The 72,089-nt window shown below is 35.0% G+C and overlaps 4 protein-coding genes across 4 annotated transcripts; 2 read left to right on the top strand and 2 right to left on the bottom strand.

The window, feature by feature from the left end:
- Nucleotides 1–9,045: 9,045 nt before the first annotated feature.
- Nucleotides 9,046–10,531, top strand: LOC141611370 (protein FLOURY 1-like). The gene has a single exon (XM_074429895.1). It carries the CDS (start codon nt 9,292–9,294, stop codon nt 10,318–10,320), a length of 1,029 nt encoding a protein of 342 aa, XP_074285996.1. The 5' UTR covers nt 9,046–9,291; the 3' UTR covers nt 10,321–10,531.
- A 24,347-nt stretch (nt 10,532–34,878) lies between these two features.
- Nucleotides 34,879–38,868, top strand: LOC141611369 (gamma-glutamyl peptidase 5-like). The gene is made up of 4 exons (XM_074429893.1): nt 34,879–35,477; nt 38,020–38,175; nt 38,330–38,497; nt 38,581–38,868. The coding sequence occupies exons 1-4, from the start codon at nt 35,085–35,087 to the stop codon at nt 38,683–38,685; spliced, it is 822 nt and encodes a 273-aa protein (XP_074285994.1). The 5' UTR covers nt 34,879–35,084; the 3' UTR covers nt 38,686–38,868.
- Nucleotides 38,869–41,760: 2,892 nt separating this feature from the next.
- LOC141611368 (uncharacterized) lies at nt 41,761–47,882 on the bottom strand. Its single transcript, XM_074429892.1, has 6 exons — nt 47,393–47,882; nt 47,223–47,318; nt 45,162–45,202; nt 43,740–43,857; nt 43,064–43,144; nt 41,761–42,224 (listed from the first exon to the last, which is right to left on the bottom strand). The coding sequence occupies exons 1-6, from the start codon at nt 47,639–47,641 to the stop codon at nt 42,168–42,170; spliced, it is 642 nt and encodes a 213-aa protein (XP_074285993.1). The 5' UTR covers nt 47,642–47,882; the 3' UTR covers nt 41,761–42,167.
- A 20,791-nt stretch (nt 47,883–68,673) lies between these two features.
- On the bottom strand, nt 68,674–69,387 carry LOC141613078 (uncharacterized). The gene has a single exon (XM_074431815.1). The coding sequence runs from the start codon at nt 69,385–69,387 to the stop codon at nt 68,674–68,676; it is 714 nt and encodes a 237-aa protein (XP_074287916.1).
- Nucleotides 69,388–72,089: the final 2,702 nt, after the last annotated feature.

The following is a 72,089-nucleotide window of genomic DNA, read 5'->3' as shown; positions in this document are numbered from 1 at the left end:
GCATATAAATCATTATTTTTGAATGATTGGATTGTTGATACTAGTGCCTCTGACCATATGACATATAACATTGACATTTTATCTGATGTTCATAATTTTGATGTTCCTATTAAAGTTGGTTTACCTGATGGTTCTGTCAAATATGTCCATCAATCTGGTACTGTTAAGTTAACTGGTGATTTGAGCCTGCACAATGTGTTTTATTTGCCTGATTTTAAACAAAACTTAATGTCTGTTAGTAAGTTAATAGATCATAATTCTTTGTCTGTTATATTCAATGAACATGACTGCTTGTTTCAGGACCTTTCAAATAGCACTGTGGTTGCTAAAGGAAGAAGAGTTGGTGATCTCTATAGGTTTCATACAAAGAATAAATATGTTTCACATAAGAGAATTGTAAATCTTGTTAAGCAAATATTAGATTCTAAGAGTAAGAATGTAATAACTGGTTCTGCTTTTGCTAGTTCTTATGTACAAAATAAATCTTTTGCTTTGCTTCATAGTAGGATGGGTCATATGTCTATAAAAAGATTCAAGCTTATGCCTAATGTCAAAGTTATTCCTGATTTTTCTTGTGAAACGTGTGTTCTTGCAAAACACCATAGATTACCTTTTCAATTATGTTCCAAAAGAGTTGTGTCCTATTTTGATCTTATTCACATGGATGTTTGGGGACCCTATAAGGTTCCATCCATTTCTAGTACTAAGTATTTCTTAACTATTCGTGATGACTATTCAAGAAATACTTGGACAATTCTTTTCCAAAACAAGGATCAAGTCTCTGGCTTGCTTAGGGATTTCTTTGATTACATTCAAAATCATTTTCATAAAGTCATCAAGACTATTAGTTTAGATAATGGAACTGAGTTTTTACAACAATATTGTTCAGCTTTGTTTAAACCCAAAGGTATTGTGCATCAAATAAGTATTGTTGGAACACCTCAACAAAATGGTAGAGTTGAAAGAAAACACAGACATCTCTTTGAAACTGCTAGGGCGCTTAAAATTCAAGCAAATTTGCCTATAAAATTTTGGGGAGATTGTTTGTTAACTGCAACTTATCTTATCAATTTAATACCATCTGATGTTATTAATAATAAGACTCCATTTTGAGCTTTTATTTGATCAATCTCCATCATATGACAATCTTAAAGTTTTTGGTTGTTTATGTTATGCAACTATGCCTCCAACCTTCTCTGATAAGTTTGGAAATAGGGTTAGAAAATGTATATTTATAGGTTATCCACATAATCAAAAAGGTTATGGATTGTATGATGTTGTTTTACACAAAGTCTTTGTTAGTAGAGATATTGTCTTTAAAGAACAAGATTTTTTCTTCAAAGAGCAACATTCTGAGGATATGAATATCATAACTACTGACTTGGTTAATCCAGCAACTTTTAAAAATATTATTTCCTCTCATGATGAAATTCATCATATTGAAGAACCTCATTCTACTAAAGTTGATGTACCTATGAGTACTGGCATTATTATCTCTGGGGGTATTGTGCCTTCTTTGTCCACCTCTCTGCCACATAAGGAGCATATCAGAAGATCTTCTCGTCCTAGACAGTTGAGCTCCAGGTTAAAGGGGTATCTTTGTGGAAAAAAGATACCTGGTTAGACAACTGAGATTACTGATACAGCAGGACTGCATGCTGCTGTGTTAGATCAAATATTTGAGTTTGACAATGAATATGTTGAATCTTTGGCAATTGCATTAAAAGAGCAAGATCCTTATAGATATTCTGAAGCTTAGCAGGATAGTAGGTGGGTTCAGGCAATGCAAAATGAGAACCAAGCAATAGAAAACAATAAGACATGGGAGTTAGTCCATTTGCCAAAAGAAAATAAGCCAATATGGTCAAAATGGGCTTATAAGATTAAATATAAACCAGATGGGACAGTGGAGAGGTTTAAGGCCAGATTAGTTGCCAAGGGCTTCAATCAGGTCAAAGATAAAGATTTCAAACATACTTTTTCCCCTGTTGCAAAGTTAACAATGGTACAAACTCTTTTAGCTATTGCAGCAATGAAGGGACGGCCTTTGTATCAATTGGATGTCAATAATGACTTCTTACATGGGCACTTGGATGAAGAGGTATATATGAAAGTGCCTGAAGGATATAATGTGCTGAGGGTATCATATGTAAATTAAAAAAGTCTTTGTATGGGCTAAAACAAGCCTCAAGACAATGGAATAAAGAATTAACCACGTATTTAATTCAACTTAGTTATGTTCAATCTAAGAAAGATTATCTTTGTTCACAAAGTATAATTCTGTTACTGACGCATTCACAGTTTTATTGGTCTATGTTGATGACATTCTTTTAACTGGTACATCTATTGCTGAGATTAATTCAGTCAAGCAAGGGTTGAATGCTGCTTTTTCTATCAAAGATCTAGGCTTGATGAGGTATTTCTTGGGGCTCGAGATCTCTAGAAATCATACTCGCATAATGATCAACCAAAGAAAATAAATCCTAGATATATTGAAGGATCTTCAAATGGAGAGTTGCACTCATGTTGCATTTCCCTTACAGAAAGGTCTCAATTTATCTATTGAAGATGGTGCTCTACTGGATGATCCTGAACAATACAGGAGATTAATAGGAAGGCTACATTACTTAAAGTTATCCAGGCAAGGCCTTTTCTATACTGTCCAGCACTTGAGTCATTTTTTTATCCAACCCGGGGTTCCTCATTTGCAAGCTACTTTGCATGTGGTGAAGCATTTAAAGGGAACAGTTAATGCTGGTCTATTCTACAAGTCACAGTCCACTGCAACAATCACAGCTTATAGTGATGCTGATTGGGGACAGTGTCAGTTTACTTGCAGATCATTAAGTGGGTATTGTGTATTTCTGGGGGATTCCTTGATATCCTGGAAAACAAAGAAGCAAGCCACCATTAGCAAGAGCTCTGCATAATCTGAGTACAGAAGTTTATCATTTACAACATCTGAGCTTGTATGGATTGACAGGCTGTTGACTGATTTAAGGGTCTCCATTCCGAAACCTATTCCCTTATTCTGTGATAACAAAGCTACTCTTCACATATCAGAAAACCCTGTCATCCATGAACACACCAAGCATTTAAGTATTGACTGCCATTATGTCAGGGAGAGGCAAGATGAAGGCTTTCTTTCAACTAAGCATATCAGAACAGGAGTTCAGGTTGCTGATATAATGACTAAAGCTTTGGGTGCTGTTCAACATCATTTCTTTGCTCACAAGCTAGGATTGTCTTTCAACAATGTCTAGCTTGAGGGGGGTATATTGGATATAAGAGTTGTTAGTTAGTTAAAGTCAGTTAGACTAACTAATTATAACTAATACAGGTTATTAAGAGTCTTATAACTAGAATTAGTTAACTAGAGTTAGCTGAGGTTAATTACTTAAATCGGTTTATTTCTCTTATAAAAGCCTAGAGAGATCATTGTAACAGACACAATTTTATGATATTAAAAATCAATATAATTCAATGAATATTATTACTTCCTTATGTTCATACTATATCAATATTTCACACATACTATGACTGTAAATTTCAACTCGTATATAATTTGTTCTTTTGAAACTAATATTTTGTTAAACATTTATTGATAAAAATTATAAATATTTTAGTTTTAGTTTACTTTTTTGTTTATGAGTAAAGTTTGTTAACTTTGTACCTTTTATAAATGTGAATAAAGAACGAAATAAAAGTACTGCTCAATGGCCTATGGTTCTATGAGCCTGGCCATGTAAGCCCTTTCTCTTTATACCCATTTAGGGCTGTAAATGATCAGATTCAACTCGTCGAATACTCATATCGATATGGTTAAAACTCCACTCGAGCCAACTTATCCAAACCTGAGTCAATCTCGAGCTTAGCAAGGCTATGGTCAGAAGCTCGTTTGGGCTCTTTTTTAGTATAGATTTAATATTTCCAAATTATACTAATTTTAGATTATATATATTTTTTTGTATTTATACTTATATTTGATCATTATATTCTAACAATTTCAATTTTTTTTCTAAAAACAATATTATTTTTAAAGTTTTAAAAGCGAATAAATGAAAACATATTGACAAATCGAGCTTCAATTTTTTGAGCTCTGCGAGCTCCGAGCTCGATCTTTAAATTTTCAGCCAATTCTGAGCCCACCCGAGCTCGGGCTTAGATCGACTTGTTTACACTCTTAGAGTATCACCAATGGTTTATCTCTAGGGACTTGTTTGCAATATTTGCAAAATTATAAGCATGTAGTTTATCATTTGAGTTTGAAATTTAAGAGTAGCTTGTGCAAGTATGGTAGCTTTGTTAAGCTACATGTTAAACTAAATTATCTAATTGGATGAAAGTAAGAATGTGAAACCATACAAGCTACATGATGTTGTAGTCCGTCATTGAAGTGGTACGTAACCGAAAAACAACGTGGCTTAAAAAATTGATGTGGTAAATTAAGCTACACCATATTATAGTTGTCCATTTAAGTTGCTCTTAGAGACTCCATCTATATCGTTGATGAATTGCTTAATAGCCCACCCGTTTGTCATGGGCTTGCTCATGCTAATCTCTTCATGGCTGGCTCTCACTTTTAGTGGATTTCTATGCCTATTCGGCCCATGTAATTGGTGGGAAAATATGTACATTTTTAAGAAGAGTTTTTTTTTTTAAGCCAAGGAGAGTCATCTATATCTATATCTATATAACATTATTAAAAGGCTAGCCTAAAAAAGCCACGTAGACAATGCCACAAGGGATGAAAAAAAAGCCACGTACGCAATAACAATGTGACTTGGCAAACTAATATGACATGTTATATTGCATTAATTTAGTTCACTTATTTCCTTTAAAAATCCACTCATATTCCATTAGCTTCAAACTTTATTAACTAAAAAAAAATTACAATAAAAAAATACGCATTAACTATAAGTTAATAATTTCAAGATATTTCATATGGAGTGGTATTATATGTATTCGAAATAAAAAAACCGAATACATGAAATTAAGAACGAAGAAGAATAAATGAAGTTGAAAAAAAAAAATTATATATACAATATAGTTAAAAGGCTACTTAAAACATTTAATTTTAATCCACATGTCGATTTTTTATTGGTAAATACTAATTCATCTATATTGATTACTTGATTATTTATTTATACAATATTATAAAAGTCCAGATTAAGTATTAAAAAGTTATCTTTAAAGCTGTCACATGCTAAGTACAAAATTTTTTTAAAAATATTAATTTCAAACACAAAAAAATAAATTAATACAAACTCTTTATTTTCCTCTCATAAATTTGGTTATTAATCTACTTATTCATTTAATCTTTAATTTCTTTTATTTAATAGGATGGTTTTTGGTTGTCTCTCACCATCATTATAATTTGTAGTTATCATAATTTTTTTTATCTCCCTTTTAATTCACAAAATCGTTCCTCTTCCATCGAATAAATTGTTGAAATTAATCAATAATTAATAACAAAAAGTTTCCTATGTAACTATTATAATAACAAGCCTAATTTTCATTTTTATTCAAAAAGTTGGTAGGTAAAGTATACAACATAGATAATTAAATGAATTCTTTCGCTTTTTATCCTTATTATGTTTTAAATTTTCTTGATAGTAAGAATATTATTTAGTTATTGTTTTTGTGTTTGTATTAAAATTGCAGGAAGATGACATACTTAATTATCAATAACATTACATGAAATCTATACTATCTAATTAAAAGGGCAGCTTAGAACATTCAATTTCATTTCACATGACATTTTCACACCCCATTAATTCTTATTCATTTTTATTGATTATTTAATTATATTGACAATATGACATGCATGGAATAATAATTGAATTTATAAAACTATAATCTATAATTAAAAAGTAAGTCAAACTATCTACCATTATCTGAATGTCATATTTTAAATTTCATAAGATAATTTCTAAACCATTCTTATGCAAAGTGGATTTTGTAAAAAATAAAAATAAGAATATAATAAACCAAATCTTTTACATTCCATTTTTCCTTTGCTCCATATTTAGGTCTATATTAAATTTCATAATAATGAGAAAAATCTATAACTCAATAATCTAAATATAAAATATATAAATCTAATTAAAAGGCAAGCAAAACTAACTATCATCATTTACATGTCATATTTTAATTACATAATAAGACAACATCTTAAATCAATCTCATGTAAAGTGGATCTTGTAAAAAAATAAATAAATAATAATAATAATAATAATAATAATAATAATAATAATAATAATAATAATAATAATAATAATAATAATAATAATAATAATAATAATAATAATAATAATAATAATAATAATCAAGCAAAACTTATACATTCCATTTCTCTTTATTCATTATTAATGTTTATATTAAACTTCATAATAATGAAAAAATGATGCTCAAAAGTCATGAACCTTGATTCATATTTATACCTATATTAATTTTGATAATAATGAAAAAAGGATGCTCAAAAGTCATAAAATGCATCCTCAATTCTTTATATATTTTTGATGGAAGATAAAAATAATAAGCCAAAATTTTTCCTCTCTCTATCGTCAGTAGAACTAAATGTATCACTAAACTTTTCTATCATTCTATTAATATCAAGACAAATGTATTAAGGTTTTAAAATTATTAACTAATTTATTTACTTTTTATGTAAGTTCCATTGGGTTATGAAATGTTCATCACATTCTCAATTTCATCGTTTGTGTTTGTTTTGTTCTCATTTAGGAGCTATCAAGATTTGTGGTGTTGAGATATTCAAAGGTAATATACTTACATCTCTACAACTTCATTCTCATTCCTTTTTTCTTTCACTATTTAAGAGGAAACTTAAGTTAACAACGATAATATTGCATAAAACAAATTTCACTATTTTGTTGGTTAATTAGGACTAATTCTTGAGTTACTTTTTTTTTATTATAGGGTCGATTCGTTGGAAAAAGAAGACTATATGAAGAAGTAAAATACTAGAATAGCTTAAATAACTATATATTGGAGTAAGACTAACTACAAGATTGACGACTTCAACGTGAATGACTAATAGTTTTTTTTTTTTTTCAAATGTATATTTTATTTTGGTATTTGTTTGTTTTTTTTCATCATTTTACCTTCGAAAAAATAGCAAATTCACCTACTTTTGCTTATTTAATTTATCGACTTTGATCTTTATTTTAACATGTAAACGCCCATAATTTTAGTGCGCAATCAGTGATGATTTATTCATAAGGTGAGCTTCTATATGTTTTGATATTTTATAAAATTTAAAAAATTAAAAACACTACAAACATCACACTCAAAACAAAACATCCCGTGAATTTCACGGGTCACAAAACTAGTTTTTAATTAAAAATTACTTTATAAAACGCTTTTTTCAAGTTAATATCTTCTTTAAAATTACGACATTTTAAAAAGTTTTAAAACTCTCTTCATTTCACTTTTATTATCCCTTTTTCATCAAAAATTAAGACATTTTAAAGAGTTAATTCCTAACTTCTAACTCCTAATCTAGCAATCTCTACGTACATCGTACAACGACCCTGTTCTTAGTGACTTACTTTGAGCTCATTTCAGTTCTGCTCAACTTTATTCAGTTCAGTTCAACTTTAATCAATTCTGTTAAGCTCATCTCTTCACAAAATTAACTCTTAGTTCAGCTTCATTCACTTCAGTCCAACTTCATTTAGTTTAGTTCTATTCAGTTCTATTCTTTTTAATTCAATTCAACTCGTTTCAGCTGAAAAAAAAAATGTAATTACATTGAACCAATGTTTCCTAATAATGCAATAATCTAACTTACAAGTTACAACCCCATTCAAATTGACATTACCGTTGCCCTCCTCTCAGGACCCCGCAATTACCCCACTACCCTTTGTTGGTACATAGTCTTCTACTTTTCTCCTCTCAATTCAAAGAAGTCTTCTACCTTTCTCCTCTCAATTCAAAGAAGTTTACTAGTCACTTGTCAATAAGAGTGTCGTTTTTAGTGAGCTAACAAACAAAGATATATCAGTCATCCAATTGCAATTTACTACATTTTTTTTTACATCAGTAGTTATCTCATTTATAAATACAAATCATGTGACATTTTTAGTGAGTATCAATTTTAGAAGAAAAATAAATTTGATAAATTACCATAATGTTTACAACAATAAATGAAAAAAGCAATTGATGATTTCACATATACATTGTCTTCACCAAATCTGGACACTTTTTACCTTTTGGTCACCCTGGCTCAAAAATCACGTGAAGAGATTATCTCAACCAAAGTTTTAAGGTGATGATTTAGGCTCAATTAATGATCATATGGAGTATATATTAGCACACCGTCACGCCCCTTCACACGAATACTCTTTGGACTTGAAGTGTAGTTGCAGAGTAGGTCTCCTTATTCCTTGTGCTAATAGTACTAACTTTTTATCTAAACGTAAATACATTAAATGTGAATAAACTTGGATAAGGGTGAAAAGAAGAAATAATGAAGGGTATATATGTACGATTATTTTCCTTACGAATCTTTTCTATTTTAGAAGGAATATATTGGAGCTTATAGATGACATTTGATCTCTATACATCAAGTTTATAGACTATACATCTGATGTAGTACATCTTATTGTCTATCTTCTGAGTTTTATATTAACGTTTTTGAGTTTTGTTTTAAATATTAGTATAAAGTTTTTGAACACATTCACTTAAACATTAAACGAAAAAAAATACAATATTGTTCAAAAACTATACTTATAAATTCAAACATGCTTAGAAAAAATACATGTATGCTCAAAAACTCAGATATGTAATCCTTTTTTCTCATATACATCTCTCGAATCCCCTCAAACTTAGGTTACTACTTCATATCTAAATAACTGAGAGCCCATTACTTTTTCCCTTCAAACCTTTTACAAAAAATGCTTAAATCAGTATTTTGTTAATACAAACAATCTCATATAAAACGGTTTTTCAACTTATACCGACTTAAATCCGAGAAATATGTATACGACATTATGACCCTATTATATTTCCAATACATGGAGATCATCTTAATAATTTGCTTAATCCAACCCAATACTTTTTATCAAACGGTCGAATCCATGTCACATTGATGAATAATTTACATACTTTATGATATAATCCTAGATTTGTCCACCCAAATATCGTCATATTAGTCATATACGCCCACAACATTCCATGTGGGTACACTCTTAAGTAGCTTGGTGTCGCTTAAAACTCTTATTTCTGATTCTTCCAACAACTTTTTAGTACTTCAACTTCACTTCATCAATGGCGGCCTTCTATCTTGTCTTTTTAACCTCAAAAGTTGCGGTATTTCTCTCTATTCTATACAAAATTACTCGCGTTATTCGATGTAAATTGATGGGTCGTCTTTGCTTCTTGCTTGCTATTTGCTCAGCAATTGAGTTTTACAAGAGGATTTTTCTTGCATTTGTGGGTTTTTTTGTAATGGATTGTGCATCAAGTTTGAAGCTTTTGATGACTAAATACAATGATTTTGGATGTGGGTTTTTTATTTTTGGGTGTTTTTCTAGGTTTTTTAATGTTTTAGCGCTGTTGTTTATGTTCATATTAGGGTTTAAGTTTTTGCAATTTAAAGGGAAATCAATTCAAGATAGGACAAATAATGGGTTGTTGTTGAAATCATCAAAAATGGTGTGTGGTAATGATGATCATGGTGGAAAGAACTCATCTTTCGAGTGTGGGGCTACTAGGGTGAATAGGGTTTTGTGTAGAAGTTGTGGGGACCAAAGGTTTGAGGAAAACAATGAGTTTTTGAGGATAAATTCTACGGGTTTTCGACACGATGAAGGGGCAGAAGTTGAGGAAATGAGGGGAAATGAAGATGAGGTGTTTGATGTGATGGCTCTTAGGAGGATGGTGAAGGCTGAAAGGCGAAAGGCGAATGCTGCTCAAAGTGAGCTTGAGAAGGAGAGGATGGCTGCTTCTTCGTCTGTAGACGAGGCAATGGCGATGATTTTGCGCCTTCAGAATGAGAAGAGCGCGCTGCAGATTAAGGCTAATCAATTGGAGAGGGTTGCTGAGGAGAAGCAGTCTCATGACCAGGATGTAATTCATTCACTTCAGTGGATTATAATGAGGCATGAGTCTGAAAGGGGTTTGTTGGAGGATCAATTGAGGTTGTGTAGGGAGAAACTTAAGGGTTTTATCAAGGGCGAAGAATGGGATCAGTTTGATTCTGCTTGTCCTACTCCAAGTGCTTTTAATTCGGCACTTGAGAGCTTGGATGATGATGAGATGATCAAAGCCCTTGACTTTGATTCCTCTGTTATGTGAGTTTCTGAAACGAGTATCATTAGATATCGTTAGCTAATGTTTCGATATTCTGCCTTTACTTGTAATTGGAAACTTCCCATAAGATTCGAATAGCACATGTTTCTTAAACTGTAAGTATGAATTTCGTTTCCTATACTGCTATACAGATAGTTATGTTCCCTTCCTTTCATGTAAAATCGACAGAAATAAAATTACCTGGTTAGTGTTATTGATCTCAGCAGTATCGTCTGAATTATTGTTTTGTTTGTTTGGTAGACGGTCTTGGTTCCGCATTACCCATGTTTTAAAATGCAGGAAGGGGATTCTTTTAGCTACAGCAGGTAACTGCCTTTGAAAAAAGGTAGCTGTCTCAAGATTTTTGAAACTTGATAGTTGATACAGAGTACTCCCTTTGTCCCGATCATTTGGTTACCTTTTTTGTTCTTTATGAGGGGTATCTCAATCAATGGTAAACAAATGATTAGGACGGAGGGAGTATGTATTTCCTTTATGATTACTAGGCATATGAACTCATCATTATGATTGTCTGCGAGTAAGCAGTCAAAGTTGTTTTCTTAGATACTTGCATAGTCATATAGGTCACAGGCTCATTAGTTCCTTGTTAGATGATGTTGAATGCTTGAAGGCACTTGCTTATGACAGCATTAGAATTGAGGGTCATAAGCAAGTGCCTGTTATTAAAAATTATAGCATTAGAGACTGCTTGTAGCAGAGTAAATATAAAAGTACGGTGGGTAACCATGGGTGAAGCTTTGTGGTATGAAAGAAGCCACATCCATCAAACCTGTTATCAGAATTTTGTCTATGTAGCGTGAGATTATTACTTTTCATGCTTGTTTTAGTTTTATGTCCTTTTGAAGGTATTTCATTAATGATGAACATATGCATTCATCTTGAAATTAACACGAGCATCGATTTTAAAAAGGAAAGTTGATGGACGAGATCCCTTTGTTATTATGAAAAGCGATTTGATGGACGAGATCCCTTTATGTTGCGATTTGAACTTCCTAACTTCAATGGTCGACCTTCCAAGCCTCGTACTTCTACAAAACCCCTTGTAAGCAGATGCTCATATTCCAATATTCTGCAAAAGACTAGACCTGCTTGTATGCAAAGCCGACTCCACCTTGCACCATCTGGTCATTAAATGTGAGCTAATAACTTATTGTGGATAAACAATAGTTTTGGTGGCTTTTTTGTTGACCAGCCGAAGTTACGCCTTATGGGTTCTACTTCTTTAGCGTGAGATGCTGGAAGCAATACATTATAACTTTTCTTTTTGTTGCTATGTTGCATTCTTCTCATTGTGATGATGATGGTATATACTGTGTAATGAGATGGTGACAGTGAGTCTCCTTCAGTAGCATTATCTTTGGTTCCACTGGAAACTATTTTACTTTAGCAGCATCAGTAAGTTCTTCCTATCAAGACCTCAGGTCATAAAATCAGTTTTTTTTTTCAAGTTGTTTTTTTCCGAAGAATATGTGTTACTGTTTGCTTCAAGAATGTGGAAGCTCAAGAGATTCGCGCATGTTGGACTCAGATAAGTTAATTTATATAGTGAAACTCCGACTTCCCTCTTTCCTTTTACAATTTTTTTTAATGTACGGGGACCCAAAGGGGTAATTTATTTTTACGTTGGTGGGTTTAAACTTAGGTTGAGCGCCACTCTAATCTCCTTTCACATTTAGCCATGTGAAAAGACCGTCTTAATTTTATCCGGCAGCACTGGTGTTCTCTACTGGTAATATCACTGTGAGATTGGCTGTTGTGTTCTAGTGGTTAATGTGCAGGGACAATCTCAGGGAGAGGAAATGATGCAGTATCTCCATCAGATTTTGGAAATTTGAGCCATCGCGGTGCCTTGGTGGCGACATGGTGTAAGTCCTTCAAAACTGAAAGTTACATTTGCAATATGCTTTTATATTCTTTCCACTCTCCTTTTATTCCTCAGATATCTTTCGCACTGATATACTGGGTAACACACTAACACTGTTGTTTCTAAGCTATATATTTTTCTTTTCTATTACCTACTATGTATTCATGTAGTATTATGCCTCACTTCCATATTAAGAAGCTTTAAGAATCCTTTTTCCACCCCAGTGCTTCCTGCAGAAGTTGGTCTTAGATAGTGTACTATGGCGTGGTCACGTGTTTATTTTGTATTGGCTGTAAAAGATGTTTCGGTCAGCAGCGGTTGTATAAATCCGGTATCAGTCATGTAGCGGCCAAATACCCATCTTTTCAGTTAAATATCCAACGCATCAGTCATATATTAGCTATTTTTGGGAGCCCTTAACATAACGGAAGATCCTGTATTCCTGTATGTGGTAATGGTAAATACGTTGCACCAATATTTAACACCATGCTGTGGACTATATTTACTATCGGAATAATAACTTACGTAGCCACGTGTTTGGCGCTGTTTTTCTCCATGATTTTACCCTTTGTATGGAAAGACATTGAAAAAGGAGAGGGGAGGGAAGGGAGGGTGATTTTTTATTTTTTAATGCCATTTTCCATGCTAGTGTTCCCTCCAAATCCCTCCAACCTACTTCGCGAAATAAACAAAGAATTATGTCCCCCTTCTTCTGCCCAAATCCCTTGAACCAAGCAAATGGTAAAGCAACCTTTTCTCTGTTTTGCCAAACATATTAAGTACAAGAGTAAAAGGGCTAGGAAAAAATGGCTTATATTCATTAGTTTGGGTGAAATTTGCACGGAAGATAATGCGAGTACTTGTAATCTTAACTGATATTTTAAATTTAAATTTGCTTGTTTGCACAAAATTTTGTAATTTGGGACGTTAGGTGCGTTCTAGTGAAGATTACTGACGAACAAAATGTCTTTACATGTTTCTTGTGCACGGAAAATGAAGCCAAATGAATAGAATGAGAGAGAATGAAGGATAAGATACTCAATATGATCTTGCTTGTCAGAGATGCAGCATTCTAATGGCTCAGGTATGGTATCAGGTCAACAGAATTTAGCTCATCGGGAGCAGCTGTAAAGAAATCTTGGTTTGAGACTTGGCTTGAATCGGTCTGCAGACTTGTGACGGTTTTACTTCATAAATGCAACCGTTACTGCCTCAGAAATAGATCATGCTAACAGGTAAGCTTAAAAACATTGATACCAGTAGCGATTCTATGCGTCGGCCTAGATTTAATACCATTTATTACCTATTATAATGCATCTTTATGTACATTTTCGGTGTCAGTGGGGCAGTGCCCGATGGATCATTTATTTTTGCCAGATCAATGACCCTTGCCTTCGTCTGATAGTTTTTATTGGTTGCACGAGTCCACGACCTGATCTCTATTTGGTTAAAGCTTCAGGCTGGCGTTCACATTTCGTTTACTAAACTTGTTCGTAAGTGTGTTTACTAATTTAATGTGCCTATTTATGTAATGTTTCATGGCTAGCTTGACGAAATGTGTAGCTTAGTGTTGCTTGGTACAATTAGTCTCACTATAGACGGATATATCCGTCTAAAGTGAAAGGCGGGTCAAATGTGCTTAAAGTGGTGACATTTTTGGGCCCCACCATGCAACTTGTTGTTTGTCTTATGCTTAAGCCTTAAAGTGAGTGGATATTTGGCCCGTCTATAACTATAGACGGATATCTCCCGTCTATAATGAGAATTTGTGTGCTTGGTATTATCACCATAATTGGAATGAATAAGTAAATGTCGGATGAAGTAATTGGAATAAGTTGTGATATACTCCGTTGGGTAGTATGGATGGTGCACCTCGAGGCGTCGAATAATTTTGTAGTTACCTTAGATATTTTTGTGCAAGTTATTTGAAACAAAAAATCTGGTTGAATTATTTTCAATTTTTCTTAAATTTTGTATTTTCTTTGATACTATGGTCTATGACAATGTAATAATCACAATCTATATAGTCCATATATTTTAAAAAACTTTTTGTAAGTGCCTTATCTCCAAAATTTATGGGTCCATTAGCAATGTTATAGAGAAATCGTTTCGTAAGTGATGTTATAAAGAAATCCAGATTATTATTATCTTTTTTTGGGTGTAAACTTTAAAAGGAGCTACAAGGGTAATATGTTGCTCACGGGATTCGAATCCAAGTCACGAGTACAATTCTTCACCACTTTACCAGCTAAGCTAGGAGACCTCTCTGCATTCATTAACATGCCCTTGTATGCATATTCTTCGTGATTTAATGGATCTATGTAGGCTAGATCCCCTCGAGGGCAGATTACGACCCTTAAAGCAAGATAGTTGGTTGCACTTTGCAGGCTGGAAGACTATACAAGACAAGCATCAAGTTTGCTATTGAATTTAAGGGACTATAGACTATAGTCGAATTGCGAACTTTGTGTAGGGGACTGTCTATAGTCCCCTACACAAAGTTTGCAATACTGCCGTGGACCAATATGCACGTGACCATATAAAATTTATAAACAAAGCCGAGCTTAAATAATTACTTCATTCGTTTCAATTATTTGGTTAGATTTTTTATTCTTTAAACTTTGATCTCCTGTTACGTGAGTTTCTGAAATGAATATCGTTACCTAATGTTTCAATATTCTGCCTTTAAATGTAATTGGAAACTTCCTTTAAGATTCGATAGCAGTATAGCACCTGTTTCTTTAACTGTAAGTATGACTTTAGTTTCCTATACTGCTATACAGATAGTAATGTTCGCTTTCTTTAATGTAAAATCGACGGAAATAAATTACCTTGTTAGTGAGTAATTGTTTTCTCTGTTTGCTACGCGGTCTTCGTCCTGCATTACCCATGTTTAAAATGCTGGAAGGGGATTCTTGTAGCTATATCAGGTAATTGCCTTGGAAAAAATGTAGCTTTCTCGAGATTTTGGAAACTTGAGAGTTGAAACAGAGTACTCCTTTTGTCCCAGTCATTTGTTTACCTTTTCTGTTCTTTGTGAGGAGTATGTCCTTTTGCAGGTGTGAAATAAAGAAGCCACATCCATCAAACCCTGTATCGGAACTGTAGCGTGAGTTTATCAATTTTCATGCTTGTTTTAGTTTTATGTCCTTTTGCAGGTGTGATTCATTAATGATTGAACATATGTCCTTGTGACGGTTTTACTTTATAAATGCAACCGATCCTGCCTCAGAAATTGGTCATGCTAACAGGTAATGCATCTTTATGTACATTTTTGGTGTCGGTGGGGCAGTGTCCGATGGATCATTTATGTGTAGCTGTTTATGTAATGTTTCATGGCTAGCTTGACGAAATATGTAGCTTCGTGCTGTTTGGTATCATCGCCATGATTGGAATGAACAAGCGGACGGAGGATGAAGTAATTGGATATTTTTGGAAATAAAAATCTGGTTGAATGATTTTAGATTTTTCTTTAAATTTGTATTTTCTTTGACACTATATGACAATGCAATAATGAGGATCTCTTCCGTCCATATTTTGTATAAAACTTTTCGTAAAGTGCCTTATCCCCAAAAATTATGGGTCCGTTAGCGATGTTATAGAGGAATCGACTCGTTAGTGATGTTAGAGAGAAACCGAAGGGTTATTATCTTTTTTTTTTGGGTGAAAAGGGAGCCACATGGTCAATATGTTAGAGAGAAACCGAAGGGTTATATCAGCGTTCAAAACTTTACCAAGCTAAGTTAGTTGACATCTGTCGAGATACTATTATCTGATTCACTAACATGCCTTTGTATGCATGTGTCGTCGTGATTTAATGGATCTAGGTAGGGCAAGAAGCCCTTGAGGACAGATTACGACCCTTGGAGCAAGATAGTTTGTTGCACTTTGCAGACTGGACAACTTACAACTGTAGAAGCAGCTAAAACTATAGATAGAAATGGTGAGACAAACGTGGAAATAAAGAGTCCAGCTGATCAGTCAAGCATCAAGCTGGCTATACTGAATCACAAAATCTCATTTGTGACGGCACGTATCCGTCACTTTGGAGTGACGGATATCATTTTCCCTCACAAATGACCCAAATAGAGGAGAGAGGGGAGCACATTGGGTGCCCCCACCTTGTCCCCCCTATCCGTTTTGTGAGTGACATTATCCGTCACTTGCTCCGACCCGTCTTCAGCAAGACCAATTGATACTGAATTTAAAGGACTATACCCTTATAGTCCCCTACATAAAGTTTGCATTACTGTTGTGGACCAATATGCATGTGACCATAAAAATCTATAAAATAAACCGGGATTTGAATAATTATTAAATTCACTCCAATCATTTGATTAGATTGTATCTTTGTATTATTCGAAGAGGTATTTAAAAAAAACAAAAAACAAATAATTACGGTGAAAGGCTTTGTCAACCCATACCCGGAGACCGGACCGGTATGTATACGGTCTGGGCCGGACTGGACCGGCTGGTCCGGGTCGGTCCGGTTTGCCAGTCCAGGCCACTTTTTGTTCACCCCTAGTGAATGCATTCCCTTGGGCGGACACTGACACAACCTTCAATAAAAGGGTACTAGTACCCAAAACCGTGGCTGAAATCTCTATTTTAAAAACTTAGGGTTGAATCCTAACAATATAATCAATTCGGTCGTTGTTGTCAGACATTCCGTTAAACTAATCGTTTTAGTTGACCGTTTTGCGATCTTTGGCTCTGGAACCGAGTCATTTCAATTGGAAAAAAACTAAAAATCATTTTAACTGATTAGTTTTAGAGTGTAATCGACTAATCGTGATATGGTTACAAACTTCTTAACCTGAATAACCCGAATCATTTACTCCCTATAATGACCCATCAACCCATCACAAATTCTCGTTGAAGACGGACACTATCCGTCACAAGCTGAAGACGGATAATGTCCCTCTCACAATATGCAAGTAGCACTATTTATAGGGTACTCCATTTTCCCACCACTTCCCTCCCACTTGCCTTATTGTGAGAGAAGCACTATCCGTCTTCAACTTATGATGGATAGTAGAGGCTTTGTCAACCCATAGCCATGTATAACACTATAACCAATTAACCACTTAATTTTGTTTCAAGATGGCCCATTTAAGCTCACCATTTCGGCTATGAAATAGACATGTGCTTATTTACTTGAGTATGGTCTAGACTCTAGACATTAGAATCTATTGTACGTAAACTATGTTAATTACAACGTGCAATCGTGCATGATTCATTAAATTGTTGATCAAGTGGGTACTAACTAATTAAGCCATTAAATCTCCTAAATCGGCGATTACACCATTATTAGTTCGTTTAAACGATGATTATTAGGCCATTAATTACTTGGATATTGGCTCTACCACGCAAACTCTCTTATGTAATGGTCATACATGCGATCAGAAGAAAGTAGTCACTTTTGGTTAAATAATGATCACTTTTTATGACTAAAAAATGAACATTTTTTTCAAAGTGGTAACTATCTATTACCTAAAATTGGTCACTATAGACCAAAAAGTGGTCATTTTTTTTAAACGTGGAAAAAACTGTTGTACAAGACTACAAGAGAATTACTACTAACTTATATACCTCAATGTCGGAAAATTTACACCAGATTAGTCCGGTATGTTATAGTTAAATCATAAAAAGTTGAGGTAATTCTCATGCTCAAAACTTGGGTAATGAAAATTGCGTGCACCATCGTTCAATAATTTATGCAATTTTGTATTTTTATAATAATGGGCATTTGTTATGAAAGTTTTGTTTAGTTATTGTCAATCTATCATCCAATTAAATATAACTTTAAAAAAGAAGCCAAGTCTATCAACTTTTTTTGTGTGTTATGAAATGAGCCAAATCCTTATAGAATTTTTGTTCGGAATAATATAAAGATTTTTAATTAGTTTTGAGATAAAGATTTTTGAGAGATTAGCATTAGCTAGCTAGGTCACAAGTTAATGGATCATTCCTCATATTTCAATTAGTTTTGAGATAGAATAATGGTTGAGTTGTAACTTGTAACTACTATGTTGCTTTTGGTTCCATGGACATGAGAAACATTTAACAAAATAATAGTATCTTCTTATCCGTTTTAGTCACTTCCCTTATTTTTCTATTTTCTTTCTATTTCTCTAATTTATGTGAGCAGTATTTTAATGAAATGGGAAAAAAGCAAAAAAAAATGGAGATGATCAAGGTATACGTGAAAAATGAAAGTAGATAATCAAGGTATACGTGAAAAATGAAAGTAGATCAAAAAAAATGACATGAGTAGTTGTTTATCTTTATCTTTGTCAATTGTCATAAAGATAAAGGAAGATTAAGGAGGGCTCTCATTGTAAGTATTGTCATTATATGTGAAAAATGAAAGTAGATGATCAAGGTATACATATTACATAATAATATTATCAAAATAAAAGGTAAATACAGGAATAATATAAAGTGGTCGAAAGCTGGCAATGCCACACGTATCTGTTAGAATGATTCATAATATCCAATTATCCATCCTCTTACATTTTAGATTGCTACTCGATCTTTTAGTCATCTACAGTTCTTCCTCATGAGTGAATAATACCTTTTCCATGGAATTTGCATGCATTATTATAACAATTGGAAACTGATGATTCACGCCCTCATAAAGCGTAAATCATTAATCACCTCGGGTAGGATTCACGTATAAAGCATTTGCATCAAAACCGTTATGTATTCGGTAGCGTATCCGGAATCGATGAAAGTGGTTAAGTAGAGTTAATTTTAGTGTAATATCTATATATTTTTTAAGTATGGCCTAAAAGACAAAAAAATTTAAGTCAAATATATTTAACAATTAAAAATGTTTACTGTCTGGAAAGTTGTGAGGTCTTAAAACAATAAGGATTTTCTCCATTTCTTTTCTCTCTATTTTTGAATCCATTTTTAAAATAATGGTCAAAAATAAAATATTTGTCGTTTTGGGTCGGTTTTGAAAATATTTGTCAAAATGGTGTCCACGTAGACTCGGGATTTCTGGACCTAAAACACGCCACTACCAATGGCGTGTTTATAATGAGTACGGAAAGAAACTTCATCAAAAAATGGACTAAAACAAACACGCCATTGGGAATGGCGGGTTTCGGTGGGGAAACACGCCACCCCTAATGGCGTGTCTTTAAGGAATTTTTTTTTTTTTTTTTTTTTTTTTTTTTTTAAAGTTCAGTCAGTTGGGGAAAAAAATGTTGTAAAGACACGCCACTACTAATGGCGTGTTTCCTTCACAAAACACGCCATTAGTAGTGGCGTGTTTCAGGTATAGAAATCCCGAGCCTACGTGGACACCATTTTGACAAATATTTTCAAAACCGACCCAAAACGACAAATATTTTATTTTTGACCATTATTTCAAAAATGGACTCTCTATTTTTTCTCACAAACTCATTTAGGGTCCGTTTGGATACAATTTTAGGAGGGAAAGGGAGGGGAGGGGGAGTGAGGGGAGGTGAAGGGAGGGAGAGAAGGGGAGGGCAAATGGAATGTGGGTGTTTGGATAACAAAAATTATGAAGGGAAATGGAAGGGGAGGAAGGAGGGAGATGAAGAATGGATGGAGGATTGAAGGATGGTGGTGGTATAATTAGAGTCCAAATAATGTTTTCTTTCCAAATCTTGCCACCCTTGGAAAGATTATAATTTGTTCTATAGGAGGAAAAATAAATCCTCTCATTTCTCTCCCCTTCCATTTCCTTTCTCCCATATTTTTTATCCAAATAAAGGAAATTAAATCCCTCCCTTTCCCTCCCCTCCCCTTCTCTCCAATTCCTTCAATCCAAACGGACCCTTAATAATATTATCTCATTTATACTCTATTAACCCTTTATTTTATGCATAAATCCTAAACCGTTCGATGTTGGCCAGATATAATCTGGACCGTTGATAGGTAATGGTCTCTCAATTTCTTTTAAGAAAATGGAGAGGATTTTGACTCGTCTTAAAACACCACTATTCTATACTTCCTCTCATTCAAACCACATATAATACCTCTTCAATATATGTGAGGAGTATTATATTGAATTGTTATCTTTGATTTGGATGGGAGGGAGTATGTGAGTATGCCACTATATGTACATCCAGTGACATATCTAGAAGACTAGAATCAATCGAGTATCCGTCAATTTTAGTGTAATTATTAATTAGGTCAAAATGTCAACTATACTTGTTATTTTCATGGGTAAAAAAAAAAAGTAATTATTACTCCGATAAAAATTTCTTGTATTCTCCGGGAATATCGTCCTCTTTACATTTAAAGCTAATTCGCTAAATAAAATATTACGGAGTATAAAAGATTAGGTATATTGAGTGCGGTCCTACGGAGGACATACAAATTTTTCTGACTTGGACTAATAGTGTTTCAAGGAAGTCAAATGAATAGGGGTACTACTTACTAGTAGTCAGTAATCACGACACTTGCCAATAAAAGAAGTCAAAGTTAGGACCTATGAGTTGTCTACGCACACATTTATTTTCTTGGCTCAAATGAAATTAGTTTTGAGAGACCTTCGAGTGAAAATAGACATAAAATCTCACTGCATACATTATTTGTACCTTGCATTAGTTTTATGTCCACATACATTCATCATAAGTCATAACTCATAACATCAATTTTAACTTTACCACAACAAATCAAATTAACTGGTCCCTTCAACTCTTTGCATTGCCCATTTCATACTTATTAGAGTAATAAAGTTAACAAAGTAATCAAGTGAGCTTTGCTAAAAAAAAACGTAATCGAGTGGGTTTGGTTTAGCGGTAGTGGTTGCTTTTTTCATTCCTTAATGATAGGTCAGTGTTTTAATCTTATTAGCGGGAATGAAAAAACCAATAACTACTATAGTCAAACCAAACCCACTTGATTACTTTTTGAAGGGCAAACTTTTTTACAAGCCATTTACTTCTTTGAAAAGCCCTCACAACATAAGAACACATACTATTAAAAAAGTCTTAACCTAGTGATTAAAAAAATAAAAAGAATACACTGTTATCGACAATCAACATCCCAATTTAAAGAAAATGGAGAAATAAGTTGGTCGTTCACTACTTTTTCTTAAGTCCGAAACAACAATCAATGCGTGGATGTAATATCCACGTCCTGAATGTCATGCACTTTGTATAACCGAAAAATAATGGATTTGGCCAACTTTTAATTCTTTTAGAAAAGGTAAGCTTAAAATTAAACGTAACTTAATAGTAGTGCATGCAATTTAGAGCACATCTACGTATCTAACCAATTACGTTAGAAAAAATGGAAAGAAAAAATAGTAGTGGGGATGCATTATATTGTTATCCCTTCCTCTTCGTATAATTGAGTTTCACTATGGCTTTATCATTTTTCTTTTAGGCACATTTAGAACTTGTAGATGATCAACGTTGATGATCGAAGGTCATTTAAAACTTAAAAGGATGCAATGACATAACTAACTTATGTAGTAGTTCGTTGTGAGTAGTGAATTAGTGATGGCAATAGATAATATCTGAATAAGATTGTATAGGATTTAAATCTGGTCCACTAAATCTGAAATTCTCAGATCCATATCTTTATTTTTTGTAGTGGATCCAAATCTGGTCCATATCTATTAGATTTTAAATTCTATATCCTGATCCACAAAATCTGGATTAGATTCAGATCTATCCCATATCTTTTTATTTATAGTAAAAAGTAATCACTTTTTAATATTTAAATATTATTTTGGGGAAATACTCTAAACTATAAGGGTCCTTTATCAAAATACTCTGACCTATTAATTAACTATGAATATTACCAACTAATGCACCTCTTCTCTTGTAAGAGAATTCCCCCTCTTTTTTTGCTTTTTTACCTGATGCAGCAGGTAACCTTAGCGGTGGGACCTTTTTTTTTTTAAAATTTACAACTCCTCCTTCACTTTGCATTCCAACTGATATACATCCAATTTCTCTCCTTTTTTTTATTTATTTTTTATTTTTTTCTTATACAAAATCCCAATAAGCAATCACAAGCAGGTATTGCACTGAACCATCATCAAACATGGCTACTCTAGGTGGAGTGGGTGAATCCTAGCTCCTCCTTCACTTTACTAATATCATCAACATAAACTGATCTGAGTACGGAAGCGATTAAGCGCAACAAACGTTGCTTGTGGTGAGAATCGAACCCGCCTTGATTCACGAAGGTGATAGGTTAGTTTCTCGAGGGATATTTGACTAGAATTCGCCTAAATTCGAGTCGATGAATGCTTAAATAACGACGCCGATCGATATTTAAACGGGATTTGTGATCAAAACTTGATCGTTTTTCTGAGATTTTATTTATAACTTGAATGCCAAATTAGCTAAGACAGAAGTCCTATTTATAGTTAAAACAAACTACTCCTAATTGAAATAAAAGAGCAATTAGTTCGAGACTCCTAATTCCAGCCTAACGCACGACTTCCTTAAATCCTACGAACGATCAAAGATCGCTTTTTATTCCTACTGACAATATGAATTGTAAATCCTACGAACGATCAAAGATCGCTTTTTATTCCTACTGACAATATGAATTGTCTTAACATACTAGCTAATTATATTAATTACTGAAATATTAATTGCTACGTCCTAATACGATTAGTACTCCAACCCCACAGTTATTTTTCTGCCCAAACATTGCCATTATTATCGACTCAACTTCTTGTTCATTTCTAACCTGGTTCGAATCTTGACTAGCACTTAAATCCAAGCTTATTTCATCATTAACGTCATCTAGGATTGTATCATAAACAAGATTATAAATTCGGATATTATTAGAATTATATATGGTGATTAGTCGGTTATAAAATTATCCAAACCATATTGTAAAAGATAATTACGGATTTCGGTGTACCAAGCACAAGGGTCTTGTTTAAGTCCGTAAATAGCTTTGTTCAATTTAAATACATGAGACGGTTGTTCAAAATTATGAAAACTTGGGGGTTGTATCATAAAAACATTATAAGTGAGTGTACCCTGAAGAAACGCATTGTCGATGTCGAATTGACGCAGAGGGATTAACCATGTGTCATGACAAGGGAGAAGCCAAGGCGAGTAGTGGTGGTTTTGAAAACAGGGCTAAAAGATCTCGGAATAGTCTACATGATAAAACTCCAATTTATACATGCAACTAAACAACTTTTTCAATTTCACATTTAATATCATTCCTTATCTACTAAATGAATAGGTGAAACTCCAAATTTTCCTGCCTAAAAAATATTTCCTAAACTAGGTAGTATCCCGCGCTTCGCGCGGCCTGTTTTAAAATTTTATTATTATAATTGAAGAGAAATAATATAATTCATATATAACCTTTAATATGTTTACCTATAAATAATAATAAATTAATTTTTTTCTCAAATTTTATTTTTTTTAGGTTTAAGTTCAGTGTTTTAAAATAAATTACATATAATTTTAATTAAAACTAACACTAAGTAATAATTACGTATGGTCAACGTTTTACAAAAAAAAAAAATTGTAACTGATCAAATATCACATTAATTAAAAAAAAAATTAATAATGCAACAATCAACATTAAGGTATCAAATTATATCATTTCACGGTACGTTATGTTCCAATTCAGTTAAAAGATTTATTCGAAATAATGTGAATACAATTTTATGCAATTTTTAATTTTGTATGTATAACGTTTGGTATTTATGTATCAAACATATATGGCCCAAACTAAACTTATTCAAATGTTTTGGTTATGTCTAACATGTGCTATGTGTCAAACATATCTATCAGAAATTTGCACCTATTGTTTTTTTTTTAACAACTATATATAACAATGTTTAGGAGTTTACCGTAAATAAAATAGGTTGAATTTTCTCAAATGTCAATTTTATAAGATAACATATAAAATATTTAAATAAAAGTAATATCTAGTTAGTCATAACTAATGTTTTGTTTTTGACGTATACATATTTAACTAAAGATATTAAAGGAAAATGTAATGTGTATTCTACTTATTCATGTTGTTTATATAATAAGGTTTTTCTATATGTTGTTTAATTTATACATTTTTTATTGTTTTTTTTTTGGCAATAATTTGTCATGTCATTATCATAAACATCGTCTACTCAATTGTAAACATATTTTCTTTACAAAATCTAACATATTAAAACGTGATTTTTAGTAGATTGGGTATTTTTAGAACAATTTACTACATTTAGGGATACCACTTGTATTTTCAAAAATATAGGGGTATCAGGTAGAATGCGAAGCAACACGGGGTACCACGTAGAAAAACCCTATATAATATTATATTACTTAATAATCATTACTTTTCTTTTAATTATTCAAACTCATTCGTGATCATTGTGTACATACATCCTCGTTATCACAGTATTTAAACCTCTCAAAATCTCATATGTATTCATTTTATCGCAATATAACTTTTTCGTTCCCACAATGTAAAAACTTATATCTTAGTAGTGTTTTTTTTTTAAGTTTTGTTTTTAATATATACAATGACTCTTCAAAATATATTTTTCTTAATAAAATTAATGGTCTAAGTGTTATAAGTTTCTCGAAATACTTTTTTACGTGAATGTAAAACATTGTAAGAAGCTCACTTTAATCATCTCTACACATCAAAATATGTTAATAACTATAATGAAAAGTATACTTGATTGAAAGCATTTTTCGCAATGAACGTTTTTATTTACAATTTAGAATTTTTATCAAAACATTTTTTTTAATAAATTTAGAATCAAATCAACCTAATTATTTAATATAATTTTATAATATAATTTATTAAATTATAATTAATATTTACTGAGATTTATGCTGCATTTATTAAGTTTATATTTAATGTTCAGCTGTAATTAATACTCGTATTTAATGCTGGGTTGACACATGTCGCATCCACAACGTTTTAACCCAGTTTTATATATATATATATATATATATATATATATATATATATATAAGATTGGGCTAAGTATTTATAGCATATACTATAGGTATGATAAGTTATAAATGCACATAATTTTTTACATGTAAATATTTACAAGATTCAATATATTACATTCCCAACAAATTGATCTCCGGTCTTTTTATGATACAAAAATTCTTTTTTTTTTTTAAAGAATTTTACGATACAAATTTAGTGACATTTTATGATAAGAAGTTCGGCTAAGAAATATAAGACAAAATATTATGCACAATTCTTTTTTTCATAATTCTTTTTTTTTTCCGTCTTTTGATACAAATGTACTACAACTTGACTGTCTCCTTTTGCAAATTTTCTAATTTTATTGTGTAATTAAGTCATTACTTGAGGTTATTCTTTTGGTTAATCTAATCGTATAATAATATTATTTTTAATAGTGAAGTAATTTATATAATTAGGTTCAGTTAAAACGTCAATCTTATCTTGTGCGAAAATTATCAAATATTCTCTCTTATATCGCTTAAGAATGTTACCAAACTATAATATTTAAAGTCGTTGTAATTATTATGTAAAATACGACGCATTTGCATGGGATCTACACTAGTAGTAATTATTAAAGTTACTCACTACAAAATAAAGGCGGAAAACTGACGGAAAAAACCCGTCACTAAGCCCTGTTTTCCGTCAGGAATGACCACTCCTGACGGTTATTCCGTCAGGATTAAAGCGTCACTACAAATGGTCTCAGAAAACAACATCTGACGGTATTTCCGTCAGGAATTCCAACAACTGACGGTTATTCCGTCACAAGCTCACTTTTAGGGTGACTAGGTAAGTCAACGAAATGTTGACTAGTACTGACGGAATAACCGTCAGAAGTAGGCTATTTCTGACGGAAAATCCGTCACAAAAATCAAACAATTTGTTGACTTTTGTGACGGAATATCCGTCAGGAATAGCCTACTTCTGACGGTTATTCCGTCAGTATTAGTCAACAAAATGTTGACTTATGTGACGGTATTTCCGTCAGAAGTTATTTGAGCAGTAGCTGAAAACAGCAGCTTGCTGCCTAGCCACAATGCGGATTTTGCATTGTTTTTACGCACCAAACCTGCAAAAACCAAATACGACCGTCAACCGCCAAGCGGGAATCCATTATCATGTCGACCGCATGAGCGGGAATCAAGAGTAGACAACGAAAGCAACGAAAGAAAACCAAACACGATTGGAAGACCGAAATTATTACATAAAAGCTAAAGGTCAAATTTTTACATGTCTCATAAAATAGTGTCTTATACATACCAACTAAACTACTAAAATCCTACGTCATAAGTGTCCTAAGGTAGCCTTAACTAAACTACCAACATAATAACATAGACGACGGTATTAATAATTACCTAGAGGCTCAATAAAGTCATTACCAAAGCCATGCCCGCCATCCTCATTGTCTTCTCGACGAAAAGGGCCGGGGAAACCGGAGCACGAGGGAGGGGGTTGAGTCACTTGAGATGCGCGCATCTGAGCCATTGCTTGTTTTATTTCTGCCATTTCCTGAGCTTGGAGACAAATTGTTTCCTCAAGACTTTGTCGTGCGGTTCGTTCATTGTTTAGTTGGGTGGCAAATTGAGTATACTGGGTAGGAGTGTAAGAGAATGATCGACAAGTACCTTTGTTACACGTACGTTCAAACCATTGTTCGACCGCTACATCACCGTTCCCGAAAAATCTTCCACGATTGTCAAAACCATCGACCGCTTTGTAGAACGAACGGTACTCGTCTGGAGCCTCTCCGGGGGGCGTTGGTTAACTCATCTCTTCTTGAAAAATGGCCTAAAAGAAAAACAAATAAGGAAAAAATGATGTTATAGAAAAATATAATAACTATTAACATTATGAATTAGAGATATAAAATAAATATTAACTTACGTCGGTCTTAGCGGCTCGAGGATTAACCCACTCCCCCTTCTTGTTTTTCTTGGTCTTTGTAAACAACTTGTATGGTGTGGCCGACTCACCCTGAAAGTAGCATAAAAACGTAAATTGATTATATTCGGCAATCAATAATACTTGTAACCAATTTGTGAAAAATAATAAATTTGGAGGGAGTATAATACTTACCAATTCCTTGAAAGCATCGGAGCAACTCTTACGGCCTAGAGTATGAGTGCCTAGTGCTTTCCCGTCCTTAGCACCCAACAATCTATTTGCCTTATTTGTCTTAGAACTTTTGGCAAATTCAGGGTCTTTTTCTTCTCTTTCCTTCAGATTCACCCACCAAGAGAGCGGTACCCACTCGGGTTTGTTCTTTAGATACTTGAGTCCATTAATAAGCTTGGTAATCTTCCTCGTGACCTCCTTTTGCCAATCGGGATAAGGGTTATACTCTTTATCGACGGACTTCACATGTTTCTATTTCAAAAACAAGTATTTAATTAGTAATAGAAGATGACTTTAATTAATAAAAATAAAATAAAAATTATTAACGTAAAGTAAATAATAGGTAACTTTTAAATTACCCTAAACCAATTCCACATCTTCAAACGCTGCGCTTGGCTCGCCTCACTCCATTTGGTGAAGTACTCTTCATCTGTAATGTTATTTGTGAACGACCAACTGACATATTTTTTTATGCACTTGTCATTCCACCTGAAAATTAAAACAAACATATATTGAAAATTTAAATAAAATGATTTGAATGATATATATTTCATAAAGCTAAAAATAAGTTTTAGAACACTTACCATTTACCATCTGGTTTGTTTTGTGATAGAATTATCTGCATATTATCCGTTTCCGGATTAAATGTCTGAACATCGTCATCATCATTATCAATCACATCGTTCTCCTGGTTACGGCGACTTCCCCCACTACCGCTCCCTATTATCTTTCGAATGAAACCTGCCATATACTAATCATAAACAACAGAAATTGTCAGTTGAATAAAAATCGTTAGTACAAATTGGAGTGTCATGAACAATATAATATATAAATAATTAACACCGCAAATTGGTAGTCCAACAAAAATGAAAACAAAAATGAAGTGTCATGATTAAAATGCTTCAATTTGATTCAATGATTAAAATTCATACATAAAAATGATTTCATTAAAATTCATACATTAATATAGTAGAATTACAACAACTCCCATCACTCATCACTATCACTATCACTATGAATCAAAAGAGGTTCATCATCATCTGTAAAAAGCATTCCGACTTCTTCATCTTCTTCCCCATTTTCCTCTATTCTATTTTCTTCAACTTCAATTTCATTATCCTCTTCTTCTCCGACATCCCCGTCATATTCCCTTTCACCCATTTCCACAACCACTTCATATTCATCTTCAGTTTCTGACTCTTCCACCAAAATTGGTGAAGATGCGTGATCATTGACAACCACATCCTCTTCTGAAGACAATTTCGTCAACGGGAGCATCAACATGTGATCTTGCCTTGATTTTAAAAACCGCGGACCATTGCTGATTACCTTTCTTAGTGGTTGGATAAGGAGCATAACAAACTTGATCGACTTGAAAAGCTGCCACGAATGGGTTATGTCCACGAAACTTCTTTTTCTCATTTACATCTACAAGTCCGTATGCCTTATGGATATTAAGTCCTAGTTGAGAATTATCAAACCAATCACATTTAAACAATATCACTCTATAAACCCTTTTCTCGGTATAATAACCAAGTTCAATTACTTCATTTAGGGTTCCATAGTAGTCCAAACCTTCTGTAGAATTCACACAAACCCCATTACTTGAAGTAGCTTTCGAAAGATCAACTCCCTCCTTATAAGCTCGAAATTTATAGCCATTGATAGAATATCGTCTCCATGTCTTCACCTTGCTACTAGGACCTAATGCTAGAGCTACTATTAAAGGGTCCTTTAATCTATAAGACTATCAATAAAACAATATGTTAATTAATGTGTTATATATATTAATAATCTCCATAACTAATGCTATGGACAAACAAAATAAATGAATTGGTATATGATAGTATGAAACGTATTACTTACTTCATTTCGGAACCATTTCGGATAACTTTTGTCATGTTTGCTCCAAACATCATCAGAGGACATGACATCAGGAAATGTGAGTTTGATATGTGTCTCAAATTCCCTATATATAGGGGGAAAATGTTTTAATTATATATTACCTATAATTTTGATCTTATTTGATAATTAAAAATGTATTGAGTAATGACGAAATAATAACTTTCTTTTCATAAGGCTCTAACAATTTCCCACAATTCCGTAGCACATAAAAATGAGAATCTTCATACTCTTTCTGACTCAAGTGCCTCTCGAATACATTTCCCGTTGTAGTACCCATGTCAAAGCATTGAATAACTCGGGTAATTTCATTGAATCTATGTCATCATCGGAATTCACACCAACATCTAAATCTTTCGCTTTTGTGTCAATGTGACTTTCAAAATATAGGGAACAGAAATTTGCAATTTCCTCTAACAAAAAAGAATTGCATATGGAACCCTCCACCCGAGCTTTGTTGCCAATCTTTCTTTTTATATGATTAAGAAATCTCTCAAATGGATACTGATGGGGCATATTCTGCACCGCTGACCAAGTCAACATATTGAGCAAGGTCAAAGATATCCACAGCAAGTCAACGACTTAGATAGCCTAGCCGATGCAGCCCATCGGCCGGTCAGCCTGGGTCTCGGCATGACAACTTGCCAGCCGGGGCACATACCCGCGTACTCATATCCAAGACCCCTCGGCGGTGAGTCAACAGGGCCCGCCGGCCTGCCATAGAAACCTCGGCCGAGGGGTAGATCAGTCTTTCCACCTGCTAGCCACTTGGCCACTTGGCCACTACGTGACAAAAGGTGAAAGCCTATAAATACTCCTCAACCTTCATTGAGGAAAGGATCCCAACTAATACACAACAAAACCTAAATACACTATTCATCTGGTAATATCTTCCTTATCTCTCTACATTATACATTCAGCCAAGCAACAACTTATCCTTTAAGTTTACTGACTTGAGCGTCGGAGTGAGTACGCTTGGCACAAAGCCAAGCCCTCAGTTCGTTCATTGTTGCAGGAGAGACCGAGAGGAACGATTAAGACCAAAGGAGAATCCAACTCAAGACATCATTCAACAAGCCACGGGTGGTAACTATACTTGCTCTGGAATCACGCCCGGAACAGATACATCCATCGATATTGAACAGGTCCTCCAACCTTCGCTTCATAAGGTAAGTGAATTGGCAAATGCTCCATGGAATTGAAGAAATATGGGGGAAATATCTTCTCTAACTTGCATATTATATCCGGAATGTGATTCTCTAGACGTTCCATAGAATCAACTCTAATCGTAGAAGTACACAGGTCTCTAAAAAATTGGTTGATCTCAGTTATTGCATTCCAAGAATTAGTTGGGAGCAACTCTCTCAAGGCAACATGGAGTAGCCGTTCCATAAAGACATGACAGTCATGACTTTTCATGGAATGCAACACCTTATTTTTATGGTCAACACACCGACTCAGATCTGAAGCATAACCATCCGGGAATTTCAATTTAGCAACCCATTCACATAGAGCCTTTTTCTCCGCAATTTCTAAAACAAACCTAGATGATATTGGCCGTTTATAACAAAGTTCATTAAAGTCTAGTTTTTCCTTAGGGCCAAATTTAGTTTTACCTGGTACATCCATCATCGTGTTGATAAGTTGTTCGAAGAAGTTTTTCTCAATGTGCATAACGTCCAGGTTGTGTCGAATTAACAACGTTTTCCAGTAAGGAAGTTCCCAAAGTATGCTTTGTTTCCACCAACCTTCTTTCTTGTCTTTCAATCTTTTCAATTCTTGATCAGAAGCATCAACTATTTTTGGCAAATCCTTAACGGAATCCCACACTTCATCACCTGTTAATTTTGACGCGGCTATGCGATTCTCAGTTTTTCTGTTCTTTAGAAAATGCTTACAATTGTTGCGGAAAGGATGATCAGGTCTTAAAAACTCACGGTGACAATCGAACCAACAAATCTTTTTGCTATTTTTAAGCCAAAAAGATCTATGTTCTTTTTCTTGACAATAAGGACAAGCACGGTACCCACTTGTGGACCAACCGAAAAGCATGCCATATGCCGGGAAATCATTGATAGTCCACATTAATGCAGCCTTTAATTGGAAATTTTGTTTCTTAGAAACATCGTAAGTGTACACGCCGGTTTCCCAAAGTTCTTTCAACTCTTTAATCAACGGTTGCAGGTACACATCCAAATTTGTCTTAGGGTTCTTAGGACATGGAACGAGCAGAGATAAGAACATAAATTGTCGCTTCATACATAACCAAGGAGGTAAGTTGTATGGAGTGACAATCACAGGCCAACATGAGTAATTCCTCCCAAATTGTCCATAAGGATTAAATCCATCTGTACACAAATCAAGCCGAACATTACGAGGCTCACTTGCAAATTCTGGATGCTCTCTATCAAAATGTTTCCACGCTTCTCCATCACTTGGGTGTGCCATTGTCCCCCTTTCTCTTAATCGAGAGTTTCTATGATGCCAACTCATCTCACCTGCTATCTGCTTGGTTGCATATAATCGTTGTAACCTTGGTACAATCGGGAAATAAGTTAACGGTGTACAAGGAATTTGCCTCCCACTTGAATTTTTTGTACTTTTATACCGAGATGCATGACACTTTGTACATTCCTCAAGATTAGCATTTTCCTCCCAAGAAAGTATGCATCCAGTAGGACATGCATCAATCTTCTGGTGGGGTAGTTGGAGTCCCTTAAGCACATTCTTAATCTCATTAAAATTGCGCGCCATGTCATTATTCTTTGGAATAATGTCACCTACGAACGACACAAACCCATTCGCGCATCTAAGAGATATGTTATTCTCACATTTGAGTGATACCAACCTAGCTGCCGCTTGCAACAAACTCATATTACTTCCCTCATACACTGGTTGTTCGGCTTTTTCTAGCATTTTATAGAACGAAGAAACTTGGGGATTTGGGGTTTCATAACGCACTTCTTCATCGCTAATGTCGTCGGGATTCAGTTGCTCCTCCAATATTTGTTCAACATTATCACGTAATGCATTTTCCACGAGCTCACGGTAAGGATTTTCACTAACTACGATACTACTTGAACTACCTTCGGTAGGCATTTCCTCACCGTGATACGTCCATACATAGTAATTATCGGCAAAACCATTCGACCAAAGATGATCTTCAACTACTTTTTTCCCTTTAAAAGCTCTGTTATTGCATTTCTTACACGGACATCTTATTTCACCAAAATTCTTATACATACTACTTTGTCCCACGAAGTTAATAAACTCTTTCACCCCCTTTGCAAATTTACGCTTCGGTTTCTTTTTTTCGTCTAATCTTTTATACATCCATTGTCGTTCTAATCTTTTCATGTTTATATATATCTACAATTCAATTTGTTTGTATATATGTCATAAAAACACAATAACAACCAAAAATAATACTCAATAAACATTATCACCAACAAATAACTATTGTCAACAAATAGTCTTTTTTTTTTTGAATTGGGTCCTTATCACTCCAACCTAAACCCATCAATGTACGTTTCAAGTCACTAGCAAACACACACTTGTAATTTATTAATGAGGAAAAAATTCGGCAGCAATTCCACTTAGTTCTCCAAATACACAATGTAGAATAAATAATTACTCCACATATGCATTCAGAGAACATTAAAGGAATTGTCACCGAGCTCTTTCCTCATTAACAAATCACAAATACATGTTTACTACCTAAGTGACTTGAAACGTACAAAGACAGTCCCAAAACGGGGACTATTCAAAAATTACAAAGTGACTTGAAACGTACAATGAGTAATTTTTGAACGGGTACTAAGTCAATATGAACATTAATTTCAATAATATTAAAAACAAAACATACAACAATGACTACTTTCTTAATAATGTCAATTAACAAAAACTAAGTAACATGACTAATTTTTCATTTTAAATATCTAACCTAATTAACATTAATTCAAATTATCATTTTAAAAACATTAACATTACACAAAATTTAACAATTCACAAAACTACTACTAACTATTCCTAATTAAGCTAATTAAGCTACTACTAACTACTACTAACTACTACACAAAATTTAACAATTCACAAAAAACTACAACAAAATGGCTTCTATCCTAATTCAACATGCATCAACACTAACTAATACTAATTAAGATAATTAAACTAATTAAACAAAAAAATTAATTAAAAAGAGATTAAAAATACCTAATTAATTTTACTAATAAGTAAAAAGGAAGGGTGACCGGCAGTGGTGGACGGAGGCGGCGGCGGTGGCGGCGGCGGGGCGTTAACCTATACAAATAATATAAATAAAGACAAGAAAAGGTAAAAGGAAAAGGAAAAGGAAAAGGAAAAACAAGATATAAATGACAAACCTGGGGTGGTGGTGGTCGGCGGCACGAGAGAGTGGTGGTGGTGTGGTGGTGGTCGGCGGATTTGGGGAGAATAGAGGAGTAAAAATTGATTTGGGGGAAAATAATGACGATGAGAACGAGGATGGGTGTCGCGGTATTTAAAAGACTCCTGACGGAAATACCGTCAGGATTCCGTTTTTTTGGACATATCTGACGGAATTTCCGTCAGATAAGTCAAACAGAAATTTGACTTATCTGACGGAAATTCCGTCAGATGTGTCCAAAAAAACGGAATCCTGACGGTATTTCCGTCAGGACTTTTCTCTCAATTATTGTTATACTGGGCAATAATTGAGTGAAATTATTTGACGGAATTACCGTCAGTATTGCTTCCCTCTGACGGATTATCCGTCAGTAGTAGGACAGTTTCTGACGGCGTTTCCGTCAGATAGAAATGGCGCCTTTGGATTTTTTTACGCGCTAGTATTATCTGACGTCTTGTGACGGAGTTTCCGTCACTAAGTGACTCTTGACGGATTTTCCATCACAGGTCCGTCAGTTTTTTAAAATATTTGACGGACTTCAAATTCCGTCACATGTACCGTTAGTTTTCCGCGTTTTTTTTGTAGTGACTAGGCATTGCGAATTCACATTGTGGATCAACCAACCCTGCACTAAGGGATGTTTGGCAAACGACATGTTAGAAGATTTATTTACATACTCAGAACTTTTAGCATGTTTGACCAATCAATATTCCAATTTTAAGGGTTGACGGTATACCAATGTTTGAACTTTGGTTATAATTTTTTTTTAGAAAAGTGAAGTTTGGTTATTTAGGTTAGAGTGTGCCACTTTTTTTTTTTGAGCAAATAGTGTGTGACTCTTAATCACTAGCTCAAGTTACAATTAGTATCAATATGTCAATTTTAGTGTTTAGTAAACCACATCTTTGGGGTTAATAATATACTATTTTACAACATGCTGAGTATTGGTTGACATATTTCTAAATAAGAAGATTTACTTCATTTTACAAATAAAATAACAATTTATTAATCTTAATCTTTTAATTACCAAATACTTTACTAATTCCGCTAATTAAAATACGTTAATCAAATCTTCGAATAAAATGTACCATTTATAATAGGTTGAAACTATTTATGCATCCAATATCCCACAAGATATTCTGGTCTCGTCGAAACATGATATGAAATAAACCCGCCCCTAGTCTAGTTTATTTTTTTCCAAAAAGACTGACCGAGGAGACTGATTTGCCACTTGTCAATGTATTATAAGTCATATTCAATAATAGTGACATATATAAAGTATATACAAGTATTCTTAATCAATCAAAAATATAATTATGGTAAAATAGAATCAAATACTAAAATACCACATTGGATACAAACAACCACTATATAAACCCTCTTATTTTCTTCTTTATTCAACACTTGATCAAGAGAAACACAAAGAAACAGGGAAACCTTCCCCAGTTTCCTCTCACTATACCCCTCCTTATTTTTTCTTTCCAATTATACCCTTCTAAACCCAAGATGGTGAACATGATTCCAAACGGCCCAGAAGAGGAAATGAGCGAACAATTACTAGAGGAAGTAAAAGGGAAAGGAGGGTATAATGGGAAAGGGAAAAAGTATGCAGTATTACTATGTGCAGATGATTCAGAATATGTTAAAAAAAAGTATGGAGGGTATTTTGGGGTTTTTGTAAGAATGTTGAGGGAAGAAGGGGAAAATTGGAGTGTATTTAGAGTAGCAGGAAATGAATTCCCTGATGAAAAAGAAATTGAAAGTATTGATGGATTTGTTATAACTGGGAGCTGCAATGATGCTCATTCTAATGAAATTTGGATTTGTAAATTATTGGCTCTTCTTAAGAATTTGGATTCTTTGAAGAAAAAAGTTCTTGGCATTTGCTTTGGTCATCAGGTCAATTCTAAAACCCTCTTTTCTTATTGGCAATTTCTTATTTCACCCGTATGAGACGGTTTTACATATATAATACTGTATCGTCTGTATGAGACGGTTTTACATGTATACATACATATGTGACACTTTACAAGTAACCATTTTCAACATTTAAGGTTATATGATGAATTAGAGGTTTTGATGCCTAATTTGTTTCTTTGACAAATACTTTCTATCCTTCTAAGCAGGTTCGGCCGTCGTAGACGGCCTTAGACGCGGCTAGCAGAGGCATTAGCCCCGCTAAACAATGAAAAAATCGAAGCTTTTAGTTGAAATCTTTTTTTTTCTCTAGTTTAGCCTTTTACATAGAATTTATCGCTCGAAATGTCGTCAAATCCTGACTCGACCACTGAATGTACAAAATATACGAGTACAATGTACTGGACATATTTGAAACATAAGCATAAAATTTTCTACTAAGCTTGTTAAAACGAGTTTGGATCATCTGTTCCGTTTTCATGTTCCATGTTGTGTTCCAATCCGAACTCTATTAAAACAAACAAGTCAATATGTGGGTATGAAGGACGTGTTGCGTATAAGGCGCCATGATTTAACGTAACGTGTCCCCCTTTTAATGCATAAAAACGCAATTAGTGGGGTTCTAGTAGATACAAGTTTATGTTTAAAACTTATCAATGCGTCATTCAATAACTAAATTATCAGTTTGTTTGGGTTACTATCGATAACACTAGCGTCTAAAAACTTGTGTCTAAACATCGGAAAACTTTGTTAATAATATCATTTGGTTATCGTGAATAGTTTACATTTACTTTTAAGTACATATGTATATTTGAGGTACAGGAAGAGTTTGTTAATCTGCCTGCTTGGTTACAGTGAATCAATCACAAATGTATACGGCCGGCCAGCGCACATGTCAATCACGTGTGCTGATCTGTCATGAACCTACGTACGACTAAGTCTGACTCATGCTAGGTACACTGTCAATCTGCTGTCTTGAGTTCATCACTTCACCCATAAAATCTACCTCATCAGCAAATCAGCAGCTGAACGTCGGGACCAGTTTAGAGTCTGTACTGGTAGTAAATAAGCGGGACGACGGGTTTAGGATGGGTTAGCGAGTTCATTTTTATTGTGAATTAAATCTCGTAATATTTTATTCAGTTTGGATTTGGACTAATAACTCCTTTAGGATGTTACAAGCTTATGAAAAGGCGTTTTTTTTATTCATGCATTAGAAAACTAACTCCATTAAATAATGCTCTCACGTAACGAATGACAATAGAATGGTTTTTCACCGTTATCATTTCACTTTTAAACGTAGATTTACATGTCTTTGTAAATGGAAACGTAGACCACAATTGTAGTGGTCCTATATGTTCCCACAAGGACCATGAACCTCTCCTGCTACCTGGAAAGCTAAGGGCAGGTAGTGTGGCCAGTGGGTGCTTCTGTCTTTTGGTTTAAACTCGGTCTTTTGTACCGAGTAAAAGAAAATTTTCAATTTGGGTACACGAGTTTTGGAGACGATTTCACTTTGTATGGTTAAGCTTTTGACTAATATCAATTTGGGTACCTCCATACGAACCTTATACTCCACTTTACGTACCCTGACGGGGCAAGGATTTGAATCCAACGGAGGCGAAAAATTTCAACGGGGCTGACGGGTAATGGTATAAAGGAAACTCGATTTTTTTTTAGAAAATTCTAACTAAAACTTTTGCGATTTCCATCACCAGCGGGGGCGAGCGCCCCTGCTAGCCCCTCTAGCTCCACCACTGCTGAGTCGGTACCACGATTAGAGTCAGGTATTGATTAATGATTAAACACTTTTATCATCTGTAAATAGTTAGTTGCCTAATTTCTAAAAATAGTGTAAAGCAGCAATCAGTTTCACTTTTTGAAAAGTGAAATTTAATTTAATGACAAAAACAAGCACCTGATATACACATTATGATTGAGCTATATATGTGGCTCTCTTGCATATAAATACGAAAATAGACTATTACCATGGAAATCATGCAAACCATAACAATTGGACCTACTTACTTTATTACTTTGATTTAATATCTACCTAAGTCTTGCTTTTTTGTTTCTTCTTTTTTATCATGTGTCTAATTTGAGTGGTGGAGATTTCTACACCTTGATAACAACGTCGAATTTGGGTTATTCCAATGAATATGTTACAGGTTCTTGGTTAAAATGAGTATCTAAGTATACATCTGTGTTTGAGTGTCGAGTATTGGATACGGGTTCATAGAGTAATACCGTAATAGTTATTCGCACGTGATTTCCGGTGTTAACGATTTACTGAAGATGCTCTGCCCTTTGAGGGATATCTTAATTAAAAATGTATGGAGTGTTTTAGGCCATGGAAATTTTCATATAAAGACAAATAATAGGCAAATAACACAACTCAACTAGAAGTCCAAAAAATGTCAGAAAGGTAGTTCAATTTGCTAATATTTTTAATCAATTTTAATGTTACCTGTCCATATTTTCAGATTAATTTATTAATAATTATTTTTGTTTATAATTTAATCAGATACTAGGCCGATCACTTGGTGGGAAGACGGGTCGAGCTAGTTCGGGTTGGGACATTGGTCTCAGGACAATTCAAATCTCACCATCATCTAGCAAAGGCTTGTCCAATCTCAAAATTCCTTCTATGCTTGACATTATTGAATGTCATCGCGATGAGGTTAGTACCTAAAAAGTACGGAGTATTACAAAGGAATGTTAAATATTAAAACGTCCATTTCTTGTATCGAGAAATTTACATACATAAATAGATAGATACGGAGTAAAATTTAATTCTCATCGTTTTAACGTGAAATATAATGTGATTTAAAAAGGTATTGGAACTGCCTCCGAAAGTAGAAGTGATCGCTCGGTCCAGTAAAACATCGATCGAGATGTTTAAATACGGCGATCATATGATGGGCATCCAAGGCCACCCCGAGTACAACAAAGACATATTGGTTCACCTAATTGATCGCCTTCTCCAAAAGGATTTAATTGAGGTATATATATAACTATTTTTCTTTATTTATCTTATTTTAATTTGACGATTGCGAAATTTAATTATTAAATTTGTGATTAATAGGGGAATTATGCAAATGAATTGAGAGCTAAATCTATGGAGTCACGTGAACCGGACAAGGAGGCATGGAGGAAATTATGTGTCGGCTTTCTTAAAGGAAGACTATGATCCCAATTGATAATAAGGATTATTATTGTATTAATGTGATGATGAACTTGAATAATTATTTATTGGAGAAGGCTAAGAATTCGTAATGTACATACGTGTAGCGTGTCGGATAGTGAAAGACGATTCCGAGCTTACTATTCGACAAGTATTGATGCTTAATTAATTAATTATAACATTAACCAAGTGATGATGTTAAATTGTTAATCAATTATCGACTCTTTTTAGGTTGTGTTAATTTGATCCAAATTGTTGATTGTGATCGGAACTATAATTGTTATAGTTTGATTTATTTCAATTTTGAACAAAAACGCCCACCCGAAGCAACGAATATGACACAACTAAAATGAAAGTCGATCAATTCAGAAAGCGTACTCTCCTTCCGTTCAAAAAAAAAAAATAGTTTGACGAAAGGAGTTAATTATTTACAAAATGGCGATGTCAATGTGTTTAGTATATCCTATTATAGTTAGTATGCACGTAGGTTGATGTTGTGGCCATGAAGCATTTGACGTGTACGTAAGGGTGTAGATTAGGCAATGCTAATATTGATTGTACGACACATTAACGCAGTGACGCCGTGACGGAGCCGGGAAAAAAGGGAGAAAAATCTCAACAGAGGCGAATAAGTAGAGACGTAAAGTAAACCTAGAAAAAATTCAGAAACTTTAACTGAAATTTTTAAATTGTTCTTTGGCCAGCAGAAACGAGTGTCCATGTTAACCCCTCTAAATCGTCACTAAAGTAACGGATTTAATCATAGATTAAAGTTGGGTATTTGCGTACCTAACTTGTCGGTTCACCAAAGTGGTTGACGAGTGGACGTACAAAAGTTAACGAAAACGAAGAAGTAATAAATTACTATATACTCGTACGTTAAATAATGTCAATTGGTCTCCCTTGTGACGGGTTACCATTTGTGACGGATATTTTGTGAGATAAAATGGTAACAAAATGGGTTAGTGGAGAAAGGGGACCACATGAATAGTGTTGCAGAGAGAGAAAAAGTGGGTACATTGTGAGATAAAATGGTATCCGTCTTCAGCTTGTGACGGATATGTCATGTCTTCAATGAAAATTTGTGAAATAATGATGCTTTTAGCAAATAGCATGGCCATACTAATGTACTTTCATCTATCATTCTGTCAACATACCAGAAAAAACAATACAAGTATCAGCAGTGACAGAGTCGGGATTTATGAATGCGGTGAAAAAGTTCAGTCAAGCGAATAAATAATGTTACAAGGCAAATCCGAATTTTTTTTGAAAATTTGAGCTAAAACTTTCATATTTTTCATTATTTAGTACTCCCTCTATTTTTTTTTATATGACTTTCTCACATTTCGAGACACACACTTCTCTCTTCAATATTTCTCAAATTATATGCTTAAATATAGTGATATGTATACTCATATGAAAGAATTTTTCATAAATAATCTAATGGTATAATTTTTTACCAAATTTTTTGTTGTAAATATTAAAGTCAAATGCTCGCATCGAAAAAGCAAAACGTCATATATTAAAAAGTGAAGGGAGTAGTCGGTAGGGGCGAGTGCCTCTGCTAGCTCTCCCTAAATCCACCATTGAGTATCGTGTTATGTTAAATTGTTAAGTGTACGCCAACGTGATTACTTTATTATAGTTATTAGAAGCAAGTACATAATGAGCATGGACTATGAGATCAGCTAAATCATCTATGTAGTACTCCACCGTATTACGGAGTAGTATATTCGAATGAGACTTTATTATCGAGTTTAACTAATAGGATTACTCAGATTAAGATTGGTCACGCACTCACGCGCTCAACATATAATTGTCTTTTCTCAAATAATCCACCGGTGTATGATGTGTCCATTATCCTATTGTCAAGCTTAAGTATGTGCCAAGGAAGGGTTTAGGTTAATTATGGCATGTATTCTTGATGTTTACCCTCGAGATGAAAGGGGTGTCGCCTGTCGGTGTCCATGTTTGTGAAATTCGGTATGGCATTAGGAATCATGCCCTCATCAAGATTGATATTAGAACTTTTTGGAATTGTATGTACTTGCAATCGACTGTACCGTGTTCTATATAACGTTGAATGAAATAAGTTCATTAGAGTTTTAAATACAATACAAACCCTTGATTGATTTTACCCCAAGTAAAGTTAGGTCTACGGCTACTTACCAAGAACTTTATAGATCTGAACAAAAAGCTTTTAGAATTGATTCAACAAGAATCATAGAATTGATGCATGAATCATGGTATTGGTGGTATGCTTTTGCACTTCTTGCGGGAATGATAAGATTAGCATCATCATCATCACTTGACAAATTATAAGTGCAAATATGACTTGTATTTCATTTATTTGTTTGTTTGTTAACAACTTTGGCCTTTGGTAGACAATCTTCTTTAAATGCACGTCTTGTCATTGTTGCCCTAGTGTTCTTATACAACCATATCAACGAAAACTTCACTTCGGGGCCTTCATTTTTGTATCACAAATTCTGATTTGTGACGGGTATATCCAAGCTTGCGACGGGTCAAGTACTACTTATATGGCTATGTGGGTAGATACCACAAAAGCAGAATGACTAGGGAGTAGCATTCGGTTTTGTCTTATCTACCAATATGGACAGTACTTAACCCGTTGCAAGTTTGTGACGGATATGCCAGTCACAAGGAAAACTTGCTGTTAACAAAGAACATACAACCGAGTATGACTTGGAATCCAAATTTACTCCAATCAACCCAGATTTTCGTGAGCTTTAGGGAATCCTGACCTCAAATATCAGCACAATAACAGATACGGATTACATGAAATGAACTAGATTAATATGACCCGATCCGTTTGCAAATATGCTAAAATTGACCGACAAAGTACCCAAGCCAAGTGGACTATTTGTCCTAGTCCGAAAGGCATTTTTTCCACTTTTTTATTTTTTTTATTTTTTATATTTACGTTCTAAGATCTTGAAGAAAATTAATCAGTCATTTCATTCACAAAGGAAAATGTATGCTTTTTTGGTGGTAGTAACAACACCAGCAGCTGCCAGCTATAGCAACAAAAAAATAACTTAAACAGTACTAGTAATATACAGATTAAACTCTATTATATGAATACCGTTCCAGAAACATGTCTAAAACTATCACGGCAAACAGTAAAACCTCTAATAATTTACCTAATACACTCATTGGCTTATTGCTTCGTAATAAAATTGTTAATACATACACTGATACACGAGTGAAAAAAAATGCGTGAAAAAATGAAGAGCATGAAATCCCATACCTAACTATACAAAGAAAACGAGTAAACAATCACTAGAAGAGAGCCACTGCGTCACGAGATTCACAAGCTACAGCAAAGTACAGCTTTCAAGGTTTATTTTCCTCAAATGATTCAGACATAAGCCATGAGACTATGAGAGCGATTGGTTTATTTTCCTCAAATGATTCAGACATAAGCCATGAAAGCCATTATGCTCTGTCTACATTTGGACTTTGTTTCAAACATTATTGTCGATTAACAAAGCTTCAAGTTCATGCTTCCTCCGCTCTAGTTCCTGCATTATACGAGAAAGCAGCGTCAATATCAATGAACCATGTCGATTAACAAGGATTAAGTTGAGCTAGAAGCTCAAAATTTCAAGGCTTAAAAACAATGGACGAATGATGGCCCATGTTTGAAACAAGATTTGGAAAAGTGACCACTCACATAGAGAAGGGGAGAGACAAAAATATTTGGTTTTTTTAGCAAAGTATGGGCCTATTAAAGATTGCATAGCTAAAAAGGACCGCAATATTTACAAGTTCGCTTGGATTGAGGGTAACTATTACAAAAGAATAAAGGGTATAAACGATGGTGGCGAAGGGAAGACAGAGGGGTTATGACTTTATAAGAGAGTTTGAGAGGATGAAAGGGCGGTGAAGAACTATTTCATTCATACGTCTGTCCTAATGGGATAATAATTAGTAACTACCCTCTACTCATATATTTGCTCTATCCACCATCACAACCGTCTCCTACTTTGCGCTATCTTCACTTCCACATTACCCTTTGTAACCATAACTCCCTGATAGCAGTATTCTTGTTACACGTTACTGTTACATAAAAAATGACAGGGTAGATATTCTACAAAACTCTAAACAAGTAGTCAAGGACAAGCATGTCAGTATAATAAAGTATTTAGGAGAGGCAGGACAACAACTATTAACATAAACCTCCCATAGATCAAATCCCAAATACTCATAGGGCTCTAGCAACTGTTAAAGGGGCGGGCGGGGGGGGGGGGGGAGCTATATCCACTGCAAGGCCTTTTTGCATAAAGAGCCATAGGAAGGAGGCGGCTATCAGAGGCCACAAACATGACTTCATACATTAAGAGAGGCAAGACAAATTTACCTCAAGATCCCTAGCTGCTTGAATCCTTGTAATTTCTTTATGTTCGAGTTTGCGCTTGAGAAAGCCAATGCATAGGATCCCCTGAAGAAATGGAGATCAACAGCCCATGAGGATTTCCAAGATACACAAGGGTCGCCATCTAGACTAATATGTTGGGATTTAGTCTAATAGCTTATCACTCTCCAGAATTAGTGATTATCTTAACGGTCAGGCATTTAGCACACATCAGAACAATATTACCCCAGTGCCTCGAGGCTTTCAATGGCAGGTAAGGGGCATGTATGATTCACAAATCACAACATTACACGTGTTAGTAAACACAGAGAGGTTTGCACAAAACCTAATGAAAATTGCATTTGCCAAGTGCCAACTCCTGTTTCGCAATATTTTACTTTATTTAATCATATTCCAAAGTCACAGAATATTGATTCTTCACCTGCTTTGGAAATTGAAACCAATATAGCCAAGCGAAATTAGTTGCTCGAAGGCTTCATTTCCAGTTACAAAAAATGTGTACAACAGAAGATCTGAAGTTGAAATTCAGTTGTGCATAATGGAACAAGTACAACAAAAAATAGTAAGCACTACCCCCACTAACTTGGATATACCAAGGTATATACAGCCCTAAATTGAAAAAAAAGCTGAAATAAGAATACAAGTAAGCTCATATTCTTACCGATATGAGATACACAACGCCACATGAGAGAAGCAAATAACTTGCTATGTTTTGAAGAAGCACCAGGTCCTGCCGTTGTCCAGTATAGTCGGGAAACGCCCTAGTCATGACAGCAACGCTAGACAAAGCAACTCATGGATGTTAGTTGATATATGGCGTTACTTATATGTGCATATTCTATATCACACAGTTCATATAGTTGATGTTCAATGACCACGCACAACAATTTAGTAAGAATTTCAACATCTTTAATCGTAACTGAACTACTCGACAAACAAGTTAATAGTGAGCTCTGTCTCGAAACATCACCCCTCAATCCCTCATTGCTGAAAATATGAGTCTATATCTCTGTTGTCAATGTTTCACTCACAGTGTTTTTTTATGAATTTCACAACAGTGTGACTTAAATTAACCGCATCATATGCATGTTTCTATTGTGAAGTACCGTTTTTTGTGTTTTTAACACAATGGTAAGATTGCAGACATGCAATCCCCCTTGGAGAAGCCATTGAGGCAATGGGGTAACGTTGTTGTATGTGCATCTTTATACATCATTTTCAATCTGTTCATAAAGCAAATTACAAAGATTTTGTCAACTAGATAATGTTTCATCTTTTATCACTCTCCTCCGCTTTATCGTTGCCAATGTTGCATCCATGGAATAGTTCGCCTAATTTAACCTTTCTCCTACTATTAGTGAAAGTAAAGAAGTATACATAATTTGGCGAATGATTTGTCTCAACTCTCGACTAGGCATGATATTTGATTTGTTATTCATTTCACAAAATCATTCTTCCTGAAAATCTTCCCTACAGATTGTTAATGAAGACAGAGTAACTTCCATTATGAGGGGATATATTGCTGAGTTATGAATTGAAGATTACAAAAATCACTAAGAGATTCAAGCTTGCCAAATTGCATGCTTCTATTATTGTATGATAAGGTCCCAACTCACTAGGTGTGAGAGGGCATGTTCTCCCCCATAGTCCCCTGCTAAACTAAGGGTGTGTTTGGATTGAGGGATTTGGAGGGAAAAGAAAGGGGGGACAGTAGGGGATTTAAAATCCCTTGTTTGGATAGCAAATGAGTGTGGAGGGAAATGGAGGGGGAGAGATTTGGAGGGATCCAATTCCCCTCCTCCAAGCCTAATTAAAATCTCTCCACAATAGGCAAGATTTGAAGGGAAATTGTATCCAAACACCCACACTCCATTCCCCCTCCCCTTCCCTTCTCTGCCTTTCCCTTCCCTCCTTTCCCCTTCCCTCCCTTTCCCTCCACTTATGCTATCCAAACACACCCTAAGTAATGGGAATAGCATAGGTGATACTTGTAAACTTGAAGGCACAAAAAGTAAAAAAGAAGAGTGCAGTATGCAAGCCACAAGATACATCTAAGTTATAATACATGTGTTAGCATACATACAAGATCTGCAGCATGCCTCTACCAGGCCAATACTCCAATACCTGCAATGTATTGATCAACACTAAATTAGATCTCATTATACAACAGGTAAACAGCAAATTAAACAAGACTATATTTACTGGTGGCCTCTTATGTCCAATCATCGATGGTTTATTGGCCTTATGATTTAATATTTCATCTATAGTGTATACAGAGACAGCTTATAAAATCAAATGAGCGCAAAACATATCAAATTGGGTCTCTATTTATAATAATAGAGTAATAACATTGTATGGAGTATTATTTCCTTTAAGATTTTTAAAAGTTGAATTATAATTGTTGCGAGTTTTTTTATTGTTGATTAAGCTTGATCCCACCTTAATCCCCCATCCCTATTCAACTAGGACGGAAATCCTGGAATTCCACCGTACCTCTATCCTCTCACCTCTTTTAGGTCAAGGTATTATACTCCTTCCGTCCCGGTCATTTGTTGTCCTATTCCATTTTTGGGTGTCTCAGTCAATTGTTGTCTTTTCTAATTTAGGAATGCATTTGATGAGCAATTTGATCCTTCACACTCAAATTGGTCCACTTGTCATTTAATAATTGGCTCCTCCTCTTTCCTTGGTCTTTATGCCAAAACCGGGACAGAAGGAGTAATTTTTATTTTAAGCCTAGTCCAAGGCTGAGAAAATTTACTAGAGACTAAATTTCACAATTACTCAAATACTTCGTAGAACATAAGGAGTCGGAATTTAGTGAATCAAATACACTCCTCTTTAGATTCTCTGGTCTTTGCACAGTAGGTCAAAATAATCTTTTTCAGTATGCTACTGGGCATGGTATCACATCTCAGTCTAAGACTTAATCAAAGAAACAGTCGTCATAACCTGATCACAGTCATTGCCTCACAATTGTGGCCTAATTTCGGCCACAGTAACCTCAAAACCATGATAAATGCAGCCGATAATTAATACTATGTACTTGGCAGTGTGACAACCAATTTCAGATGCACATATTGATGAGCAAACCTAGATTAGATTACAGAAGATAAGAATCGTCTTCTGCAAAATCCAAATGTGAGAATACAAGTAGAATAACGCAGTGTTCGTGTCTAGAAACTAGAATCATTCCAGTTCAAGTTCATGGTAAAAAAAACAATACATCAAACCATCGTCAAGTCTCGATTAATTACATTCCATAAAAATTTGATGTAATCATGTAAACTTCAAGTTAAACAATACTCTCTACACTATAGCTATGTATCAAGTTATCAAGCTTTGTGAAGGATTGGCAGCTCAACAAAAACCTATAAACCCAGAAAACAAATTCTACGTCCGTTCCAGTCAAGGCAAAAGGGAATTTATCGTAGCTAATGTCATTAAATGATGAAGAAACTAAAGTGCAAGTGAATAATCGATTTACCATTCTCTATAAAAAAATAGAATTGGTAAACACGGGAATGCGAACGAAAGTACTTAAAAAGTACTCCCTCCTAGTCTGATTGTTGGTTCTTTTTCTTTTGGGCACTAAAATTAAGGAAATGAATTTGGGTCACACAAAACACCCTACCTCACATGGAATTGAATTTGAACCACACAAAACTTACCAAAAAAGGAAAGGGAAACCAACACCCGACTAGCATAGAAATGGAAATGACAACCATCCCTCAGACTAGAAGGGAGTATGTTACTTTGACACTTCAGGTTGGTCATGTCACTCGTGTGTCCAACACTAGGAGTTTCCGCTACAACACAACACTTAACACTTCATTTTAGTCCAAAAACATGGAAATTTCGCAGAAAATAGGCACTCTGTCGTGTCCTGCACTAAAGGAGTAGAAGTAACTTGGTACATAAAAGCATGTTGCTGTTCACACTTCATTTTGGTTCCGTGTCCGACACTAGGAGTTTCCCACACAACATGGCACTTGGACACTACATTTAAGACAAAAAAACTTGAAAACTTCACGGAAAATAACCGTATCAAACACTTTGACACCGTGTCCGACACTTGCAGACGAGTTACTCCCTATAATAAAACTACGGAATTAAAAAAAAAAAACAAAAAAAAGAAGCAAACCTTCCATAACTTGAAAATGACGCTCCATTCCGTCTCGGCAACAACCGTGAAAAGCGCTATCGCCACCGCATAACACCGAAAAATTCCGTCGAAAACCTAATCAACAAAATTTCAATCAATCTAAAGCAATCAATTGAAATCCGAAATCAATTGTATAAAAATTCGCTTACATCAGAACCGTTCTTGAAGGATCGAACAGCGGAGAGAACATTAACAGCAATACAAAGAATAGCGGAAAGAGCGGTGATTAAGCTGAAACATCTACAAACAATCAAAAAAGGATCATTTCTACGACGTAAAGGCGCGTCGTTCTCGGCGATGGTGCTCGGTGGTAGTCGTGGTGATCCGTCGTCGGCGGCGGTGATTGAATCGCGTAACGACCGGGATGTTTCTCCGGCGAGTTGTTTGTTTTTCGCCATTTTTGTGTATTTTTTACGAGGGAGTGTTCATGTTTAGGAATTGACGAATTGTTAACGCGAAGTTATCAAGTGGAAGGGAGCGAAAGAAGGAAGTAAGGAATCACAATTTCGAGAGTTTCCACTTTTGTTCTTTCGGGTTTAAAATGGACCCCACTCGTAAATCCAATACTTGATCAGTCGGCCGTCGAGGATAAGTTTTCCGTTTTATTTTGGAAAATTTATTACATCAGAATTCAGACCCCGATGAGTCGAGGTTAAGTTTATTATAAAACTAGTTTGAAAACCTGTACAAATGACCTTGATTATTTTACAATTAAGTTTTAGAGCTTTATCGAATAGGTGTTTCGAAGTTCAAATTAGGGTGTCACATAATTCTATAAAAAATGAAATGTCCCAATCCCTTATGTTATCTTGATACGTACTTGATTCTAAGCATTAAGTAGCCTCTAAAGTTTTGTTATCTCGAATTCTAGCAAAAATTATTAAATACTAATCATCATAAGTGCAAGCCAATCGGAACGCTTTGATAGCCCTTATGATTAATATAAAGATAGGTGTTTTGAAGTTCAAATCCGGGTGTCACATAATTATAAAAAAAAAATGAAATATCTTAATCTCTTATTGTCACTTGATACGTACTTGATTCTAAGCATTAAGTAGCCTCTAAAGCTTTGTTATCTCGATTTCTAGCAAAATTTATTAAGTACTAATCATCATAAGTGTAAGCCAATGGGGGCGCTTTGATAACCCTTATAATTAATACAAAGACAGGTGTGAAATTAATAAATAGTTTACATTTGCTATATTTTGGTAGGGAGAATATATACTTAATCATAAGGGCACTTTGATAACCCTTATGATTAAATATATTTTTTTTGAACCATATACCTACCCTTCAAATATGAACAATTTACTTACACATGTCATTCTTATAAGTTAGTCGTTTCAATTTTTTTTGTTCAATTAATAAGACCGTCTTACATAATAATAATAATAATAATAATAATAATAATAATAATAATAATAATAATAATAATAATAATAATAATAATAATAATAATAATAATAATTAGGTTTTTTTGTCAAACACAACCTTTAAAAAACTTTTTTTCCAAACACTACCTTTAAAAAAAAAGTTTGTGAAACACAACCTTTAATAAAAATTTTTTTGTTAAACACGGCATTTTGGCTAGAGCTTGAACACTTGCAATGGGGTGACTTTCAGTCGATGTTTGGTATAGCAAACGAGGTCGGTTTGAGATGTTTTTAGACTCCTTGGAAAGGTGGGAGTATAAGCTTTCTAGGCGTTATCAATACGGCGGTGATAGGTGGACTTATGCGGGGTCTATTAGTGTGTAAAGTAATGGTGGTCAAGGAGTGAATTGGTGTTTTTCTGATTTGTTTTTACCTCCAATTCACTCTTTGACCAACCTTACTATATACACCAATAAACCCCACATAAGTCCACCTATCACCACCGTATTGGTAACCCCTGGAAAGCTTTTACTACCACCTTTCCAAAAAGTCGAAGAACACCTCAAATCGACCTCGTTTGCTAACTCAAATATCGACTTAAAGTCACCCTATTGCAAGGTGGTTAAATTCTTGCCAAAATATCGTGTTTTACAAAAAAAAAATTATTAAAGGTTGTGTTTTACAAACTTTTTTTTTAACGGTGGTGTTTGGAAAAAAAAGTTTTTTAAAGGTTGTGTTTGACAAAAAACCCTAATAATTAATCTTTTAATTACTGATACATAGAGTTCATTTTTATGTTATTTTTTTCACAATGCACTTGCAATGTATACTCCTATGATCATCTTATTGCTATCATTCCACCGTAAAGGCGTAAAAGATAAATCCGTCTATGTTTTTTGCCAGTATAAGCAAACATACAATTTAGTCACGACAAAATTATAGTTTGTTAAATTTTAATTTTAACCGTTAATAATATAAACTCTTAAGATGTCTCTTTCACAATAGTTAAGTGACTCAAAAGATTTTGGGTTGATTCCCAAGTTTTAAGGATGACTTCTATTTAAAATCATAAGATCACCCTACTTTATGCATGCTAATCTTTCAATGTGGGACAAATCTACTATTTATACGTAGTATATTCACAACACCTCAAATATTTTATCAATGATGTCTTAGTCTAGTGGTTAAGACTGAGATATCCTGGATAATAGGTCTCAGGTTTGATTCCCCCTCCCCTCTTTTGTAATGCGACTAAGTGCGCGTTTCGTTGAACCAAAAAAAAAACACCTCAATTATTTTTCAATGTGGAACAAATAACATATTAATAAATACACCATCTTTTTCACACCTAGCTCGACATCCAACCCGAATCTCGAAATACAGACAATTACTACTCATTATATCTAATAGTAGTTATATTTAATATTTAATAATGAGCAAATACTAACAAACTAATCTTATCTAGAGTCTAAAAATTTTCGCACATATATAGGTAACATTTGTGCAATTTTATCTTATTGTTAACAAACTAATCTTATCTAAAGTCCAAAGTTTTTCTTACGTATAAAATTGTTTTTTTTTCTTATAAATATTAAGTAGTTTTTAAGGGTTGGACTCTCTAGATGAAAAAAATGTTAAAACTTGAAAAATTAACATTGTGTAACGTTACTTTTAAAGTCTCTTATATAACAAGAATACAACTGATGTATGTTCGTTATTTAAAAATTCAGCTTAAAAATTAAAAAATAAATAACTTATTGCTAAACTACTAAATTTGAGTAGAAAAGGAGATGATATAACAATATATAATTATATAATTGTGAAATCACCAAAATCAAAAGTATAATACAAATAAATTTCGCTATTGTGGGGGTAATAATACAAACTCATATAAGAGCTATCTAAAACAATATTTAAGAGACTCAAAAGATTTTGGGTTGATATTTAAGTTCCAAAGATGACGCATATTTATAATCATAGAATCACCCCACATTATGTTAATCTTTCGATGTGAGACAATTGTACTATTTATAATAATAGGATTAGCACACCTTATGTTAATCTTCCGATGTGGGACAATTCTAATATTTATAATAGGATGACCATACCTTATGGTAATTTTTCGATGTGGGAACAATTCTACTATTTATACGTAGTATGTTCACCACATCTTATTATTTTACAATGTATGACATATAATATAATAAGAATTACATCATCTTTTTCGCACCTAGTTCGATATCCAACTCGATTTAATAACGTTTTATTCTTTGGATTTCCTCCCTTAACTGATGTATGAACTCCTTTTGTAGGTCTTTTAATTAAATACATATTTAAACAAAAAAAGGTTGAAGACGGATAATTCCGTCTTAAATAAAAATTCGTGGATAATAAAATACAAACAAATTTGGTATTGAGATTATATAGGCTGTTATAGCCTATGGATTTTTTAGGAAAATGTTTTTGTAGCATTTTATTATGAGTGTGTTGGCAGTTCCTACTTTCTAGAGATAATATGGTAGCTGAACCTTGAGCTTTTTGCTATACTTGGATTTCTTCAACTGTTGTCCTCTTAATTGTTTGACTAATATTCAGTGAGTTGGTCCCATTGTAATGAAATCATACCTAATTTATTTTTATATTCTCATTTTCATTAAATTGAATTAATCAATATTAATCACTTTTAAGACTTATTAATTATGGAGATCATGCATACTTATTGTTACATTTGTTAGTTAGTCTTATTGGTATTCGATTGTTAGATTAAAGTATAATATAATTAGATAACTGAATCAAGAAAATCAAGGCCACTTGTATCAATTTAACTGTTAGAGCCCAACAAATGTAAAATATAAGACAACTGTAACATATAAGAGCTCTTTAAGACAATACTTAAGAGACTGAAAAGATTTTGGGTTGATATTTAAGTTCAAAGGATGACTCATATATATAATCATAGGATCATTACACCTTATGTTAATCTTTCGATGTGGGATAATTCTATTATTTATAATTGAATGACCCCACCTTATGGTAATTTTCCGATGTGGGACGATTCTACTATTTATACGTAGTATGTTCATCACACTTATAAATTTTTTCAACGCGTGACATATAACATACTAAGAAGCACGTCTTCTTTTTTTCGCCTAGTTCGACATTCTATGCTGTCTATTAATAATCGTACTTTTTTTTTGTGCAAATGATATGAAATTCATACTCTAATAATTCATTTTTTATTCCAAATCTAATTATATAATTTTTTTACGATAGTATTTTATCAAATGAAATGTAAAATGTTTTTATATAAAAATTATAAACAGGACTTGGATATATAATATAGGAAATATATATTATAATAGTTAAAAAATATGCACTTTATTTTTTATATCATATTGTGGTGATATGATACAAACTTTTAAGAGCTCTTTAAGACAATACTTAAGAGGCTCAAAAGATTTGGGTTAATACCTAAGTTTATAATCATAGGATTAACCCGGCCACTTTGTTAATCTTTCGATGTGGGACAATTCTGTTATTTATACGTAGTATATTCTCCACACCTACATTATTTTTCAATGTGGGACATATAATATATTAAGAACTAAGAGGTACACTATCTTTAGTATGTGCAAATGATATAAAATTTATACTCTAATGATAACATTTTTTATCACGAATCTATGATACGTGCATTTTATATAGTCTTTTAGCCTAATTTATGCACGTATTTCTATGCTTTTATCGTGGTTTTATGCTACGAAATGCCCCGAATATGCTACTTTGGGTTATTTTGTCTTATTTGCAGGAATGAACCCAAAAGTAGTGAAATCAAGCCTTTTACCGTCCGTTTAGCATGCATTTGGAGGAAGAGTGAATTTGGAGCGGGAATGTAGCTATTTTGAGATGCGCAAAGAAGAAAGATAGCTAGGCGAGCAAAGGAAGAACTTCAAATTGCTAGTGCCTGCTTTGGAGAGCCATATCTCGAGTTCTACAAATGATATTCAGGTGATTCCAATTGGAGATGAAAGTTTGTCCTCTTAACTTTCCAATGCCACCGGAATAGCTCTGTTTGACCAAGTAACGAAGAAATGGCAGCCGTTTGAAGTTCAGTGCGCAAAGCAGGAAAATAAACAGAAGTACTCGATCGAGTAGATTTATGTTCGATCGAGTACTAGCTACCAGCGAGAAGGATATTGTCGAGTATAATTAGATTTTATCTTATGCTTATCTTATATTTAGTTAATAATAATGATACTACTTAGTATAAATAAGAGTAGTTTAGACCTAAGAGGATATCAATTGTTCCCTGGACTTAGTGGAGGCAGAGGAACGACGCTTCTTCTTTTCTCTCTATTTTCGGATTAATTGTAATTTCTCTTCCCTTATTTCTCATTCATAATTAGTTTGTTCTTAATCTCTCTTACACTCTTATTTAATTTATGCATCTTAGATTAATTCTCTCTCTTATAATGCCTCTTTCAATTAATTGCTTATTTATCTTTATTTGTTTCATCAATATGCATAGCTAATCCTCTCGCTAGGGTTAGGGGAGTCATGAAACGATGATTTAGATTAATTAGATCGCAGATCCGTCTTATTATCATGTTTATGTTGCAATCACTACGTATAACTTTAATTAGTCGATTGAGTCGACGCATTTGACTAGTTAATCCGGTAAACCTTGACCTGGACCGAAAGGTTGGAAGGGGCGAGACCTGTAGTGAACAATAGGATACTTTAGTGAGGGCGAAAGTCAAGCTAATAGTGTTTTAGGGCGAATTGAGACCGAAAGGAGATATTCGTAGCCCCTTAGACTGGTTTAGTGACCTATCTGTGACCTTAGCTATCTTTATCTGGCTTACATTGATGACCTGACACCCTAGTCTCCTTCTTTATTGTTTAGAACTTACTTCCTTCTTAATTCCTCTCTTTTAATCTCTTAATAGTTTTAGTAAAACAATTTAAACCCCCATTTCTGTGACATTCTGACAGATTGAGTTAAACAGATAATTAGCAAAATAGCCTCCCTATGGAGATCGACCCTACTTACTGCTAGCTATTAGTTAGTTGTACTTAGGTATTTATTTTTGATACATAACGACCGTATCAAATTTTGGCGCCGTTGCCGGGGAGGCGACGATTTTTATCTGTTTTAATTTTGTCTGTTTTTCGCCTCAAGGGAAGACTGAGTACCTTGAGGCCGTTCTAATCTTTTTCTTCAGCTCTGTTTTGATAGGTCTACAGGTCTATTAGTCAGTTTTCAGAGAAATATTATCGAAGGGAAGGCTTGAGTACCTTCGATTCTTTGCCAAGATGACGTCCGTTTCCCGACTTATTGCTCAGTTTGAAGCTCAAACTGAAAAATCTGCCAATTGGGAGAGGAAAGATTCTTGGGGTTGTGGTAATTACTATGATGTCGCTCCTCGACCACAACCGTTGATGCAACAAGGCTATCAACAGCCTTGTTATTTGTTTCCACCGCAACCAACCCCTTCACCTGCTAGGAATGATAAGGTGGAAGAACTGAAGTCAACAATATTGGCACTTGCACTACAGTGTCATAATTCTAGTGTGGAATTTGATAGCCGTATAAAGGAGCTAGGGGCTCGGTGTGATCAATTAATTACCGAGCAAGAGCAATGTGAGACGGTGTATGCTATCAACACCGACATCATTCCGTCTTATGAAGTGCCCGAGTCGCCTATTATTGCTCTTGTTGATGACTTGAGTTTCACCGGGCATCTGTTCACGTGACTCACAAGATCTTGATATGCACGCTGTTGATTTAAGGGCTTCGTTGGGTAATCAATTCGATCGAGTAACTCACAATACTCGATCGAGTTGGTTGGAGGACAAGCCACTCGATCGAGCTCGCATCGTTCGATCGAGCAATTGTCGTGAATGAGATCGATCGAGTAAATCGTATGCAACTTGATCAAACAGAAAGCGATCTTTGTAACCCTCGATCGAGAGGATGTAAACACTCGATCGAGGACTCTTGAGGAAGAAGCTTTCATTCGGCTATTCACCGATCCTCAACCGATTATAGATGATGAGCAAACTACTCGATCGAGTAGTATTCTTATTCGGTCAATTCCGTATCCACAACGATTCTTTGCCACACCGTAGATTTCGGACCGCATACGAGCTTTCAATGTCATTTGCTCATTACGATGAGATGATCACTCAGGTACCTACTTATGCTAATTTTATTTCTCAAATTGATTGGTCTGAGAGGGATGCTAGTGAGACGATAATGAACGTAGCTATGACTGAAGAGTGTAGCACACTTCTTCGGAATGGGACCTCCCCTAATATGTCTGACCCAAGTCGTTTTCCTATTCCGTGTTCTATAGGGACCCATTCGTTTGATAATGCTTTATGTGCCCTCGATTCTAGTGTCAACATTTTACCTTTGTCGCTGGCGTTGAAATTGAAATTGACTAAGTTTACGCGCGCTAGAACGACTATCCAGTTGGCTGATTACTCTTACGTACGGGTCAAAGGAGCTTTACATGACGTACCTGTTAGGATCGGGAATTTCTATATTCCCGCAGATTTCATTGTCTTAAACATACCCGAAGACCGCAATATTCCCATTATTTTGGGACGACCATTTTTGTGCACTGCTGGCGCAATTGTTGATGTCGGGGTAGGGACACTTACCTTTCAGGTCGGAGGAGAGGACTTGGTTTTTAGTAAGTCCGATGACCCTAGGGAATCCATATCTATCATACCTTGCATTGATATTCCCCTTGTAAACTCCGTTGACATTCCGTCTGAGCCGTCTTTTGAGTCACATATTGTAACACTACGGATTTTATAGGCTGGTACACGACCGAGTATGGCTTACTCGGTAGAGTAAAGTGTGTTGGGTATTCTGTTTGGCTACTGCCCAGGAATACTCGGCCGAGTATGGGTAATACTTGACCGAGTAGAGGATACTCGGCCGAGTATACTCTATACTCGACCGAGTATCCGGTCTGACGGGTAATATTTTCCGCGGTTGATTTAGAAAGGATTAGAGTTATATTGACACGCATTTTACAGTTTCTAAAACATTTTACAAAACCTAAACTACACAACGTAACTCTAATCCTCTCCAAATCTCCCTCTCATTTGCGTGGATTGTTCATGAGTCTAACGAATCTTGCCTTGCGTCGATTATGTCGGTAAGTCTCTGATTTCATGAGTCTCATTAAGTTGTCTTTTAGGGTTTTGCCCTAATTATTGTTTTGGGTTAATTTGGGGGTTTAGGGTTTGGTCATTATATGTGTGTTGATTGTTGATTATAATTGTTGTAGGTGACGATGTGGTAATTTCTATGCATATTGTATGATTGATTAGAGCATATCGGATTGCGAAAAGGTAGGGTTTCCCTACTCAGTTACTGTTAATTGATTTAAGACTGTGCTTGTGTTGTAATTGTTGTTATCTCTGGCGATCATCGGAGTATGGGTGTTGTGATGACGATGTTGGTGTGGTTCTGTTGTGACGGTTGTGATGTTGTGACATTTGTGATGATCTTTGTGTGTGTATGATTGTGGTGGAGTCACTTGCGGGAGTGGCTTCACACCCTAGTTCGCCCTCCGTGGAACCCGTCACGGGAGGGGATGTGCACATTAAGGGGACGGGGATTGTTAGTCGCTCGTTGATGAATTTGGACTAGGTGGGGATGGGTGCGGTCACCCCTTTGGCGGCGAGGATTATCTGTTGCGATGGGTAATCTGGCAGGACTACACACTTCGGTGTGTAGTCGATTCTTGTGTGAGATCGATGATCATTTGGTGGTAATGTTTGTTGTCTTATATTGATTGAGTAATCGACCCCGTGTTGTTGTTTTGTAAAACCTGCGGTGATCCATTCGGGGATGGTGAGCAGATTGTGATAGGTGATACATTTATTGAGCTTGGGCCAGTCATAGGAGAGTCACCACGCTGGATTAGATGACACCATCACGAGCCTTAGTTATTGTTTTGGTAGTTGTTGCCTTTTGGATAATTCGTTTATTAGATTTTGGAGACTATGTAACTTTTATAACTACCGTACATTAATAAATGTGTTTGGACTGTTGCTTTTGATATATACTAACCTCGGGCAACCGAGACGGTAACAACCTTTCATGCTGGGGTAGTCCTGGTAAGGTACCTTGGTATGAGGGGGTGTTACAAAGTGGTATCAGAGCCGACGATTCCGGCACCTAAAACAAATGAACCCAATGAACTTAGGGAGTCCAAATAAAATGAACCCGGGAAGAGTTGTTTGGAGTCGCCGCAAAGACTGGGAGACGTCCCAAAGTCGCATTAAGGCCCTTACGATCTCAAGCCGGTCACATGGGGGGAAACTGTTGTATGTTTGAGTCATGTGAGTTTGATATCTATAGTTTGAATCTTGTGCATGGTTGGATGAAATGATGAAAGAAGTGGAATGTGATAGTTGTTGAAAGATGCATCGAGGATTGTTGATGTTAAACTTTGAGCATGAATATGTTGGCATGTTAAGTGTTGGAACATGGTAAAATATGAAAGGTGAATTGTGAAATTGTATCTGGTTGATATTGAGCATGAAGAATGTGATCATGTTACCTGTTTAATACAATGTTGAACATGAAGTATGGTAGTGGTACATGTGCATGTGAACATGATGATTTTAATGCTTAATTGTTGGTAGAAGCATGTGATTAAGGTCATGCGTCTATATATGTGAATGTCATGTTTAATTTTAATGTGAGTATGATAAAAGTGCCTCTATGTACTGGTTTCTTGAAGTATTGAATTGTTATTGTTGCCTTATATATGTTCAAGTTGTTTTGGCTTAGGAAACTTGATTTGTAGAAAGAACGATTACGGAAGGGTTGTTTTAAAACTGTCATAAGTCTAGTTCTAGAAATGATATTGCTGTGATTCCAAGTTAAGGTGATAGCTTGTCTTCTTACGATTCTAACGATAGGTCACACGCCCAAAACGACCTAGTAACGAGGGAGATATGACTGTTTTACGAAAACTGGTCGGTGCTGAGAACTGCGCCGATACTCGACCGAGTAGTCCCTACTCGGCCGAGTATCTTTTATACTCGACCGAGTATTCCATATTCGGCCGAGTAATCTCTCTGTGATAATACTGTTTAGCGTCTGGAGTCGTGAACTCGGCCGAGTAGTCTCATACTCGACCGAGTAAGGTCTACTCGACCGAGTATTCCCAATACTCGACCGAGTAATCCTTCTGCGACAATTGAGTTTGCTTCTGGAGTCGAAAACTCGACCGAGTAATATAGTTACTTGACCGAGTACCTTGTACTCGACCTAGTATGTTATGTACTCGACCGAGTACCTTATTGGATGGCCACTTTGAGTCGGTGGCTATGTTCTTACTTTTGTTTTGAGCCGGTGGCTATGTTTTTACATTGTTTTGAGTCGTAGGGTATATACACATGTATGTTTTGAGTCTTAACGCATTCTTTTATATGTGAGACGGTCTTGATATGTAAGTTACCAAATACTATGATAGGGAGAATGCCGGCTTATGAGGGACATGTGTTGGATAAGGAAGACATGTGAGAGATAGTGGAAAAAGAAAAAGGAAGAATGTGAGCTAATTGAGGCAAAGAGCATGTTTTGTGAGATATAATGAGTGATATAGTCGTGTGTTGAGTAGTATAAAAGTAAGTTTATATGGACAAGGGTGATGTAAGTGTAAAGAAGCATGAGAATGAAAGATTGAGATAAGGGACACGAATAGTGGCATATTTGGATGTGTAAGGATTTATGGAGGAAGACAGCTAGGATAAAGTTGCTTAAAGATATATGTAATGGAAGGTTGTTGTAAGAAGATAGGAAAGAGAGGTATATAGTGAACTTAAAGGAAGTTATGTCGCGATGTGGATTTGTAGATAGTGGCTAAGTTTGGGAAGTTGGAATATCAAAGAGGTGAGCCTAGTGTGTAATTCTTTGGACAAACGGTATGAAGTGAATTTTGGTTTCTAGAGATGCGAAAGGGAGATACGACTAATTGAAGAGTAACTGTTAGTGTGCGGACTTGATGGTGACAAGGGTGAGTGTGAAGCAAGATGAGAGATGATAAATGATAAGAAGAATGATAAGATATTGAGATGAATTAATGGAATTAGAGTTGTGGAGCTATGGAAAATAAACAAATGACTAAAGAGTTAGGTAGAAAGAGAAAGGAGATGACTTATTAATTGGCATTATTGAGTAAAAGGAGGGAAAGAGGGATGGAAGTAAGTTGAGAGAACGTTGACCGGAGTTAAGGAGCATGAAGGTAGGAAATTATGAAATGTACGATATCCCCACTAGAGGGTGTGAGTTAATGGTTATATAGGAGAGCAGGACGACGTGTTAGCCGTGAGTTTCGAGATATTAAGGGAATAAGGAGCTTGTAGAGTGTTTGCACGATCTGAGATTTTGGTGGAGAGTTAGGTAACGATATGATAAAGGATAGAATTGGGAATAATGTTGAGGTAAATCTTGTTGATGGATTGGATGTTCGTTATTTGGGATGATAACCATAGAGAGAAAACGGATTGTGATATTATGAAGTGATAGTAAGAGAGTGGTCACATGAAGGATGTTGGTGCCATAGTATTGTCACTAGTGGTTGAGGATGATGTTACTTTAGGGAAACTAGTTGTTCTAATGAGGTTGATTTTGTAGAGACCAGATAGATATGTATGGTTGTGAGAGAGTATAAGATGTGGTTATATGAGGCGGTTGTTAGTAGTTGAGTATTAACGGTATGGTTACATTTGACAGGGGGTGATGATTATGCGAATGGGAGAATATGTTATGAGGGGTGTACGAGTTAAGCTCGGGTGAGAGGTAACTTTTAACAGGTGGTAACTTACGTGATCAGGATTGACTAGTTAGATGTGATTATGGGTCTATGATGTGTATAAATGTTTGTGTGAGGTTCTGACCTCACGAGAAGCGGTATGGTGTGATAGTCATAAAGTTGTTATATGAATGTTTTTTTTTGATATATGTTGGGTACGACAATCTATTGGAATAAGGTTCAAAAGGTAATAATTTGATTGATCTGGCATGGATAGTTAAAATCGTATGTGTATTGATGATACATGTTTATTCCGTGAAAAGGTATTGATGATAGGCATGAGATTCTTGTATGTTTATTCCGCATAAAATGTTGTGTTATGGTCGAGTAAAGCAGTTTTGAGTAAGTTTTCTTATCCGGAGAGTTATACTGAGTCAGTGTTTGTGGGGATTATATATGGGCGTGATGTTTATCGATGTGGTTGTTGTGCCTCGGGTGGTGATCTGGGCACGGTACTTCGTGTTGTGATGCGGGCATTTTTGCGCTGCGGTGCGGCTGTTGGTGGCGATGTTGCGATGCCGTCACCGGTTGTGGTGGAGTATACGGGGTGGTTACGATTTGAGTTTGAAAGTCTGAGACCGATTATGCCAGATTGTTGTTTTGTTGCTGTTGTTTCTTGTGAGTTTTGGTTAGACATGTAGACTGTTGTTTGTTTTTTGATGTTTCTTACCAGTTTCAATTTGGGAATGAGGGTAGAGTATGATATGAAAGAGAGTTGTATATGTTTCGTTGTTGTCATGGTATAGTGATATTTTTTTGATGGGACACAGTTGGGATATGTTGTTACAGTAATTTTGATCTTGTTCTAGATGAGGCTTTGGTAGACATGTTAATGGCAAGTGATTTGTAGAACATATGTGGTAATGATCTGATATATGCAGGTGGTTCATAATCCTTTGTTGAGACAGTGAGTGTAGGGTGTTGGGTAATTAGTGTCGTGTTAAGTTATGTATGAGTCTTGCGGTAATGAAAGAAAGGAACTTGAGGATCGAGTGTGAGTGTACGTAACAAGTGTGGATCGTGAGTTATGCTTTTGGCGATAAGAGTTTTATATAGTTTATATAGAGAGATATGTCATGTCGCGGTAATGTGGAAGAGTTAGAGTGTTTGTTATGATCAGGATTGTGTGGTTTTGGTTAGATGGAGTGCAGAATGAGTTGAGGTATGAGAACTGTTTAAGTAAGAGAGCCTTGGATATAGGTATAGTAAGTGTTTAGATTATAGGCGGGTATCTTTCACATGTGGTGGTGATGAAGATAATGAGAGGTATAGCTAAGGATCTAGTATTAGTGAGTTACGAGGACGTAACATGTGTCTTAAGAGGAGTAGGATGCGGCAAAACGCGTTTGAGGGTTGTGAATGTTGTAATATTATTGGACGTAGAGTGTTGGTGTAGCATAAGGAATGGATGGGTACATATAGTGGTTGATAGTGTTAAAAGGCCATGGCTGTGCTTGTAGTAGTTCGATGTTTAGGAGTGGGAGAATTTTTTTTCGATAGTGTTGATAAAAGTGGATGATGATATTTATGAGTTCGAGAGTTTTGGCAGCTGGATGATGATGTTGATGAGTGTGAGTAAACTTCGAGGACGAAGTTCCTTTTAAAGGTGGTAGAATGTAACATTCCATTTCGATGGCTGATCTTGTTTGTGGATTGTCTTGGTATTGAGTTGCTAGTGAGTGTTATGGAAGTGAGACAAGGTTGGCAACGTTATATTGTGGTTATTTGATAATATTATGGAGTCAATATCGAGAGGATATGTTATCTAGTAAGCGTGGTTAGTGGAGTTGGTGTTAGGTGTCCATGTTTTATAGGTTGGGTTGGAACTTCGGGGACGAAGTTCTTTTTAAGGGGGAAGATTGTAACACTACGGATTTTATAGGCTGGTACTCGACCGAGTATGGCCTACTCGGTCGAGTAAAGTGTGTTGGGTATTCTGTTTGGCTATCGCCGGGGAATACTCGGCCGAGTATGGGTAATACTCGACCGAGTAGAGGATACTCGGCCGAGTATACTCTATACTCGACCGAGTATCCGGTCTGACGGGTAATATTTTCCGCGGTTGATTTAGAAAGGATTAGAGTTATATTGAGACTCATTTTACAGTTTCTAAAACATTTTACAAAACCTAAACTACACAACGTAACTCTAATCCTCTCCAAATCTCCCTCTCATTTGCGTGGATTGTTCGTGAGTCTAACGAATCTTGCCTTGCGTCGATTATGTCGGTAAGTCTCTGATTTCATGAGTCTCATTAAGTTGTCTTTTAGGGTTTTGCCCTAATTATTGTTTTGGGTTAATTTGGGGGTTTAAGGTTTGGTCATTATATGTGTGTTGATTGTTGATTATAATTGTTGTAGGTGACGATGTGGTAATTGCTATGCATATTGTATGATTGATTAGAGCATATCGGATTGCGAAAAGGTAGGGTTTCCTACTCGCCATGTTAATTGATTTAAGACTGTGCTTGTGTTGTAATTGTTGTTATCTGCTGATCATCGGAGTATGGGTGTTGTGATGACGATGTTGGTGTGGTTCTGTTGTGACGGTTGTGATGTTGTGACAAATTTGTGATGATCTTGTGTGTGTATGATTGTGGTGGAGTCACTTGCGGGAGTGGCTTCACACCCTAGTTCGCCCTCCGTGGAACCCGTCACGGGAGGGGATGTACACATTAAGGGACAGGGATTGTTAGTCGCTCGTTGATGAGCTGGACTAGGTGGGGATGGGCTGCGGTCACCCACTGGCGGCGAGGATTACATATTGCGATGGGTAATCTGGCAGGGCTACACACTTCGGTGTGTAGTCGATTCTTGTGTGAGATCGATGATCGTTTGGTGGTAATGTTTGTTGTCTTATATTGATTGAGTAGTACTGACCCCGTGTTGTTGTTTTGTAAAACCTGCGGTGATCCATTCGGGGATGGTGAGCAGATTGTGATAGGTGATACATTTATTGAGCTTGGGGCAGTCATGGGAGAGTCACCACGCTGGATTAGATGACACCATCACGAGCCTTAGTTATTTTTTTGGTAGTTGTTGCCTTTTGGATAATTCGTTTATTAGATTTTGGAGACTATGTAACTTTTATAACTACCGTACATTAATAAATGTGTTTGGACTGTTGCTTTTGATATATACTAACCTCGGGCAACCGAGATGGTAACAACCTTTCATGCTGGGGTAGTCCTGGTAAGGTACCTTGGTATGAGGGGGTGTTACACATATTGTCGTTGCTGTTGTAACACCTCCGCCCCATTCTGGGAGCGAATTGGAGGGACATTGTTTTGTTTCTTTTTTTACAGGTCTTGACAAGTTCACAGACCCGAGAGGCGAGATGGGTGCTCCGAGTCTGGAATCCGGAACTGCCTGGATAGACGACCTAGGAGGAGGTGTTGATAAAGCTACACCGTCTAGGAAGAAGCTGCGTGATGAGAGAATAGTTTGGGACCCGGATGCTGTGGGAAGCTGTTGTTCTTACATTGCCAAGCTGTGGAGGCCGGATGTCCGCTTGACGATTGCTGAAGCTACCGCGTCCAGTCAGAGGCCTAGTAGTGGGCCAATAATCTGTGCTGTTAGATGATAAGAAGAAGGTCGAGCTGGGACCTGACTGAAGCTAGCGCCACCCGGGAGGCAACCCGGCGATTTTATTCTGCATTTTATTTAATTTCAGTTGTAATAAATGGTCTTCGTACCATAAACCTATATCAGTATGCTTGCTTAGTTAGTTTGCGGGCTGTTTTTCATTGCGTCTTTGCAGGAATTCTACTCGATCCTTAAGCTGCAGAAAGACGAGTTATTCGATCGAGTAACTTTCTACTCGATCGAGTAAAAAAAAAAAAAAAAAAAAAAAAAAAATCTCTCGATCGACCACTTTTCTACTCGACCGACCACTATTCCTCTCGATCGAGCTATTTTGGACGCCCATTGCTTGGATAGCTTCTTGTGACGATGTTTCGGAGCTATTGGTGACCTCCCACGTTGGTGGCTGGTTTGGGGAGGTCCCTTTATTCGCGCATTCTGTGAGTTTTTCCGTATTTACTCTCTTTCTCCTTCAATTTGCATTTCCTTTCCATGTTTTGGTACAATGGGGGCATTGTACAGTTTGGTTTGGGGAGGTTATGCATCCATATCTGTGTCTGCATTTTGTTTTCATTGCATTTCAGTTATCACGTTTAATTTCCGTTTGCATTGTTGTTTATTCTTATTAAAAATTCAAATCCCATAAAAATTGAAAATTGTTAAAATTCAAAAATTTCACGTTTATTTTTGCATATAGGTTGAGTTGGAACGATAGATTTCAATGATGATATTGCACTATAAATTGTCTTTTTGCTTAAGCCTTGCAATAAACTTTTGTCTTTTAGCTCTGTCTTATTGCATATCTACGAGTTAATGTTTAATTTAGCTGAATGAATAGACTTGACCTGAAATTTTGGCAACCTACTTATATATTCTAAGGATTAAAGCCTTATAAGCTGGTGTCATTTGTGACCAGTTTTATGTAGGATTGTGAGTAGTTACTCCTTGCATAACATGTATCATCAATTTGCACGTATATGAAATTCAATTGCTTTTTGCCTGCATGCATTCGGGTTAGTGGTTGGTGTCACATGCAGGGAGGTGCTTACAATTTCCCTTTCTTTCATTTTTACCCATTTAACTCCACAATAGCCAAATTTGCCTGTTGACCCTTAGCTACATTCCAAATTTAGCCTGCCTTGTCAAGCTAGTTTAGATTGTTCTGCGGTATACTGTCTATTGTATCAAATTTTGGCGCGTATTCTGTTGATTCGGAGTTGGTATTTTATGAAGAAGGGGAGGATGATGAAAAAAAAAGACATGAAAAATGAAAAAAAAAAGAATTCGAAAAAAAAAAGAAAAAAAATGTGAAGAAAAGAAGAAACCGAAAAAATAGAAAGAAAAAGAAAAAAAAAAGATGTTGTTTGATGAGTCGGTTTCGCTCCTATGCTTTACTTATATCATTTGAGGAGTAAGTTCAGTTCGGTTTGGTGAGTTTTATGCCAAATGAAGGGCATTGTGCTTATTTCACAATTGAGTTGGAAATGGATGTTGTCACATGGTTCTGTTTAGGTACTAGCTTGATCACCTATACCTCCACATTCCCATAAATGTTTTGCCTTTTCTTACCCATTGCCTCACTTTACCATATTTTTGTAAGCCCTCGGCTGTGACAGGACCTTGTTTGGTTGTAATGTGTGTACGGTAGCTAGAATTGTTTATCATATTAGTTGCATGCATGTTTATGTGGGTCGTAGTCTAGGTGAGCGACTATTTTTCTTCCTCTCTCTTACATTCATATGCTTACCCTTTGCTTCATGAGAGAAGAGTGACCCATGAGAGTCCATTATTAAAGGTCTTGCAAGGTCGACGATTCAGCTGTATTATAAACATCTTACAACTCGTTTGCATTTGACTGTCTTGCTATACGTGTTAGTTTGCTTGCATTAAATTGGCTTAAGTGGGCATTTGTAGCTAGCTCTGAGTTATCTTTTTCCGTTCCATTAGTTGCATCTTAATTTACTCGGGGACGAGTAAAAGTTTGGTTTGGGGAGATTTGATACGTGCATTTTATATAGTCTTTTAGCCTAATTTATGCACGTATTTCTATGCTTTTATCGTGGTTTTATGCTACGAAATGCCCCGAATATGCTACTTTGGGTTATTTTGTCTTATTTGCAGGAATGAACCCAAAAGTAGTGAAATCAAGCCTTTTACCGTCCGTTTAGCATGCATTTGGAGGAAGAGTGAATTGGAGCGGGAATGTAGCTATTTTGAGATGCGCAAAGAAGAAAGATAGCTAGGCGAGTAAAGGAAGAACTTCAAATTGCTAGTGCCTGCTTTGAAGAGCCATATCTCGAGTTCTACAATAGATATTCAGGAGATTCTAATTAGAGATGAAAGTTTGTCCTCTTAAGTTTCCAATGCCACTGGAATTGCCCTGTTTGACCAAGTAACGAAGAAATGGCAGCCGTTTGAAGTTCAGTGCGCAAAGCAGGAAAATAAACAGAAGTACTCGATCGAGTAGATTTATGTTCGATCGAGTACTAGCTACATCGAGAAGGATATTGTCGAGTATAATTAGATTTTATCTTATGCTTATCTTATATTTAGTTAATAATAATGATACTACTTAGTATAAATAAGAGTAGTTTAGACCTAAGAGGATATCAATTGTTCCCTGGACTTAGTGGAGGCAGAGGAACGACGCTTCTTCTTTTCTCTCTATTTTCGGATTAATTGTAATTTCTCTTCCCTTATTTCTCATTCATAATTAGTTTTTTCTTAATCTCTCTTACACTCTTATTTAATTTATGCATCTTAGATTTTATTTAATTTATGCATCTTAGATTAATTCTCTCTCTTATAATGCCTCTTTCAATTAATTGCTTATTTATCTTTATTTGTTTCATCAATATGCATAACTAATCCTCTCGCTAGGGTTAGGGGAGTCATGAAACGATGATTTAGATTAATTAGATCGCAGATCCGTCTTATTATCATGTTTATGTTGCAATCACTACGTATAACTTTAATTAGTCGATTGAGTCGACGCATTTGACTAGTTAATCCGGTAAACCTTGACCTGGACCGAAAGGTTGGAAGGGGCGAGACCTGTAGTGAACAATAGGATACTTTAGTGAGGGCGAAAGTCAAGCTAATAGTGTTTTAGGGCGAATTGAGACCGAAAGGAGATATTCGTAGCCCCTTAGACTGGTTTAGTGACCTATCTGTGACCTTAGCTATCTTTATCTGGCTTACATTGATGACCTGACACCCTAGTCTCCTTCTTTATTGTTTAGAACTTACTTCCTTCTTAATTCCTCTCTTTTAATCTCTTAATAGTTTTAGTAAAACAATTTAAACCCCCATTTCTGTGACATTCTGACAGATTGAGTTAAACAGATAATTAGCAAAATAGCCTCCCTGTGGAGATCGACCCTACTTACTGCTAGCTATTAGTTAGTTGTACTTAGGTATTTATTTTTGATACATAATGACCGTATCAATCTAATTATACTAATTTCATAATTTTTTTAACAATACTTTGTTGTCAAATAAAATGGAAAAGTTTTTATATAAAAATTGGAAATATCACTTGAATATAATTTAGGAAATATATATATTATAATAATTAAAAGATTCTGCACTTTATTTTTTACATCAAAAGTTATTATTTATGATACTTTCCTAAATTGATTTTTGATGATGTGGATGCTTTAGAATCGCTCAAAAAAAGCCTCTTTTATAAATATATATAGATATAGATAGATATATAGACTATAGTAATTTAAAGAAAAAGGTAAAATGGTGACTCAAAATCAAATGTTATTTGTTCTTAATTTTAAATCAACTTTCAATTTGTGATCATGTTTTTTTAGTCATTTGCGAAAAAAAAAATACTTCGTATAAAAGATTGTTTGTTTCAAAAAGTGTATTACAAAATGTAATAGTACTCAATAATTTTCCCTACTAATCATTACTCTCTTAATCTCAATTATTTGTCTATTTTTTTATTTTTTATAAAATGTATATTAATCAAAGGTAAAATAGATGATTGGGATATAGAGTATTAAAATGTTTTGATTAAAGTAATAATATGGTTGTAGTTGTCGGGTGAGGATGTGAGGGGTCAGTAAGTGACAAAGACGATCATCCTTAAGTAATTGAGGATGATAAGGATAGTTGTCCTCAACCTCAAGTAATGTGTAATGCTCGAGATTTTTGGACATATTAAGTTGAAAATTTTAAAATGGTTAAATCACATGTTGAAATGGTAAGTCTATTATAAATCGAATAATCGAATTGAGTATTAGACGATTTAGTGTTAATAATATTAATTTGGATTAGTAATTGTAGTATTAAGTGGAAAGAGAAATAACATGAATTAGAATTGCAAATAAAAATAAGTAAACAAAATACACAAATATGGAAATTGGAAACTAGGTACATGAAATTAGAATCGGAGAAAGAAAAAGAAAAAGAAAAATAGAGGTGAGTCATCTATTAGGTGGGGTGGGGTACGATTATAGACCTAGCAAATGGCCAATCGGGTCGGATTTGGGCCAGGCCACTGCGGGTCGAGTCATTTGGGGTCTCTCATTGTTCCCGGGTTAATTCCAGTGTTCAGGTTATATGTATTTTTTTTTTGTGTTTTATTGTAATTTTTTGAGCTTAATGTTTTGAATGAAATCAAAAACTTTATAGTAATTAAAACTTATAATTTTTAAAACAAAACTCAAAACTTTTATTACAATGCTCAGAAACTATACAATTGGTGATAGTACATCAAATGTATAATCTACTTACTGAGGATAAGTGGTCCAATAAAATATTCATCTTGATTTGTATGAAACATGTTTTACTTTGGTTTTCTTTTAGTGATTCCCGGGGTTTACTTTCCTTTGAAAAGTTTTAAAAATTCCATATTTCCGTTGCATGTTGCTTGATTTATTTATTGTGTATCGACGTGGGAGTTCAGATCAAATCTCGTTTATTACAATCTGCTCTCCTTAAAAAAATCGCCCTTTTAAGTTTAAACTCCCTAAACTGTTAAACACATGCATGACTTTGCTAAAACAATATGGGTATTGCTCTTTCACATACGCTTTTTACTCTTTCACATACGTAGTTTACAATGTTAACCTTCTCATTTCTTTATTCCTTTACCCATTCAATTTTTTTTCTCCCTTTCATAATCCCCCTTCACCATTAAATCACCACCATCCATCTCCATTAACCACCACACACCTCCATTAACCAACACCTCGCCGAAAACCCATTACTCCGGCCGACCCCACGCCCGCCGGACCTCGGCCAGCCACCTCCTGCGACTGCCGGCACTCCCCTCCCGCAACCCCGCAGTCCCCCTCCCCCGCCGTCCCCTTCTCTGCTCCGACCACCTATCCCTACTCTGACCACTTCCCCTCCCCGCACTACCCCTCCCCCGCAATCCCCTTGTCTGCTCCGACCACTCCCCCTCCCGCACTCCCCCTCCACTCCACCGGAAACCCATTATTATTATTATTATTATTATTTTTTTTTTGCAGAAAAGCTTGGATCTATATATCAAAAAATAATCATAATTTACAAGACCCAGTCCATTCTTTCCTACAAAGGAAGTCAAGGAAGCCCCCTAAGATGAAAACAAAAAAACTCCTAACAAAACCCATATGCTGACAGAGTACTAAGAGCTAAACAAACGCAAGTTTACATGAGAACGAATTTTAAAACAGAGCATCTCAGGAGTAGTGCAAATCCCCTTAAAAATACGGTCATTTCGTTCCTTCCAAATGTAGTAAACCATAGCCATGAATCCTGCCTGCTGCTTCCTGGATAATCTCAGTGAGAGGAAGGTCTGGATGACCTCCTGCAACTCAGTGAATCCAACATTAATAACCAACCAGTTAGCAATAATAGAAAGAACCTTAGTTGAATAGCCACAGGAGAAGAAATTATGGTGAAGATCCTCTACCTGGAATTTACACAAAGAACATCTGTTAACCATCACAATCCCCCTGGAAACCAGTTGATCAGTCGTAGGTAATGTGTTATGCATCAGCAAGACCCCTGTGAAAGAGTGTTTAGGGTGACAACCTTTCCCATGAACAAGAGGAGCCCAGGTGACAGTATCATGTCTCGTTCTCAAAGCATTATAGTACATAGCAGTACTGTACTTAAGCTGAGGAGAACAAGATTCCAGCATCAACAGAGCTTGGCCAGCATTTCCTGTCAAATCCAGGAGCAAATCCTTCATACGAACAACATTATTCCAATACCAAGACTGAGATATAGTAGCTGTGGCAGACCATATATCCCTCCCTTTAAGAACATAATTCTGAACCCATCTAGACCAGAGACACTGAGGTTTGAACAGCAGCTTCCATACCCACTTAGTCATTTGAGCACAATTCCAACTTAGGACCTCTTTTATCCCCATACCCCCTTCCAGTTTAGGGGCACACAAAAGTTGTCATTTCATGAATATATGCCGCCTGTGACCCTCATCAATACCCCAAATGAAATCCTTACACAATTTGGTGATTTTCTTAGCTATGCCCTTAGGCAAAAGGACACTAGCACCCCAGAAATTGTTCAATCCAAAAATAACCGAGTTAACTATCCCTGAGGATTTGTTCCTCCAGGATACTATTTCTCCTGACTGTCATGATGCACTTGTCCAACCTGTGTTAACTAAGGAAATCATGGATGCTCATAAATCCATTGATAGAAATAAGAGTCCTGGACTAGATGGGTACTCTTCTGGTTTCTTTTTGGATGCTGGACTGAGGTGGGCCATGATTTCAAAAATTGCTTTGTTAGGGAATTTTTTGATAAGGGTGTGATGCCAAGGGCTGCTAATTCAACCCTCCTGGTGTTGGTGCCTAAAAAGGATACTCCCTCATCTGTCACTGATTTTAGGCCTATAGCCTGCTGTACCACTTTTTACAAAGTTGTAAGCAAAATTCTTGCTAACCGTTTGAAGCAGACATTGGACGCTGTCATTGGGCCTGAGCAAGCTGCTTTTGTTGCTGACAGGGACATTTTTGATAATACTATGGTGGCTCATGAACTAGTCTCTAAATATGGTAGAGCTTACCTTACCCCTAGATGTCTCCTCAAAGTGGACATTAGGAAGACCTTTGACTCTGTTCACTGGGGTTTCCTTAGAGACTGTTTAGTGTTAATGAAGTATCCTATTCAGTTTGTGGATTGGCTTATGGTCTGTGTTACTTCCCCTCACTATTCTATTCAAATTAATGGTGGGATTGAGGGATTTTTCCCTGGGAAAAGAGGGTTAAGTCAAAGGGACCCTCTCTCTCCTTATCTTTTTGTCATTTGCATGGAGGTTTTGTCGAGACTTTTGAGAAGACTTCCTAGGTATGATAACTTCTCTTTTCATCCTAAGTGTGTTCAACTAAATTTGACACATCTGATATTTGCTGATGACCTGCTAGTTTTTACTAGGGGAGATCTTCCCTCTGTTAAAGCTGTTGCTACTTGCTTGGATAAATTTGACCTTATGTCTGGGTTGCAAGCTAATCCCTCCAAAACTAGTCTCTATTTTGGTGGGGTGAATCCTGATATAAAAGAGCTTATCCTGGATGCTACTGGTTTTAGTGCTGGGGTTTTCCCTTTCAGGTATTTAGGCTTGCCACTCTTTACTGCTAGAATTACTAAGGATATGTACCAGCCTCTTCTTGATAAAATTAAAGATAAGATCATGCACTGGGCAAATAAGTCTTTGAGTTATGCTGGAAAAACCCATTATTATTATTATTATTATTATTATTATTATTATTATTATTATTATTATTATTATTATTATTATTATTATTATTATTATTATTATTATTATTATTATTATTATTATTATTATTATTATTATTATTATTATTATTATTATTATTATTATTATTATTATTATTATTATTATTATTATTATTATTATTATTATTATTATTATTATTATTATTATTATTATTATTATTATTATTATTATTATTATTATTATTATTATTATTATTATTTATTATGTTTTTTTTTTAAAAAGGATGCGCGCAGCTTTCATTATTATTATTATTATTATTATTATTATTATTATTATTATTATTATTATTATTATTATTATTATTACTACTACTACTACTACTACTACTACTACTACTACTACTACTACTACTACTACTACTACTACTTTTCTTTTAGTAAAATTATAACTTTGAGTATTATTTTTCTTCTTGAGGAAAATTATTATTATTATTATTATTATTATTATTATTATTATTATTATTATTATTATTATTATTATTATTATTATTATTATTATTATTATTATTATTATTATTATTATTATTTGTTGGAGCTTGTGTCCTCCACAAATTAGTGTGATAACATTTGTAAATCTCTTACAGGTTCACAAGGGTATACTTCGTATATTTAATCAGTTGATTAACGTTTACCTAATAACGGTTGGCTTGCTAGAAAGTTTGACGTTATTATCATACAGATGGCGGTGATCAACTGGTCCATAAAGGTCACACCTATAGGATGTGTTTGAGAAATGTGGTTATAGAAATATAATCATATTGATGCCCAAAATGACTAAAACGTTAGTCAATGTGTTGATGAGATAATTATTTAATGAAAATTAAATAATATTAAGTTGAGACGAATTAACTGTCAATTCGTAAATTAAATATAATAAGTTATAATTAATTAAATATATTTAATGTTAGCTTGGACGAATTAATCTGTTAATTCGTAGTTAAATATAATCAGTTGTATTTAATATCAACAAGATGAATGTGTCATAGTGGTAATAGTGAGGGTACACAAACCAAGAGGTCATGGGTTCGATCCTCACTAGATGACAATTCAACATATTTTATATATTTTTGGAAAGACCAAAAATAAGGAGAATAATCTCCTTATTTCGGTCAGTTAGGCCGAAAATTAGGAGAGATTTATTCTTTCCTAATTGACTCCTAATTAATTCAACATATTTTATATATTTTTGAAAAGACCAAAAATAAGGAGAATAATCTCCTTATTTCGGTCAGTTAGGCCGAAAATTAGGAGAGATTTATTCTTTCCTAATTG

Source organism: Silene latifolia, chromosome 11 (assembly GCF_048544455.1).
Source record: "Silene latifolia isolate original U9 population chromosome 11, ASM4854445v1, whole genome shotgun sequence".
NCBI lineage: Eukaryota > Viridiplantae > Streptophyta > Magnoliopsida > Caryophyllales > Caryophyllaceae > Silene > Silene latifolia.
This window is presented reverse-complemented; position numbering and strand designations above follow the sequence as displayed.

Excerpts from the sequence above, each read along its gene's own strand:
- LOC141611370 (XM_074429895.1), top strand. The coding sequence starts at position 9,292 with ATGGCGGCCTTCTATCTTGTCTTTTTAACCTCAAAAGTTGCGGTATTT.
- LOC141611369 (XM_074429893.1), top strand. The coding sequence starts at position 35,085 with ATGGTGAACATGATTCCAAACGGCCCAGAAGAGGAAATGAGCGAACAA. Across the intron at positions 35,478-38,019 it reads GCATTTGCTTTGGTCATCAG|ATACTAGGCCGATCACTTGG; the intron begins GTCAATTCTAAA and ends TAATTTAATCAG. Across the intron at positions 38,176-38,329 it reads TTGAATGTCATCGCGATGAG|GTATTGGAACTGCCTCCGAA; the intron begins GTTAGTACCTAA and ends TGATTTAAAAAG.
- LOC141611368 (XM_074429892.1), bottom strand. The coding sequence starts at position 47,641 with ATGGCGAAAAACAAACAACTCGCCGGAGAAACATCCCGGTCGTTACGC. Across the intron at positions 45,203-47,222 it reads TCATTTTCAAGTTATGGAAG|GTATTGGAGTATTGGCCTGG; the intron begins GTTTGCTTCTTT and ends AATACATTGCAG. Across the intron at positions 43,145-43,739 it reads GCGTTGTGTATCTCATATCG|GGGATCCTATGCATTGGCTT; the intron begins GTAAGAATATGA and ends CCATTTCTTCAG.
- LOC141613078 (XM_074431815.1), bottom strand. The coding sequence starts at position 69,387 with ATGACTAAGTGGGTATGGAAGCTGCTGTTCAAACCTCAGTGTCTCTGG.